The following is a 69,699-nucleotide window of genomic DNA, read 5'->3' on the forward strand; positions in this document are numbered from 1 at the left end:
TTTAATGGCTTAACTTATAATTTCTCAAATTATTATATATAAAATATATAAATTTAATATAAAATTTTATTATTTTTTTACTAAATCATGGAAACAATGGATCAGGACTACAGTACTCAAACAACATAATCACTGTACAGTATGTCATTGTTGTCCAAGAGCAAAGACAAGGTAGAGACTGGTGGAGATTGGAAGATGTGCAAGGAAATAGTGAGACAATAATAGTTAGCATTGCAGCAGTTTCAGTGTATAAAAGTCAAATTATTGCCAAGTTCTTTGCAGCATTAAAAAAAAAAAGTGAGAGAGAGAGATTGAAAACATACTGTATTTATAGAAAACTCTTTCAAAAAATGTGGTATACCATAAGAGAGAATATGAGAGTATTTGAGGAAAATTTAGCAAATAGATGTCTATGAAAAATCATATAAGGAGAATTAGTGGCAGTCTTTGAAAGTGAGGATATACATTTTGTTGCATGCTGTAGCAAACAAAGATTGAGGAGAAGCGTATACAGAAATGAATGAAAAATACAAGTCAAAGCGCAATCAAAGGACTCTTTAACTTCCCATATTGGTATTTTTATTGTTTATGTTACAGTGGAATTTAAGAGACCAGGTCTTGTTCTTGTGAGAAGCGCAAAACAACCATGTAATTTAATAATATTCAAAACTATTCTTTTACTTCTCTTCCTAAATAGCATAACTTTAAATGCCTTTGGTTAGATTTCACAACACTTTGGCATTCATTTTGCTTGAAATGAATAAATTATACATACAAAGAACCTTGATAATTCAAAACCTTTTGTGTGTGTGTGTGTGTATGTGAAAAGTCTATCGTTACGATGTGCTTTGAGACCTGAAGTGAAATACTTTGACACCACCCCATTTGGTTTTTCCCACTCTGGAGGATATCTTTTTAGACATTCTCCATTTCATGAATATGAATGATCACTTTATGAACGGCACTTGCTCATTCTGCCACAGACTTGGTTTTACAAAAATAACAAGTACTCTACAGAAATGTGAAACTTTGAGGTGTCCAGGAAGAAGCTCTACTTCCCAAGTTATCTCTGGGCATCATGTTGCATGTTTAAGTTCCAAGAGCCTGAACCAAAGTCAGTATTCTGTATTTTTTCAGCTGAAAAATCCAACCTGATAACATAGGACCAAACTGGACTGGGATCAGTGTTAGCTGAAACCATGTAATATGTAGGAATTTCATGTGAAATAAGCTGTCTGAGCATAGCTTGTGGATATATACACAAGGCTCAATTCATCTGGGGAGGACTTTATTCTTATCATCCATCAGCCAAAATGAAGTTCTCACTACAACTTCGCTGTAGATTGCACTTTACATAAACTTCCTGAGTTGAATACCATTATTTCTAAAATAACTTGAAAAAATAATTTGCATATTTCCCAGAATGTCACTTTGGGCTACTAATCAGTCTTCTAACAAGTATAAACTGGACAGCTATTTCTGCTACAGATGCGCACGTATTTGCATTGCGTGCAAAAAACTTTGTAGGGTTGGTAGAAAAATATATTTTTGAAAGTAGTACAAATTGCAGAATGGTAGCATAAACATAATTCTAGCATTTAACAATCTGGTTTCCTGCTTATTAGTGTAAGCATACTCTCGATTGTTACTTTTTAATGTTTTTTTACACAATTTTTATATATCTATGCATATCAAACTAAATTTCAGTTGAAAATTTTGTTTTAATGCAATTCTATTTGGAAAAGTCTGTCTCATCTTTAATATAGGCTTAGCATCTGTGTGGTTGTGTGTGTGCATGTGTGTGAATAGACTTCCTTTTTAAATATATTTTATCATTAATTAATCAGAAATGCTAGCCAGAGTTGTCTAAATGGATGCCTTTTACTTCTTATAACCAGACCACTCTTTTGGATGCTAACTGTAGTCTGTGGATGCCCAATTGTGGAAAAATATAGTATTTTCCACATCAACATCTGCCTTCATGACACTGTTTGCAAACATTCATTCTGGCAGTTTAGAGATTGCTTTTTGAGTCTCATATAGTTTACTTACAGATGGCTTTTCTAAATTCTTTCCATTTATTTGCTTTCACTACATAAAATAGATTTATACTTTTTATTTTTTAGTTTATCATAGAATAAAAAAATCATCAAGGATGAAAAAGACTCCAAGATCATCCAGTCTAATGTCTTCCTGCCAATAATATAACTCCACGTCCCTATTGCATCTAAATGCTTCTTGAACACGTCCAGAGATGGTGACTCAACCATCTCCCTGGGCAGCCCATTCCAGTGGCCAACTACTTTAAGTTAGAAATTTGAGGCAATGTTTTGAATGACACAGGTAGGAGGGGAACTTTGTAAAACTGAACGTGTATTCAGATGAATACGCAATAGCTTAAATGCTATTTAGTTAGATGAATTAGATGAACATCTCAACTGTGCAAACTTCCATCTTTTTAAAACTTACCTTTAGCTAACTTATGGACAAGATCTGAGGAACTGTGAAGATTAATTTTGCTGATTTTCAGGTCATTCTGGAAAATCTAAATAAAAGTTTCTAGTTTCTTTCCCACCATGGCCAGTTTTGACTCCAGCTACAGACTAAAATTTCAAATTCTAGTATTTAGAAAATTGAGGAAAAAATATTCATGCTTCATTTGATGTCATAGCAGTATTATCTGTAAAATCAAGGGAGCAAATTAGGTAAACTGAAGTTCTTTTGATTTGGAAAAGTCAAACTGGAAACGAAGTCCTTAGACTGACTATAAGGAATCAAAGATGTTATTGGCCCTCGGTGATAATTTGCACATGTACAGCAGGTGCACTGATGTCTGTTGATCCTGGATACAGAAATAAAAAGTAAAATGAGAAAGCCCAGAGCCAGCATAATCTCATTCATTCCAGAAGAGCTAAAACTTTGTTTTCCCATAAAGCAAATTAGATATTGTAGACTTAAAAGTGCCAAATTCTTTAGCCAAGGAAAGCAGAGAGTTATCCCTTATTGCTGGGGCCACCTACTTGGTTTCTCCTCTCAATAAGGAATATGAAAAAGAAAGTGCAGCCTGAATGTGACAATTCATGGATATCTAAATTTTATTCTGCTTTTAGAGTCTTCACAATGCAATTAAACTGCAATGAGGCAATCTGGCGTCACCCAAGAATCATCTGTAAGTATTATTGAATACATAGATGATTTGTTGCAAGGCAAGGTGCATATAGAAGTTTAAAAATTTGACTGTATTATTCCTTTTTATACATGCTTTTCTCATGGGAACACTACTGTTTGTGCACAGTGAGCTAATGTACTTAGAGATTATTTCATAATCTTATTTATATTTTTGAATCCAAATACTTGATGGAAGATTCATCCTAGAAAAAAATTCTGAATTGGGAGAACATTTATGTATTTTCTATTTTCTATTTTCTTTTTTTCTTTTCCCTTTTGTTTACTTATATTTAATTTCTATTGGTTTTGTTTTGTTTTGTTTCTTTTGATTTGCATTTGCTTTTCCTGTATAAAAGTAGTATATTTCTTTTTCATTTTAAAGCTATAATTTTTCAAAACTCCCTCAATCCTTGCAAAGTTTCGGAGGAGTGCAACTGAAAGTAGAGAACAAAAAAGGCATATCAGTCTTTGTGTAGAACAGGATAGATAAAATGAAATGAGAGGAAAAAACGGAAGTGACAGAACAGCAACCAAAATTTAGAGATTTACAGAAACATTCAACCAAAAATCCCATGGCAACAAAAGTCTTCCACAATGTCTGTATTTAGTGAAATCTTTGCTGCAAAATGTAAGTTAAAATAATTAACAATTGATTTTAATTAGCCATAAGAAGCCATGATAAAATTACCGTTATGATGTCTAAATTGTCATAACCAGGTGCTGGAGTTAACATGCCTCAGAGCTCATAAATGAACATTTACACTGTCAGGCGTTTCCTTGCCAGTCTACAGTTGGCTCACATTCAGATTTATATATATATAAATATATATATATATTTTCCCCCTAGAAAAGAATGCTTGAGCTTTGCTACACCTATTAGGAGAACAATTTCTTCTTTTCCAGTGGGTGACCAGAGCAGCTTGTTTAAAGCCTGCTCCTGAAGTCATGGACAGAGGTTAGAAGGTTGATTCTCTGTTGTAAGTGTGAACTGAAATATTTTTATCAGTTACAGTACATATGGTTTCTTGCATATCCTGGATAATTCAACACTGAGAGAGTCTTGGTATATTGCATATGTACATGGGAATCTGATTATCTTGATACCTGTCTGCAGCAGGGGATTGAACTAGATGGTCATTAAGGTCCCTTACAATCTAAGCCATTGTATGATTCTATGATTCATTCTATGATTACTATAATTACAGTCTCAGTATCATCCAGCTGTGGGAATACTGTAGCTTTTACAAGGTGGTTTCACACTAACGGCCAACAAAACAGTGCCAAACTGCTCTCTCACTTACCATCCTAAAAGGCAGTTAGGGACAAAATAAGAGATAAGTATAGTTAAAGGTAAAAGAAAGAGAAAAACAAAGCTAAACAAGAAGAAAAGGTCAGTTGAAAACAAAAAGAGAGAAAACAATTATTCTTTGCTTCCTATCATCAAGTGAAGTTTGGCCACATCTTGGGAAGCAGAACCTCAATATATGTAGGAATTGTTCAGGAGGATTGGTGTTCATGTTTCTTTTTCTCTTTTCCCTGCTTTTATTGCTGAGTGTGACATCATATGGTATGGGATACGCACTTTGGTCACTTTAGGTCTGTGCCCAGACTTGGGATTTGGGGCTGTTGGAGAGAGCCTTAGTGCTGTGCCAACACTTCTCAGCAACAGCCAACACATGGTGTGGTGTCAAGGCTACAAGTGCAGAGTACAGCACTCGTGGGCTGCTGTGGGGAAAGTGAATTGTCCAGAAAGAGCCAGAGCAATGGGATGCAGAGAGAGCACTGACATGGTGCATGTGTCCCAGGAGCAGGGAGCTAATTGCTGAATAAGCATCACAGGCAATTTAAGAATGAATGCAATTTGCAATGTAATTTTTAAAACCTTAGAATGTAGATAAAGCTAGAGCTAGAGTTTTACTTTGTTGTAAAGAGGTTGCCTCTTCTCTCCTTACCAAAAAATATTTATTTCCTCTGAATTTTCTTTAGTTGCTTCTTTTTTGTTATGCTTTTCACTAATCTTCTGTAAAAGAGTTTTCTCCCCTTTTGGTGGGATCTTTTTTTTTGTTTTGAATCCACAGTATGAATTTATTAAACAACTAGAGACTGCTGTTTCTTGGAAAGACATTTCAAATTAAATCTCTTTCATTTAAATTTAATGTCTCCACCACAAGCAGCTCCTTGTTATTCTTGTCTGTAATGCACATCTCCCGCCCTCCTTCCTCTTTAGCAGTTAGCTCGGCTTTAAACGAATTGCCTCTATTTCCCCACGAGCACCAGCTGCCGTTTCTTTTCCCGTCAGTGGGAATGAAGCAGTGGGTGCGAAGTGCAGAGCTGCTGTCAGTTGTTTATCCAAGGGCTGGGGCTATCTCACAGGGCAGCTTCCCCAAGGAGCCCTGCTTACAGTAGCGAGGAAGCCAGGGCTGACTCACGCCCGCTTATCGCAGCCGCCGACGGCTGAGTCTCCCCATCCACTCCGCCTCGTGGAGGTTTTGTTTGGAACTGGCAGCTCCTGCGAGTGCTGTGAAATAGCTGACTGTCCTCACTGGCTGATGCTTCCAGAGATTGTGGGCTGGCAGAGCTCCACTGTAATCACATTTTTATTTAATCGTTTTATCAAGCCCAAAAGCTGCAGACTGCAGTTGCAGGTAGGGCGGGAAGGTTTGGCAGTGATGCTGTCAGCTCCCTTGTTAGTGCTGTGGGGCTTTTCCTGATTTACCCCTCTGTCCCCAGGCCTGGGATGGAGGCAGGAGGTGTCTGGTGGAGTCACCATCACTGGAAGTGTTCAAGAAACATGTAGATGTGGCACTGAGGAGTATGGTTTAGAGGATATGGTGGTGATGGGTGTTTCTGGCTGGACTGCTTAATCTTAGTGGTCTTTTCCAACATGAATGATTCTATGATTGTATGATCATATGATTCTATGAAGGCAAGATTTGCAGATGTGAATCCAGGCTTTCCACTGCTGGTTTGACTGGAGTGAACTGGAACTTTAAAATGAAGCTACCCAGAGGCTGGAGTCTGCTGTGATTCCAGCTTTGGGCATGGCTTAAAATCTGTAGAAAAGAGGTGTGCACAGATCTCTTGGTGGGAGCTTGAGCCTGATCAAGCCTGATCACCACACAGGTGTACTGGGGTCCTGAAAGCATGGCTCAAAGCCAAACCAATCTTGCTCAACCCTAAAAGCCCTATTGCACTTGGGCTGACATGGTGCTGGGGCACTCAGAGAGGTGAACACTTACAAGCGTGGTGTGGTTCAGGTTTTGGAGAAAAAGGAGATGGGAAGAGGAGAAACCTCAAAAGGTACCAGGAGCTACATGGAGTGGAGGGGTGGGGAAGGAGAGGAAGCCAGGGAGGATCAACGCTGAGAAGTTATATAAGTAAAAAATAAGAGAAAATAGGGTTGAGGTGTGCTGCAGAACAGGTGTAAGAAATAGGATGCGTGCCAGGGAAAGGAGGCAAAGACCTCCTACATTCACAGTTGTATGATGCTCAGCAGAACACAGGGTGGGTAGCTTGGAGGGAAGGGATGAGAGTCCCTTCCTGTTTATGACATTTTCTTCCTGCTCCCTAAATTCCACAATTTACCTGTAACTGTTGTGTATTATCAAAGAAAATCTGCCCCCAAATGTACTTGATCCATAAATTCTGGGATTGCAGTTTTGAACAAGAAGCGTGATTTCCTTCCTCAGACCATTCCTGACAATTTATGGATAAAAAACCTTAAATACTGCATTTGAGCCCATTTCAAAGTGCTCCTGAATCAGAACAATTGTAGATGATACATGAACAGAGATACTGTTTGCATTTGGCACATGGGAGCCAACAGGTTGAAAGCAAATGTTTGTTGTATTCTCCGTGTGGTAAAGTAAGCAGTTATAACGAGACCCTAAATGAACATGGAGATGAAGGTTTCAAATTCATGGCTGCATAAATTGTGAAATTTAAAAAAAGATCATTAATTTCTTTTTAGTTATTTGTTTCATATAGTGTAGCACTGGGGGGCTACAAGGGGAAATTTTCTTAAGGAAGTGCTGGAGCACTTTTAAGAAACACTAAGCAATGTTTGAAGTCAGCAGCAATTAAAATTGGATACTGTTGCAGTGTATTTATATAGTAAATAAGGAAAGACCACACATAATTGCAATTATAAAAATAAAGGAATTTTGAAAGAGAAATTAAACTCCAGGCTTCTGAGTGTAACTCAACTTCTAAATCACAGAGATTAGGCAAAAATCAGCATTGATGTTCTGGCCTCCAACCAAATACCAAGATCCATTATTTTTTTCATGCCCCATTTGCTATAGTTTTGCAGTCTTTTATTCAGGGAATTGTTTTGCATGTGCAAATGATTTGCATTTGTTTTCTTTAATGAAATACAGTTTGACAATTTAAGAATCTTGGCATGAACAGAAAGAATTTTAATGTGGCAGAATATTTTTAATATTGTATAAAATTAGGAAACAACATAAGCAGCATTATTATTCATAACTGTATTTGAGTCTGCAATTTTTCCTGTAAGGTTTCATGCATATAAAATGGAATACCCAGGGTCTGGCCATGTGTTAACATCTCACATTACCTTTCCTGCCACAAATGCTACTTATTATAATAGTACAAACTGAAATATGTATTTTTATTGCTGCTCCAAATGAATAAGAAAGGAGAGACGCACAAATAGAGATTTGTTATTTAATATTACATATGTCTATTTTATAGTCTGATAAAAGTTTTAGTTGACACAGTGCTGGATAAACGTAGCCCTGTACAGTATGTTGATTCAAATATTAAACTTGTGAAATTTAATAAAATAACAATTTAAACAGGTAAGGATTAGTGAAATACAAAAACTATTAGAAACATTCACATAATTCAAAATAAAATTCTCAGCCATTATCAGATGTAGGAAAACCACATAAGAATCCATAAAAAAGTTTTCAGACTCCAATAAGTTAGATATAATAGGCCTTTTTTGTCAAACACAAAAATAAATATTATTGATTTTATGAATAAATACATTTTCTTAAATGATTTAGAAAGCTCTGTTTATTCATATACAGACAGTGTTTAGAATATGTAGTAGCCAGTATGTCTGCAGATATATTTATGTTGGACTGTTTAGATTGGCTTCACCTCTGTAATAATTTATAACAGTTTCAATGTAAACCTGCCATTGAGCAGGTCATAAAGGTCCTGCATTTTAACCATCATAATTTCAGATAAACCCACAAAACTATTTCTTGCAGGAAAGTTCTAGTTAATCCTTGAATATCTTTGGGATGGAATTTGTTTTTTTATTTAGGCAAATTTAAAGAGCAATAAAGGCTGTATTTTAACTGTGTTTGATATTCTAGTACTGGTGATAATTTTAAAAATATATTTTTTGTTTTGTTTTACAACAGTAACTCTTCATTGACACTTATTAGTACAAAATTTCTGCCATTTCATTGATTTCATGTCTCACTCAAAAGAGAAAGCTACTGTTCATTTTTAAATGTTTCATTGTACACTAGAAATGTTAATGTAAATACAGCAGTGTTTTTCCACATGAAATGGAGATAGACCAATACCATTTGTTTTTCACTTGATTGAAGTTCTTAAAAGTGTGGATTTTTAAAGTGTGAGAATTATGAATCTGATTTTCTACAAAATTCTAGAAATTTATTTGTGTTCATTTAAATATTCTGGACTATTATAGGCTGGACATTTTTTAAAAATGTCATTTTAAACAAGTAATGCAAAACATGAAAACATGAAAAAAAATTATAATTTTTTTTTTTTTTTAATTTTTACTTAAGGAATCTTCTATCTTCTCCTGAGCATCTTCCTTTCACACTCTAACAATGCCTACAATAATAAAGGGGTTTGCCTTCTTCTCCCTTAAATTTCCGGTGTCAATCACAAAGTCCAGTGGTTCTGGGCTGATCACAGATGAGACCTGATCACACATAGGACCTATGGAAGAGCTGTTGCTCTAAAACCATGCTACCATCTGCAAGAAATTCAAGGAATCTTGAGCTTATTCTCAGAAAATGCAGAGATCCTGATAGCTTACTGTTTTCACTCAGATTTGTCATGCACATCACATTCCCACTCCCACACCCCTTGTTGAAGGGAGCCCAGAGCTTATGGTAGTATGTACAGAGGATGCCTGCAAGATGGCTGCAAGAAATTGGGTAGAGTTATTTTATTAAAAAGAAGAAATTAAAAACTTGTAGCACTTTTCAGAATAAAATATTACTTTAAATAAATATATTTTTATATATATATATATGTTCATATATATATATATATAATAAATATATATTTTAAATATAAAATATTATTCTTTACCAGTTTTCAATGTCAAATTAAGCAATATACTAGCAATCCTTGTCTGACATTATCCCTCTACTCTCTGATGTTCATTCTACCAAAATGTCATTAGAGAGATATTTGATTGCCTGCAATGGGGATCATAGAGGATTATGTATCTAAGAGAAAATGTAATCTGATTTCTGTAAACTGAACTGAATTTTATTTGTACTCCAACAATATTCAGGTTTACATTGAGAATGTTGTTTGGATGCGTTGCTCTTTGAATTATTGAAAGTTCTTGCTATGAGACAGAACACTGAACTCTAGCTCCAGAACTGAAAACTCAGTTAAACATATAACCCTAGATCAAAAAATAAAAAAAGAGCTGTCACGGATCGCAAACTGTATAGACTATCTAGCACTGTTAACAGTGCTCATGTCCTGCCATAGTGTTGGTTTTATCTATTTTCCAATGTGCCTACAAAAGCATTTGCACTATTGATTTTCAAATTAAATTCTGGAACTTTTCAATACGTATAAATGTCCTGATGGTGAAACATAGTTACACTTTTTCTTCGTATTGTTTATCATTTAATCTCCTCTATGGCCTAAAAATCCCTTTGATAAGAGTTAACATGTAGGCATAGAAGAGAAATCTAGTGGTACAGATCAGCATTTTGTGTGGCTTTCTACCTTTGAAAAATTAGAAACGTCAAACTTCTCTTTGGTAGAGAATTTGTGGGAGTATTTGTGCGGCCTTTTGTAATGTATGCTTATTTTGTTGGTAGCTCAGTCATCACAGAAATCACATGCATTATTATAGAAAGCACGCATTCTTCAAAGGCTGGAAAATGGAACTTCCATTCAGATCTATGTATTTCTTTCATTTATATATATTCTGATAATGGAACTGGTGCAAATAATGCAGATTACATTTTCTGTAAGAATGCTGTATTACATCTGTATCTGTGGGATCATTTTGTGTTTGGTCTCAAAAGTACATAATGATATTAAGCATGACTTTCTGGTCATATTTTTATTTAATTATCTACCCTATACTGCATTTCTAAGATAGTCGTGAATATGAGACTGGTGTGCTGAAAAACTGCTGCATTTTGTGATGCAGACAACACCAGGTAGAAGAAATAGAGGAGATGGGCAGTGTGACTTAAGTTCTGGGCAGTATGGTGAAAAGCCATTTCTTTGTAGCTTTTGTTGGATAATATTCATTGGAAATTGTTGGATGGAAATTTCATACTTCTGGCTCAGGCAGAACATGGGCAAGGAGAGGGTTCATTCCTATCTGCACCCATACCGTAGAATCTTAGAATATGTGTAACTGCATCTTCAGCAGTTACTGGCTGACTTGATGACCTTTGTCTAGCTAATACAGGCAAAACTGGAGAACTAAATGCTGCTTTGTGGTGAAGCATATAGTAAGTTATGTTTTAAAAAGAGCTTCTTTCCCTCTGATTCTGATTCACTCTGCAAGTTAGCAAGCACAGGAGTTGTTTCTACGTTACTGAGTACTCAGATTCTCCTGAGTATTCTTCCCCCTGCTTCTGTATTAACTTCTGTACTTGTAGGCTTTCCAGGTGTACAAAATAACAGCTCTTCCATGCCTCGCTCCTTGTGCTGCTGCAGACTGCCAGCTTTTTGCTTGTAGTTCTGCTGGCCTGACATTTTCTAAATAAGAGCTGTTAGAATGAGGCAGTGGTGTTTCAGACTGGAATTTGATGGTGAGGATGGAGATGTATGGGTCATTAATGAGGATTTTCCCTTATTCACAAATATTTGGGTGATCTCAACCAGCTACCATAGTGGGGGATTTTCTGTTTTTTCCCCTGGTGCCACATTTTTATTAGCTTTAGTTATAGCAATATAGCAAAACAGAAAAGACCACACTGGCTTTTTCTCTGTAAATATTTAAGTACAGACTGTGTGAACACATGGCAGGTATAAACCAGACTCAAGCAATCTCCAGGTTGGTGATGGTCTGTCTAATCTAATCTAAGTATTATTACACGTGGTGCACGATTCTCTGAATTTCTGTGTAGCCATAGTGTTATGAGCCTTTCATTACGCTATTTTCCTAGTTATAGAGTAGAACAGACCCACACTTGGCATAACAGCAATGCCTGACAGGAATGCTCCCATACTCACTGTAAGTGGGACAATGACTGATATTTTGTTTGGTCATCTCACAGCGTTGGCAGTGATGCTGAATCACACTCACTCTGCACTCATATGCGCACAGAGGAAAGACAACTTTTCCTGCTGTGCTTCAGTGTCTTTCCCCACTACCTGGCCTCTTGCAGAGCTATTAAAGCAGATTTCTGATATGTTTTTTTTTTTCTCTCACTCTCTTGAGCTTTTAGCCAGTCTGCCTCTCCCTGACTGCTGGTTTTCTTTGCATGTAGCATTATGCTCCCTGCACCGAGATTGTATCACATTTTCGGCTGTGTAAATTGGCATGGCTGCACTGCACTCAGAGGCTCTTTGCCAGTTTACACTGACAGTCTATCCCCAAACAATTATACTCAGCAGTACCAGAAAACCACTTAAATCAACAGGAAAGGCAGGAGAAATTTTAGGCGCTGTCTTCTTTTTTTTTTTTTTTTTTTTTTTTTCGAGTTGGAGATGCTAGCAGAAAACAAAGATATGCAAACAAAGATATGGGGAAGAGCTCGAGGCAGAGTTGATCTCTTCTCTCAGCAATCAACAACAGAAATAATTAGTTCTGCCAGCAAAAAATAAACATCAATGAGCAAACACTTACTTAGTATTTAAAATAGAAAAAAAAAGTCTTCTGAGTTTTCTCTTTTTCTCACTTTGGTTTTGAATTACATAACTCCTCAGATGTGTCTGATTTCAGCATGCAAAGGCAACAGAAAGGTAGATGTAGACCTGGGTATTTCATCACAATGCCATAAAAAAATCGTAAAAATAAAGGATCAGAAATGACATTTACGAGCAGTTGGCACAGTATTCTCGAAGATGAATCAGAACAACCCATATAACAGGTATGTGTGCAAATCCTTTAAACATAAGTTGTGGGGTCTGGCCTTTCCTCTGGGTTTTCTGTTTGCAAAGCAAAAGTGTGGGGCACTGTGAACATGCTGTATGACAGCTCTGTTTTTCTGCCCACAAGTCAAGTTCTACTCATCTCATTCATGCAAATTGCCCAATTAACTTCTGCCTCTACATTAGCATGATTATTGTGAGCAAGCTTTGGCTTCAACATGAAATGGGTCTTTAACAAAACTAGACCTTTGTAGTCATGGAACAGGAAATGGTTCTGTGCAAATATTTACCAATGCTAGAAACTATGTTTTTCAGATTTACAACTACACTGATGTCTGCCTAGGGTAGAATGAATCATGTATTTTCCTAACAGAAAGATTTAATTTATAAATATTTGTTGTAAAAGTGGGACACACCGTGGAAGGCAGCAAGGAAATAATTTCATCTCTTCAATTAGAAGAAGTGCTGTAATTGACTTTTGACCTTGATAGGCCTACAAGGACTAACAGAAATTTCCCTACCCACTTTCAACTGTGTCTGTTGCATAATGTTTGAAGCTGTAATTCAGAGAAATGCTTCTCCTTGTTGAAGTGTCAGTAAATTTCTTATTGTTTAGTTAAACTCTTGGTAAAATGTTTTCAATTTCAGCTGCAAATATTTTTTATTTTCTTCAGTGTTCTGTGTAAATCTAAATTGTACCTGTTTGTCTCTTGTGTGTGCATGCGTACAAACACACTGCAGACCAAATCATTTTGCCAAGGACAGGTTCTCCTTAGTGATGTGGCTTCAGCTTATCTTATTCCTCCCTTTGCTGTTGCTGATGGATTTTTTCTCTAACAATTCCTGATTATTCCTCCTGAGTTTGGTAATTGTCTTAGGGCAATATGTAAAACAGTTCCCGCAGAAAGTATGTTTTCATTCTAATTTCATGTTTATTCATATTTTTTATTCTATGGTGAATAAAATAATACTGTTAAGACCAAAGTAGGAGTGACAAAATAATTATAGTCACTGTGCCCCAATAAACAGGAAACAGAACTGAACACTTGCCAAACTCTGTAGAGAAAATTGTAATTAGTCAATCTCACATTAGCCCAGGGAATACATTTCTCTACTGATTCATGCTGTCCAAATATCCCAAATCTAGCAAAACACATTCATGTTCATTTGCTGTGTTTCATAAGATGACAACTACTTCTGTCAGTGAGTTTTGGCAATGTGAGGAGCTCTGAACAACTCCTTTAATCTTTGTACATATATCCTGTCCTCAAAGTATTTGTGAGATAACAAAGGACACTGTCTTCTCTGTTATATTTCAGAGACTGTGAAGATGGTCAGAGGTTTATTTACTGCCATTTTGATACATTTCTTTCTAGAAATGAAATGCTTCTGTATACTCTGTTGCCCTTGCCTCCTGTGTGAAGATAAAGACATCACAGAAATCGTTTTTGTTACTCTGTAATCCCAGCATCTGACAGTAAGAATGGGAAATCCGGAGTTTTGCTGGTGCCTGTGATAAGCCAGCGCAAATGGGGAGCTGAGCCATTCCTGTTAGCTCTCCTAGCATCTCCAAGAACAGATGAAACTCTTCCTGAGGTGTGCAAAACCTGAGAGATATCTCAGATAGGAAAAGTGAGGAAGAAAATGGCTAACATTTAAATCTTGACTGGAAAGAAAAGGCACAGCATGTTTATTAACCAAGTTATGAAATGAGCTGAAGAAAGAAAAGCATTACATGCCACAACTGAAAAACCATTCCATGAAGCTGTGAATATAGCAGTGAGATCAGCTCAAAAGGTAAACTGATGGCAGAATGCTGAAGTTATCACTTCAGGTCAATTGTACAGGCAGGCAGCCACCCACAGTCATTGTGTTACTGTGAGGCCAGATGTATTAGTCCTGTGAAAGTGGTTGTAGAATTAGGGCTTATTTCCTTCATTTCAATGGACTGTGAAATATTCTTAACATTTCTTTTTCTTGTGGTACAGAGATCTTGTTGGATTTCTGTGATCAGGCAGATTTTAATGTCTGTACATTAGGTTAATTTTTCATTCCCTTAGCTCACCTTGCATTTGCATGTAATTGTTTAATTTTAGTCCAGGATGTATTTCAGAAGAACAAGAAAGTTCACTTTTCTTTTTTAAAATTGTGTTTCTTTGTTTGGCTTCATTATTTTGACTCAGCTATGGGTGCAGATCCATGCAATCAGCTCTGGCATTATGCATAGGGAATTTCAGAAGGAGGATTGTAGCTAAAATGAGTCAATGAAAGTACAGAGTACACAGAGTATTGCTCAGTTAGGTCTCTGAGGTGCATGCAGTAAACCAACCCTGAAAAAAGTACAGCTGTCACTAACTGTGAAAGACTTGAGAATTTTCCTAAGAAATATAATAAAAATTACATGGATGGAGTGTGTTAATGTAGGTACATCTTGCAGGGAATGTCCGCTCCAAGTTGTGGGCTTTCTATAGTCAAAGCTCTTCTGAGACCTACAGGAAGGTTCTGCCTGCATCAGCTAAACAACACTGCTGGTGCCTTGAGTATTGCTGACATGGCATATTGAGGAAGATATGAGTGGATGTGGATAGCTATGAGAAGACAATTGAAGAAGTGAAGACAGTGTATTGCATGGAATTCTGTCTATCACACAGCATTTCTATATTTACAGGGAATCATATATTGGGGTTGGACTCGACGATCTCTGGAGGTCCCCTCCAACCCTTCCAATTCAGAGATTCTGTGATTCAGTGATAAAAGAAAAGATATGTAATTCATGAGTGAAAGTGCTACCACTAACAACAACAACAAAAAAAAAACTGCAGCAACAACTATCAAGTCTGTGCTTTATATTCATGAAAATAAATTATAGCAAATCTCCCTTCCTGCTGTTTCTTGCCTGCAGGATGGAGGGCGATGAAGGAGTCCTTTGGAACACAGGTTCATTTGTGCAGGTCTGGTGCAAGGGAAAGAAACACAGCAAAGCAAGATCTCCAGGTACCTATGTTTTTAGAAACTTTCTATTCTAGTGGGCTAAAATCAAATGAGCAACTACGTCTACTTCAGATGAGAAAGCCATGGACATGCTGTAAGCAGTTTCTGATCATCTACCCAAAAATCTATTCTTTGATTGGTAAGTCTGGAATCAATACAAACTTCTGATTGCATTATGCCACATTAAGCAACAATTTAACCTGTACTCATTCTAACTATCTCAGAAATATGCTCTTAGTTTTTAATATTTACTTTTTCTGTTGTTGTTTTAATTTGTCCATAGCAATTGCAATGGAGGCTTCTAAACTCGTTCACTAGTAATCTAACATTATAAATAGCATGTCATTTTCATTTCATAACCAGTATCTTTTTACTTTTTTTTTTTTTTTTTTTTTTTTTTTGTCTCCTTAAAGAAGAAGAAACATTCCTGAACTAACTTTCTTGTCTGGCATAAATGCTAGGGAATAAATGTTCTGGTTTTCTAATTTTTCTCACTATTACTTTAAGGGGTAAAAATAAATGCATGTCCAAAACACTTTACTGCTTGTAAAGTCTTTCTGTGTTTTAATGTGCCTCAGTATGACAAAATAAGAGGATATCTTCAAGTTTAGTAAGTCTCCTTTTCCTGTGTACTTTAATTTATTTTTCACTCATTTCAAAGTGACTGCCCAGCACTCTATACATTGTAAAAAAAAAAAAAAAAAAAAAAGGCTCTAGAAATGCTAGTCATGTCTAAAGTGAGAATAATTGGCCCTGACAGAGAGGAAAGTAGTAATTGGAATGAGACTTGTTTAAATAACAGTTAAAATTTTCTTTCCTTACTTTTCCGATTATATGCGCTATAAAGCAGGATTTCTTTGCCTTGGGTGTTTCACAGAGTCGTTTCTGTATGCAGCATGCCCAGCAGTATAGCTCAACTAATAAGCACAGCTGTAATTTGGAATAGACTTTGAGTTTAGATCCCTAACATACAAATACACTATTCAATTGGTATTAAAACCGTAGCATCAAAATGTTCAGTAAGCTGAAGCAGGACAGGCTAATTGCATCCTCTAATTATTCTACGTTGTCATCATTTCTTCATTCTGAATGGTTAAATGGAAATTCAGATGCAACACTTGAGGAGGAAAAACATGCTTAAAAGCCTGAGGTATGAATACACTCCCTACTCTGTTAAACACTCTCCCCACTGTTAGTTCCCAAGGAAGAGAAAAGTTACTATGTTTTTTTACTCCTTCCTCTATGTGATTTGTGTCGTTCTTAAATATAGCTTCACTTGCAGCTATGCAGAACAGGTGTTTTAAAAAGGTTTGGAGTATGTCAAGGTTTAGTACTGTAATGAGACTGAGATTGTTTTCTTGAGTACATTTGTCTCCAGCAGTAGATGCAGCCCCCATCAAAGTAGGTGGGGAGGTTTTTGTGGTCACTTCTGCCCCCCCTTCAAAATATTTATGGCAAATATAAATCAAAACATGCCTTGAAAATCTGGGAGAACCAAGTGACATTTGCACTGAAACAAAATAAATGCTTAACGTGTCCTGATTTGCAAAATAATATGTGGGAAGTGTTGTATTAAATTGGTATTTTCTTTCTGCAGCTCTAAGATTCACACTAGAGCATACCAGAACTTCTAGTCCCAAGGACTAGTTGTCTTTTTGACAGTTTCAATTGTCTCCTGATCCTTTAGCTAAAAAACTTGGAAGTGACTTAGATTGTCTCTTTACTCTTAATTTATTTACTTATTAATTAAAAGAAAGCAAAGCTATAGATGAAATTTGACTCAAAAATTCAAGATTCAGAGTTGCTTGGCTTTTTGATGCTGCCCAAACTGGAGGACAGCAATTATAATAGCTCACAATTTTAAAAGTTTGGTTTCCGTCTATGTCACTTTTACTAAAAGAATCTGAACTCCTAAAAGACCTTTTTGCATGTGAAATAAAATCAACTGGGATGTTATTAGAAGAGATGACAAGATGAGCTCAATCTGTGTCTTCTTTTTTTTGATACTGGTGTTGTTTAATCAGCTATTAATAAATGTCACTTGATTTTCTTCTAATCATCCCCAAGACATTCAGTGTTTTTCTAATGCTTTTATCTAGGAGCTATCTATATTTGGACAATAGTACAATTTGTTTGAATAAATGTTACCATTAGTCAGAATGTGGGAGTTTCATGGAAATTTCTGACTTTTAAGTAGCAAAATGAAAATAGAAAAATTTTTCAACACACCTCCCTCAAAAACCAAGCAACCAGCAAAAGCAGTTTCCACATCATTTCAGTTTCTGTTCATGTGTATTGACAAAATGCTCTACAAGAGTTTTATTTTATCTGCTCACATATTCTCTCTTGTGAAACCTTCTTCTTGCATTGAACTACAACTCCCATAGTATATTAGGTTTTTCAGTCTCACTGAGTGGCACAGCCTCTATCCTGGGTTGTCAATAAGGCATGCAGTTGATAGGGAAAGCCAACCAACAGAAAAGTATGAGTGCAGGAAACTCTCAGATTATGATTACCATGAGCCAGGCATTCTCAAGTGAATCACGAACTCTTCTGTTACTTTTTCACAAGGAACAGCTTTATGGCTGGCAGGAGTCTGGGATTCCTCTAAAAAGTTTAAGTAAGTTTGCAAGATGAAGAGCCTTCATGCATGAGGACAAAATTGGAGATGCATCAGATGTGTTTGTATGATTCCAGTCTAGGTCAAATATGCCTAGCCCTTCTGTATGGCAGATCAAGAGTTCAAGTACAAAATGACATCGTGTTTTAAATGGGTACTTTCAGTGTAAGCAGCAGCTGCAAGTGCAAAAAGCAATGATATTGCCATCACACCCCTAACAGTCAAAACTGTTTGGAAATCTCATTTGTTTTTCATTAGTTACCGCAACAGTTTGAATAAAATCCTGTTCAATCTCAGCAAAGAGTACTTTGGAAATGTTAGTCTGTTATTCTTTAAACAAAGTTCAACGGCTATTAACAGAGTACTTGTTTATGATCTTCTATAAATATTATGTTTCTGTACTTCTTTGAAAATGTGGACTTTTTAATTTCATTTTTATTTTAGTAAAAACTGTAAAATTATGACTCACCAGCTGCAGAGTGCCAAGACAGGATATTTCCCAATATATGGGGCAAACAACATTTTTATGTATTTTTGTTACCAATCACATAAAATCCAGCTTATTTTTATAAATGGCTCCACAGGCCTGCACCATAAAAGTTGCATATAATTTTATCCGAGTTTTCAGGGATTTTGGTGCCCATTACCTAGGAAATGTAAACTCTCATGTTCCTGAGCAAAGTTGTCGTTTTAGTGATCAGTGAAACCCACTTGTTTTCAAATACAAGTGGCTACCTTTCTTCTATCCAGCCAAGGTCTTACAACCCAGACAGAAAGTTGAGCTAGACAAAAAAAAAAAAAAAAAAAAAAAAAAAAAAAAAAAAAAAAAAGAGCCTGCTGCTATGAGGTTTGATACAATAAATTAAAAGGAAGTTGCAAAGTTGCAAAATTAGTAAGGTGCAAGTAGTGATATTTTTTTTCTTATTCCTTGAGTGTATATTCTGGTGGCATAGTCATACAGATATCATCACTTACCTGTAAATAATCCAGAAAAAATTGTGTCTTAAATTAAGGTAATGAAGGGCTCAAGCTTCATTATATTTTGATGTTTGAAAATCTTACTGTAATAATACCTATAGTGGTTTACTTCCAGAGCACTGAATGTGTTTGATCTAAAGGAGTTATATCGAGCTATTTCCATAATTAACATGGTGATGTTAGTGTGTAGTTTAATTCCCAGATGTATATTTTATAAAAACTTAAACTTATCCTGATGACTACTGCAATTAAAACCAGTAGATTTATATTTAAATGAAAATAGAGTGACTTGTGGCACTGTTTTCACTTGTATCTAAACCTTTATGTGTTTTTTAATCAAAATTGTGGTAAAATTAGATGTAGTATTATGATTTAGGACGCACTAATGCATTGTGGCTTTACTTCTCACCTTTGGTTTTATCGCTACTTGGACTCTTGTCCAATAACATACGTGTAACAAGCGATATCCCACACAGATTAATTCAGTCTGTTCTTCCCATCTGATAGTTCTTGATTGAGAACTCTAAATTGGGGGGAAAGGGCTAACATTTGACATTTCTTGTGTGCTGATATTCTTCATAGCTATGTCATTTGGATGAGACGGGGCTTTCAGTAGAAATGCTGGTTTCCTAAGGAAGGAAGTCTAAGGGAAAGATTCATTCCATAAGGTCTTTGAGAGATGGGAAGATTGATTCTCAGAAGGAATATTTTGTAGCAAATCTCAATAATACATATTCTTGATTAGGCTGTGGCAATATATATATATATATATTTTAATTAAGGTAGAGCTAGATCCATACCTCTCATTTGAGGAAAATGTACATGCAATGTTTTGTCAAAAAAAAAAAAAAAAATTATCAGACAGTTTACTTTTGGAAATTAGGTTTATGCACTTTGCTCCAACTTTTTTTTCCAGGTAATGCCAAGCAACAATATGAAAACCTTGAATTTGACTTCTGCAGAAAGTAGATGAAAGACCTGGGAATTTTTTTCCTAAATTCTATGAGCCTGAGGAAAAACAGAAGAAGTTGTAAGAGTGGTAAACAAACTTTGAGGAGTGCAGATTAAGTAACTAAGAAGCAAAACATGAATCTGCAATTTATCTTGGAAGAAAGAAAGGAAGTTTACATTAAAATTTGATTAATTTTTTTTATTTTCTATATGGAAATCCTTTGATGGCTGTTCCTCTAGAAAGGTGATGTTTAAGGAAAATTAAATATTAAAATACAGTAGCATGTGTGCCATCAGCATGTGTTACAGAACAGAAATACATCTTTAAGAGGCAATTAGCAATGGGCAATGAGATGCAAAGAGTGATTTGAAAATTTACCTTGGGTATGAGCCAAAGGGAATAGAGCCAGTTGAAGGTAGGATGACTGCTAAAGGCTTGAAGTCAGAAAGAGCTAGAACCTGATCAAAGGGAAAAGCAAACTAGGAAAAGTGTTAGGAGTTTAGAAAAGCTTAATAAAACAAAGGAGAGTGAATTAGACTTAAAGTGTCTGACAGTAAGCCACAAAATGTGTGTGTATGAAAAGACCAAAACCATCATTGCTAGGAATCAAACAAAATAGGGATTATATCTGCATGAAATGGAAGACAACCATCAGTAAATGGAGCAAAAATGCTCAAGTGCCTGTTGACAACAACAGGAAAGATTGTATTGCTGACAGAACTCAGTGGTGCACTTCAGAACTAGAGTCATAGACATGAGCATTGAAAGATCCTAAAGAGTCATAAGTAGAGCTTTTGGTATGTTGTGATACCAGACCACTTCTGAAGGAGACATATATGGTATGTCAAATAGATATGATAGCAAAGGAGTGGGTACAGAAATAACCAGATGAGCTGAAAAGGATCTCATGAGATCAGAAATCACATTTCACTCAAAGCAGTCAGCCACGAAATCAGGCCTAACTACTCTGGGTGGTATCAGATGAGTCCTGAAAACTTCCAAGCTGAAGACTACATAGGCTCTCTAGACAGCCTGCTCCAGTGCTCAGTCATTTTCATGATGAAATCTTTTTCCTTGTATCCAACCTAACCCTGAACTGACTCAGTTTATGACCTCTGTCATTCCTTATCTGTGTACCTCCATGAAGAACATTACTTCATCTCTTTGATGCCATCTTTGCACTGGGGTCTGCTGTTAAAACCATCCAAAGCTGCTTCTGCTCCAGGCTGAACAAATCTAGCTCTGTAGCCTCTCCTCCCAGGGCAAGTACAGCTGCCCTCACCATTCTGGCTGTGTTCTCTTGAATGTGTCCTAAAGCTTCAACACTTTTCTTGTAGTGGGGAAGACATAACTGGAAGCAGCATTGCAGTGAAACCTAATGAGTGCTGACTGAGAAGGAAAAATGTCTTCTCTTGATCTACTGGCTATGCCTTTGTTGTTACAGTCATGTCTTCCTTTGTGGTTTTGCTGCTGTTTGTATTTAGCTATACTCTACCAGGACACCTAGATAATTTTTAGCAGAGTTTCTCCACAGCTAGTCACTCCAGTGCAGGGATTTGAGTCTCAAAGTGTCACTGGTTGAATTTGACACAGTTCCTGTTGGCCCATTTCTCCATGCTGGTTGAATCCATGCACTGGAGCAGGTTACCAGCTCCATCTGGTGCTGTACACAAATGTGCTGTGGACATGTTCATACTCCTTCCACACATCAATAAGGAAAATAAGTGAGGGAAGACAAAGGGCAAAGGTCACTATGCACACAGAGTTCCATTTGAAGAACATATTTTCATAAAAACAACACAATTGCTTGAGATCATGTGAAGAGTGAAATTAGATTTGATGTGAGATGCTTCTAAAAACTAAGTGGTGCAGGCTGTGCAGACCATGTCCTTTTTAGCAGTGTGTATTGCAATAAAAAAGTTAACTTTTGAGATAAAAATAATTTTGTGGCATTCTTCTTGATGTCAGTATATTCACTTAAATGTATTTATTAGATCTGTCAAAAACTTCATTTCAAATAGCAACATGGTGTTGATGTAGTTGCTGTATCTGGAGCTGCTCTTGTGTGACACTGAGTTTTCATTTTGCAAGCCAGGTATGATGGAGTAATGGGTTTTATGAGATACACAATGTATAATTCTCTTTTTCTTCTGCACAGATTAGAAAAAACAGGATGTGAAAGGAATGAAGTTCAGACAGAAAACCTAAATGAAATTAAAAAACCTCTTTGCAGTTCATGAGGTGATCATTCACAGGCTCTCAGTAATTTATGGTTATTCCACAGTACTGTATAAGATTAGTTCAAGTTACATTAGACTACAGTACTTGACTCTCACTGTGGATAATCTGACAGCCAGCTCTGGGACTAATCTTGGTCTGCTAGCAAATTAAATGATTTTTCTTTCCCCTGTTTTTTTTCCTGCTCAATTAAGTTAACGTTGTCTTTTCCATAATGCTCAGAATTTCTTCCTGGGTATATGATGGTACTGGAGTTTTTGGCAGGTTTTTCCTCAGTTGCTGAGAAAATCGTATACTATACTAGAATTAGTAGTATTTTTTCTCCTTTTTTTACTTGCCTTGGTCCCCAAATTAATATATTTATTTCAGGTTGGTGGGTGCTGAAATACTTTGTTCTCTGCATGTGTTTCATGAGGGTTTTGAGTGAATCTGATAGGTGACACGGTACTTAAGCCTTTTTTACAAAACTCAGTATCTCTGCTTAAACCTCTGCTCTCAACCTAATGTTTCATTTTAGTGCTTTGTTTTGTGAATCAGCTTGAAAACTTGATACAGTTTTATCCAGTAAAAAATGTCAAACAGTTCACATATGCTAGAGCTTCTCTTGTTTCTCTGCTTAGTATTTACTGACTACTTGCCGTATACATAGTTTATGAGGTTTTTATTCTATGTGGCATATCTTAAGCAGTAGTAGTGGTTTTCAGGTTGTTTGAGAAGCATATTCTGTTTGATTGAGAACATCTGTTTGTTCTCTAGCTGTGCAACTGCTTCCAGAAAATCTGATTTAAATCATCGTCTTTCTACAGACAGCAATTAAAAGTGGAAATTTAGAAAGAGGAAGGAGGAAATACAGTTTGCTTAGAGAAAATATTGTGTATTATAAAAGCATTCTTTTTCTAAGATGAGAAAGAACAAACTCTTTTGATCACCATAGCAATTGTCTTGTTGCTTCATGATTGGAGGCTAAATTCTGCCATAAATTGAGACAACCTTCATATTAATGTCTTGCAAGTTGAAAGAAATGTTGTGTTGGTGGTTCTATCTTTGAATTAACTAAATAATTTCCTGTGAAAAATGAACCTCTGTAAGCAGTGGCTGTTCACAGAATCACACAATAGCCTGGGTTGGAATTGACCTCAAGGACCATGAAGCTCCAATCCCCTGCCACAGGAAGGGCCACCAACATCCACATTTAATAATAGACCTCTTCTACTACCTGAAGACCCTCTGCCTCCAAAGATTCTGCCAGGTCAGTCAGCAAGCATTGCCTTTTTTTTTTGTGTTGAGAACAACTGCTATGTGTGAATGAATGCTTTAGGAGCAAGTCTCTATGCCTACATTTGAATTGTCACAATTTAAAAGGAGAATTTCTCTCTGAGTTCAATCTTCATCTGGGAATGAATTATTACTCTAAGAGGGTAGAATTTTCTGATAATAAAACTGTTAAGAGAAGATACTTCTACATGTCCTCCCACATTCAGAAGTGAGTTAGCTATCAACTGGATTTCTGCAGTTTCCTCTTCAGGGTTCAGGTGTTCATTCTTTTTCTTAATTGGAGAATTAATTGAAGAAATAGATAATCATTTCAGACTTACCTGCTGCATTGAAAAATAGTCTGAAAAATGTAAAATGATTTTCAGTAAACAAGGCTATTGGATATTAAAGGGACAGTGATAAAAAGGAAGTTATTAAGCTCTGTTCGTATTTGATACTGCTTCCTGGAATCTCTTACAGGTCTTTTTATAGGGTTTTAGATCATAGAATCACAGGGATTGGAAGGGACTTCAAGAGGTCATTGAGTCAAAACCTCTTCTAAAGCAGGTACCCTATGATAGGTCATGCAGATAGGCATCCAGATGGGTCTTGAATATTTACTTAGAAGGATACTCTACAACTCTCTGGGCAACCTGTTCCAGTTCTCTGTCACCCTTACTGTAAAGTTCTTATGCATGCTAGTACAGAACTTCCTATGTTCAAGTTTTAGACCATTACTCTTTGTCTTATCACTACACACCACTGAGAAGAGCCTGGCCTCATCCATTTGCCTTCCACCTCCCTTTGGTGTTTTTTTTTTTTTTTTAAATATATATCAGATCCCTTCTCAGTCTTCTTTTCCCCGTATGGTAGATGCTCCAGACCCATAGTCATCTTTGTGGCTCTCTGCTGGACTATTTCTAGGAGATCCCATTCTGTTTTGAACTGGGGAGCCCAGAACTGGACAGTTGTCTAAACATGACCTCACAAAGGTGGAGCAGAGAGGGAGGATCACCTCCCTCGACCTGCTGGCTACACTCTTTTTAATGCACCCCAGGATACCATTCTGGCCACAAGGGCACACTGCTGGCTCATGGCCAACCTGTTGTCCACCAGGACCCTCAGATCCTTCTCTGCACAAATCCTCTCCAGCAGGTCATCTACTAACCTGCACTGATAGATGCAATTCGTCCACTCCGGGTGCAAGACTTTATACTTGCTCTTGATAAATCTTATCAGACTCTTCCCCACCCAGTTCTCTGGCCTGTCCAGGTCTTGTTGAATGGTGGCACAGCCATCAGGCATGTCAGCCAAATCCTCCCAGCTTTGTATCATCAACAAACTTGCTGAGGATGGACTTTAATCTTCATTCAAGTCACTGATGAATATGTTGAACAAGACTTGACCCAGTATTGACCCCTGGGGAATACCAGTAGTTACAGCCCTCCAACCAGACTCTGCACCACTGATGCACATCTTAACTCTTCCAGTCAGCCAGTTCTCAATCTGCCTTATTGTCCACTCATCTATCCCACATTTTCTAAGTTTCATAACAAGAATGTTGTGGGAGGTGGTGTCAAATGCCTTGCTGAAGTTAACATCCACTGCTCTCCCCCGTCTACCCTTCCAGTGATGACATCATAGAAGTCTATCAGGTTGGTCTAGCATGATTTCCCCTTGGTGAATCCACGTTGACTACTCCTGATAATCTTCTTCTCTTCCAATTGCTTGGAGGTGATATCCAGAACAATCTTTCCAGGGACAGAGGTGAGGCTGACTGGTCTAGATGATATAGTTTGTATCTGCTATACAACTTCTGCCAATATTTTGGTTTTTACAAGAGCCAGTTCTTTCTGTTCGTTTCTGTTCGAACGAGCTCTGTTCGTTTACCAGGCAGCATGAGGAGGCTGATCTCACTATGTCTGACAGAAACTACTCAAGCCCACAGTTTTCATTTTCTGGTTTCAACTACTTATCTTATGTTTGAGAAAATATAATTATGGATTGTGATCATTTGTTTCCTGGAAAGCAAAACTCTGCTACTGTATCAAAGCTGACTCAGCAACTCACATCTGGTTTTAATATGCTCATGCAAACCAAAGTGGGAACATAACAGTCTATCCTAGAGCATGCAAAATCATAAAAATGGATAATGATCCTAAGAGTCCTAATCTTTTGGAGAACATTTACTTTGACTAATTTTCCCAGTATCCAGAGGGTAGTGTGGTTGAGAAGTATTTCAATTACATTAAAAACAAAACAAAACAAAAAAAACAAAAAACAAAAAACAAACAAACAAAAGAAAAACACAGAAAAAAACAAACAACCCCCTCAAAAGATAATAATTTTCCTGTTCTTTCAGGAATATTATTTCTTAGAAATGGGGAATTTCAATGATGTAAAATGCTGGAATGAAAAACTATTTTTATGGGAAAACTTCCAAGAAGGAACTGTCCCTTAAATAAGAATACATATGACTTCATGCATATTGTTATTGAACTCTTCAAATTGTCCAAAGTCCACACTTCAAGAATGATAGTAGTGTAAAAAATGTGTCAGTAAAAAAAGCATTATGTGGTTCTATGTTTATTTCTCTATCTAATATGCTCAGTTTAACTTGCTGGGTAACTCTGGGAGTTAAATTGACAGGGCTGAATCAGAGTCATGGAGTCAAAGGATAATGCAGGTGGGAAAGGATTGTGCAAAGCCTTTACTCACAATGTCTCTAGCCTAACCTCCTGCTCAAAGCCAGGTAAGTTCATGCTCAAACAAACTGCTCAGGGCAATATCAGATGAATGCTCCAAAGACAAGGACTGTACTAACTCATGCAGCAGTGGATTCCATTGCTTAGGACAGAATGAATGTTTCAAGACAAAATTGTGTTACTGTCACTGCATTGGGTATACATGACAAGGTTTTGGTAGCCTGGGGGCTGTGGGAGTGAGAAAATGTGAAAGAAACAACCTTCAGACCCCAAAGGTAAGTAAAGAAGGAGGTGCTCCAGGCACTAGAGTAGGTTTTACTGCAGCCAGTGGAGAAGACCATAGTGAAAAAGGCTATTTTTCTGCAGCCCATGGAGGACCATGATGGACCTGATATCCACTCCGCAACCCATAGAGAACCACATCAGAGGTGCAGTTTTATTTCCCCCACTGTCCTGTTGAGCATGGACAGTGAGTGAGTGGCATAGTGTGTGCATCTGGCAGACAGCCAAGGTCAACCCAACAAAGTCATAGAGCTTAGCTAGGCAGTAGCTGATACCAGCAGCCATTCAGTTAACACTCTAGTAGGTTAATCTCTTAAAAGAAATATAGCAAAATTTCTGCCTACTCAGACGGCCGTTTTCATTTTAGAAGATAACAGTCTTAGAATGAGGGAAAATGCAGGGCCAAAAATCATCATTAAAAGTTGTGGGTTTTTTTTCCTGTCTTTCAGAACAGTATCTGAGTATGAAAAGAGTGAATTATAACTCATTTCTAAAGAAACAATCTATCACAATAGATACTTAGGAACACTAAGAAAGGTATTAAATAGGAAGAGAGGCTGAAAGAAAACCAACAACATTTCTAAGAGCAGACTGGGACATGTACATGAAACTTGGGCAGACAGCTAGGTGGTCACCTTGCCATAACAAACTGCTCATATCCCTGTTTGGACAAATGGTAATGAGTGCTACTGTGTGTGTATAAAGTTAGAAGCTGTTTATTAAATCACTCATCCCAAACTGTTGTTTTAAACTGTTGTTTTAAACGTACCTATTTGGCTCACCATATAGGTAGTGTCAGCTTCACAAATGATCAGTAGTCATCACTGGCTAATCCATCTCACCAACATGCCAGCTGAGCAGTAAGCAGCATCCACGGCTGCAGCATTTTTATTCCTTCTCTGCCTGCCAATAACGGTTTATGGGATAGAGAAAATAAATAATGATCTTTGCATTTCATTCTAACCACAGAATGTTTTCTAGTGCTTTGTTCAATCCAATTTTAAAATTCTCATGAGATAGAGCTACAACTAAAAATCCAAGCCCAGCGGGTAGCTATTCCACAGCCTATTAGAACTTGCTATAATTTTTCTTTTAGATATTCAAGACTTTGTTTTGGAATTCTCTGTGGACTTCATTAGACTTAATTGTCCCCTTCTTTCACTTATCATTGTGGTTGGTAGAAGTTCAACTCCTTTTTAACATGAAAGAGACTTAGCTATATACTTAATACCCAATATTAAAATAAAAAATAAGAATGCAGTCCAAAACATGTCTAAGGAAGGACTATGAACAAGTATACTACTTTTTATGTCATCTGTCAGTGTAAATCTCTTGCTCCCCATCTATGCTGTCTGAAAGCTATATCAATCAAATTGTTAAGTCTTTAGACAGTAGACATCCCTCTAAAGATGGCATTTCAAGAAATATTACGTATTAAAAGGTTAAAAAATAAGAAAACAGTAGCAGTGGAGAGAGAAAAAAGTTCTCCCGTCAGGCCAATTGATTCTAAAAGCAGGGTCACTGAATGTAGCATTATTTCTCCTGGTCATGTTTCTTTCCTACCAGAGCTCCAAAGTAAGCTAACTGTGTAAGCAGGATTGAAATACACAACCCCCTTGTGACTGGAAGCAGTAAAGCATTCTCCACTTGCGGTTTTCTTCAAATGAGCCTGCATGGAATATGTGTTTGAAAACAGTGAAACTCTTTATTAATCAAGTACTTCACTTGCCATGCCAGCATAAAGTTTCATTTATGTCAGAACTCCCTAAAAAATGGTTTGGAGTAGTGTCTTGTACACAGAGCTTTAACAGAAGAAATATTTTTGGAATTGTAAATAGAATAATCGAGGCAAATATTTGCCCAGTTTGAGAAGCTGCTGTAAGATCTTCAATCATAGGTTACAGTTCTGACATTTTATTTTGGTTTCCTACTGTATGGAAATGGGCGGACTGTACAGCTCTGCATCCAAAATGCAGCATCAGACAAGCCATCCTAATGACTAGAGGATTATCATATCTCAGAAGAAATATATCACAACAAAGAAATCAAAATCTAGATATCCCAGTAAGGAGTAGCAGCAAAAAGGAAACCATGAGTTTCATGTCTGTTCAGTGTTAACTCAAGGCTTTTTATCCGGTGTGCAGAATCTCTTTGAAAATTTGGGTAACTATATAGCTAAAGGAGCTTTAAAAAGGTGCATGTTTTTTCATGAATTTGACTCCTAGCACCTTTAAGCTGGTCATCTCCACTCAGAACACCCCACTTCCCAGAACAAAGGCTCATGTAACTTATATGCATGTAAAGGCTTTTTTTTTTTTTTGTAAACCTGTAAGAAGCACATCCATAGGAAAAGCTAGAGGGAGCATAAGGAAGGTACCGTATCCATCCAGCACAGATACACTGAGCATACAGAACGTTCAGAACATTTCTTCTCCTAGCTGGAAGCAGCCTTAATGGCCTTGTACTTTTGGCTGAACACTGGGAATAGGAATGTTATCAGCCCTGCCGATAACCATGTCCTGCTGAGTCCTGCAGCATCACCTTCCTGTTCAGCAACAATAAGGGACCACGCAGTTCCCCAGGTCTGGAAACACAGGGGACTGTGCAGTCATTGGGGCAGTCACAATCAGGCTGCTCTTTGCCCTGAAAAGACAAAGGACACCAGTAGGTCATCTATGCATGAGTTAAGCCATGTTGCTTGGGATACTGAAGGGCTGGTACAAAAATTATAGGCACTGAGCAGCTGTGGGGAACTCAGCTCCGTGGAGATGGAAAGGGTACAAAATCCTGCTCAGTCTTCTGCGCACACAAAATTTCACACTGTTCTTGGCACATCCTCTGTGAATATCCCATAGAAGCACCATGGCCTATGTCTCCTATAAAATGCTGCTCAGCTGGCATGAGGACAGCAAACTGTAGCCCCTTGTTACATATATTTACTTCCACAAACAGTTTTCATTTTTCAGTGATTTAAAAAAGAGCTGCCAATGCTTTTTCATTCACTAGAAAAGACTCGCTGATCCTTTGACAGGTACAGCAGAAGTTATTTTTCATCATGGCATGAATAGTTTGTTTTGTTTTACAAAAAAGCACTTCACACCAAAGCACAGCCAGGACTTATCATTCTTTTGCTTGTACAGGTGCGCCTTCTGAATTGGGCACACAGCCCCAGCCAGGCTCCTAATGGAATGATGACACTAACGCTGCAACAATAGAAAGGCCTCCAGGGATGCTGGCTGCAGAGCAGAGGTGCAGGTAGGAATGTATTTCTTAAGAGTTTTACAGCTCCAAGCATTCTGTGAAGCTGACACCGCTTCCTACTACACAAATAAACAGTGGGTACAGTAAGGTGTATCTGATAGTGGGATTTAAAACCTCAGCATTTTGTGTGGAGAAGAGCTCACAAGAAGTCACTTTTCAATGCAGGCTCAAGTTGTAGGTCTTCAGCTTGTGTCCCATATCACTGATTTTTTTTTTTTTTTTTTTTTTTTTTTTAATCTGTCCATCTGTATACCTATTGATTTATTGAGGAAGGGATCTGGACTCCACATACAAACTGTGTGTATGTACATCTGTGTTTCAGCAAGGTCCTGTGAAAGATGGAGTCATGGCAAAACTGTTTATTGCAACGTGTGAATGAAAGAGCTGGAGTGCAAATGGCTCTGTCAGTGGCAGGAGTGATGAAGCCTGATTTCCTGCAGGGTTAATGCTCCAGGCTGAGACCCTGTGCAGATTTGCCGCTGTCTAGCAAATGCTGAGGATAACACTGTGTTGTGTGAGTGTAAGTAAGGTCTCTCTCTTCTGCTCAAAAACCTAGTTTAATAAAACCAGCAGGAACTGGCAAGTTAGGAGAAGGGAACCATCCTGCTAAATTTGTATGGCTAGAGTGTTTAGTACTGCTAGGAAGAGCCAAGTGGCACCAGTATCACCTGCCTTACTTGTTTAGTGAAATAAATCTGCTTTAACATCACACACAGATGAAAGTAATAATCAAGGTGAAAGTCCCTGTGAGAGCAATGTCCATTCAAGTTTCAAAAACACTGCACAGGAAAGCTTGGAGCTAGTTCAGGCTCTCCAGTGAAAATAAGGATTCATGCTTCTAGAATGAATCTTTATTCTAGCATCTAATATCTTTGCAGAACACCCTGTATGTTTGAATGCATGGGAAACCATTTATCTACCACACATTTCAGATGTAGATTGCTGACAGACAGGTCGAAGTTGCCTTTTACTGATATGAATTAGTTCATGTACTGCTTATTTTACATACCCTTGCTGTCTGGGGGATATTTTGTTCAGTGACTAGAGATTTCTAGTTTTAAAGTACTCTAGGACTTCCCATCTGAAACGTGGATTTTGTTTGCAGCTTCCACATTGCATTTCTACCAACAAATGAGGCTAGAGCACATTAATCATATCAAATAGCAATTTGATTTTCTATGCTTTTAATTCCATTTCCAGCAGTAAATGCCATCAGCTGTGACATTATGTGTCTCATGCCATTCAGCTATCTTCCTGCAGAAGAGAGGTACCAAGAGGTAAGTCAATGTCTTTGTTTCATGCTAGAAAACTCTGTGGGTAAGACATACTTGTTCAATATGTATTCATCTAGTTATTGCATTTTGCTCCATTTTCTTCATCCTTAAAGTCCTCACCTCCCTGGTGATTCTATGATTCTATGATGATTTTATTGGTGTTGGACAAATGCCATTCTAGTAGTGTACTGAAAGCATGATTGGAGAGGAGGTTGCTCACAATAGTTTGTGGAAGAATGATTTGAAAGATTAGAAAAAAAAAAAAACAATTAATCATCACTTCAGTGTATCATTGAAGTGCTGCCTTGAGGTGATTGTCAGATGTCTGCAACTAAGACATTCATGATACTAAACTGTTATGATTTGAAACATGCAGCAGATCTTACTGCTATCAGGGTATGGATGTTTTCAAGGTAGCACCAGTGTAATGGCATCATCTTGTTGAAGCCCAGAGGTTGTAAGCAACATAATGACTGCTTTTCTGCATCATCTTGAGCTTGGTTCAGTTTAAAAGCATCAAGTATGATTTTTCTCATGTGACTTCTACCTTGAGGACCCGAACAAGGTATCCAATATGTTGTGGAAACCCTTGTCTTCTCTACAAGTTCCACACATTAATATTTTAAATTCAATTACATAGGTCATTGGATTTCCTGTTTTAATTGCTACAAGGATGTTGACAGTGTTTGTGCTCTTTATAATCATCCAGAATTATGAAGCCAAAATCACCAAGGCAAATTCTCTATTGACACTATTTATTCCCACATCAGTCCTCAGTAGGGCATGAGGGTTCTCAGGTGGTCTGAAGTGTGTCAGCAGTTGTGTCACTCTGTGGAGCTTTGAAGAAATTCACTGCTTTTGGGGTTCATTGTTGCAATGGATATCCAGAAACATTTTGAGAAAAACTGCTCAAAAAGCAGTCTTTGGCATTTTGCCTGTGCTTTTTTACAGAGACAGATGTACAATGTTCGAGCTATGCTTATATTCCCAATGGTAATAAATTCCCAAGAAGAATATGTTGATACGATGGAAGCAATGCAAATTTCATGAAATATGAATATGAAAAAAATATATATTCATACAAGGAGAAAAATTAGTATAATGTTCATTAATACTTAATGTATAACTACTGAAACACATTAATAGCTGTTCTCTTGATTCTCTCTCTTGTGAATATATGCTAAGTTTAAGTATGTTTTAGAAGGGTCTGTAGTAGCAAAACTCCTTCAGCACAAATTCAAAGCTATTTTTAGTAGAGCAGTTGAAGAATTTCCTGTGGCTGAAAAGGACCTGAAGTTTTTACAATACAAGTTTGAGGGCCTACGTGTGAGTTATTCAAAAGTGTCTGAGTGATTTTGGATTACAGACTCATTGAAAGTCACTGGAAATTTTGTTCCTAAAATGCTTTGGCACTTTTCAAAATCCTGTCATAAATCTCTAGGTTTAAAATTAAGCTGTAACGTGTACTTTGCAAGAATGAGATTATGGTGCCCACAGTTGTATTCTCTTAAGTCTACCCAGTGAATGTGTTTAAAGATGCTTTTTTAAATTACTGGTCTTGGAAGCTCATGTAGAAACCTGAAAACCAGCAAGAGTTTGTTTTGGCTCAGTCACCATTAAAAAAGTACATATATAAGAACGTAATGGGTTTTTGTTTTTTTTTTGGTACACACACCAATCTATGGTGGACTCAACATAGCACCTTCGTGTCTCCCTTAGCACAACAGAATGAGCAGAAGGAAAAATCTGTGAAAATAAATACAAGTACATCTACATGAAAGAACAGATACAGTTAGCTGAAGTATCATTTTTAGGAATGATCTTTCAGATAGGACACATTTTTTTCATGCAGTCTCTGAACTACTTGGGAATTCAGAATTTCTTGCTCACTTAAAATTTAAACTTTCATGAATTATGTGGATTCTTTGCTTTTTGTTTGCTGTGTTGGGATATTTCAATTAAAATCTTTAAAAATACATCATGCATGTAAGAAGTTCATCTGCAAGTTTTCCTTTTAAAGAATCTCAACCTTGGAAGTTTCTTACTTTTGAACTTCCTGAACAGTCAGATACGTCACTTCATTCCATGGTGATGTATAGAAAATGTGACTTGTTTAAAACCTCCTTGAATGGGCAATTACTTTTCTGCACTACATGCACAATTACATATTACATATTACACATGTAAGCTATGTTTTTAGCAAATTCAGTACAACCTATGGTGCACTTTAAGACCTTTGATTGTAGAAAGTGGTAAAAAAATAACTATCGCTTACTATTTAAGTACAACAATTTTGAATAGAAAAGGGAAAGAAAAAGACAACAGAGACGTGAAATGGCAACCACTGAAATTAACTGAGTAGGGGGCTTTTATGTTTAGGAAAGATACAGCAATGCAGAGATGATAGAGGTCTGAAGAATTATAAATGAGTTGAAAAATTTAAGAGAATAATCATTTATGAAGCTGAAAACTTATAACAAGCAAGGTGTACATTTCATATAGGATATAATTAACTGTCAGACTCAATGCTGCATTACATTACAGTGGTCAAAAGTGTAAGACAGCTCATATTGTGATTACAGCTGCTCACTTATGGCCAGGCTGTGGAAGAGCCATCTTTTGTTGCATTAATGGTATTTCAGTAAATGTTAATTATGCAAAATGTTTTGTTCCAAGAAAAAGAAAGATTAGACTTCCAAGACAGTGCATAAGATAAGGCCTTATTTATATCATATGAAGTAAGGTCCTTTGGATTTCTTGCTCAGTTTCGGTTCCCAGATATTAGCCTGAACGAGTGCACGTATACATTCGCAGTGAACGTACAGTTAATACAAAGCCTGGATACAGTGGATTTACTGAATGTACTGAACAGCCCGCATTAGCTATATCAGACATTTTCCTGATGTTTTACGGTGCAGGATAATTTTGCTATACAGAGTTGGCTGACCTCAGCATCTGTAGCTACCATTTGCAAGGGATTTTGAATTTTTACATAGAAATTGGGCTGACCAGTCATTCAAAACCAGGACAAGGGCATGAATTTCTCTTTCACCTTAGACAGCTGAAAAACAGGGATCATATTTGGCTCTATCACAGAATCACAGAATCACAGAATGGCCAGTGTTGGAAGGGACCTCAAGGATCATGAATCTCCAACCCCCCTGCCACATGCAGGGCCACCAACCTCCCCCTTAAATGCTAGACCAGGCTGCCCGGGGCCCCATCCAATCTATGTTTTGACATTTCTCTATGTCCTGACATTTCTGAGGCAGTCAAGGCAGACCTCTCATCTTAATTCTTTCACCTAACATGGAAATAGCATTTTAAATTAACACATGGCTTCTTAGGCATGGTGCTTAGATGGCAATATTGATAGTACAGGCTCCTCAATTTTGATTTCTCATTAGGGAAATTACCAGTCTCTTCTTCTTCACCTCTCAGGCTTCTGGTGAAACTTATTTGATACTTATAAAACGCTGAACATGTAACTGATAAAACAAAATTCATTGTAGTTTATTAATATTGATCAAAAAGTAGCTTTGAGAAACACCTTTTGAACATCTGTAAGTTTCTGTTGTGACCTTGAGGAGCACTGAGAGGATCCAAATTCCTGTACATCCTTAGTAGTTGGGGCACAGCAGTCATATCTGTGATCTTAACTTGAAGAACTTTTTTTTTGCTACTGTGTAGGGACTGAAATTAGATGGAAATTCATCCTTTCTTTATTGGTGAAATGAAGAAAGTTGAAAGTTTTCAAGTGAACAAAGCTGGCATCACTTTCAACATCACCCAGATGAGTTTGTAACAGTGTTCCATCCAAGGATCAGGAAGTCTGTTGATCAAAATTACTTTTTTCTTCTTCTTTCCCCACCCCCCCCAGAGATCATAGGTGAACTTCTTTATTCTAGTAGTTTTTACAGGCTACGGAAGTATTGTGACTCTTTTCTTGAAGCCCTACGATCATATTATGCCTCATCTTCCTTAATGGATGTATATTTTAACTCATTAGAGTCAGCAGTTCAGTACATTTAAGACAAGTCTTCCTGAGACTACTCTACTTTTCACTTGTGTGGGAAACGTCTTAAAAAATGTGCTTCACAAATGCCTATTTTGAATGAAGTCTAGCCATCATAGATCATTATAATTCATTTTGGATCAAGCGTGACTTTCCCACATGGAAAATCATGACTACAACATGGCTGGATTCATCTGCCATGCAGACAGGTTTAACTTGAATGTGCTTGAATGTGAGCTCTCTTACTTGAAGTGAATTAATACTATTGTGTGGTTATGAAAGGAAGGTCATTTTGCTGGTTACTTGTGCAATTGCTGACGTTGTGAGCTACAGCTACTCCTACATGAGCTATGCTTTAATACATATGTAATTTACACTACAGTGGTTTTCATTGAGAAGATGGAAATAATATGAGATGTTAGCTTTTCTCCTTCGTTTGTGAACTTTGGGCAGTGCTTTTTTTTTTCTTCCACTAGACCCTATAATTGATTTATATATTCCTATTTCTTTATATCCAGACACAGAGCTTATGAATGAATATACAGAAGGTAGGTGCACTCTGCATGTTTCTCCTTCCAGGCAAAAGATTTCCTTCTGACCTCTCAGTCATACCCAAACAGAGTTTAAATTTTGCCTGTTGAGTACATCTGCAAGGAACTTAAGGTGCGTAATCTGCCTGGCATTAGGTCATCCTATGTTTTAAAGCACTTGGATTTTAACGTTTTGGCTCAGAAGAACGATTTTGATCCCTATGCATTTTATAACAAACTTCAAATATGGTTTAGGGAAAATTAAAATGTTACCCATATATGGAAGAAAATCATCGGTCTAAGAGCACTTTCTAGATGGCTGCTTTGCAGTGTCCTGGGAAAAGAGCTGGGAGTAGTTCACTTTATAGCTGAAGTGAAAAATGTGTTTTTTGGGTAATGTGAATAACCCACTGAAAATGTGATCAAATATTTCCTCCTACAATATTACATTTTAGTTTATTTCCCAATTCCTTACAGATATTTAGATCATAATGGCTGTCTTACAGGAAACTAGGTGGGTGGATCAAAATTAAATTGATTTTTTTTTTTCAGATAGGAAATCAGGTAACATAGTTTAATACCATTTATGGTGCATTTTTGTTTTATAGAATACAATAATTTTTAAGGAATAAAACATTTTTAAAATCTCTTCTTTTAAACTCAGAATATCTTCCTCACGCTTTGTTAAATTACTATCTTCTCACTTTCATTTTTGGTTTGTATATTCTTATTTAAATGAAATAATTTTATTTTACAAATAATTCTCATTTTTTAAGCTTAGTTTGTGACAGTACTTAGAAAACAGCCCCTTCTGCTTATGCATATGTGACTGTAATGGTGATGAACCTGTAAGTGTTTTGATTGACTGCCTGGGTCAGCCTACCATAGAAAGGTCTTTTTGAATTGGAGTGTTAACACAAATATTTTGAAGCAATGATCTGAATTATATGTAGGAAGGAACAATCCGGCTGAATGTTTGAACCCTTTTGAAGATGTTGGCTTCTGATAGTGCTTGTTGTGTCATGGTACCTGCATGAATTACAACTTTTTTATTTATTTTTTTAACAATACTACTGTTCTATGTGTTTATTAAGTTATACTTATCCAAAGTTATACTTTGTTGAATTTTTCTCTCCCCAAAATAAATAAATGCCTCTTGCAATCCAGAGTTCCAAACTCTGCAAAGATGATTTTAGTCACATAAAGTAATTATCATGATTAGATGTCTTTCTTCAAAAATTACACTCTATAGCTAAGCTTTATATCAGAAGCAGTCTTCACTGAAATTGAATTTAAAATGGTGCCTTTTCCTTAACAGAGATGTTAACACATCAAATCCATACAAATACTAATGGCACTGATAAGAAAAAAATCAGGAACAATACAATTTAATTGTGGGACAAATTGAAGTCGTTATCGGTAGAGCTGTTTAAATAACACACATTGGGAGTGCTGCTTTTTAATCTGTTTGTAGACTTTAGTGTTTGTACTGTGCCCATCAGAACAGTGTAAAAAGCGTCTCCAGGGTATGTAAGTGCCTAAAAGCATTTAAGATCCAAACTCAGGAAATGAAAGACCAACCCCCCCCACTGTGATGGAGCCACTTATTTCAGTATGATTTTCTCCAGAAACTACCTGCAACGTGAATAATAAGCCTATGGAAATCAAGGTATTGACACTTCTCAAATATGCTGCAGAAGAGATTTATTTTGCCTTTTTACAGGGGCTGGTGTGGTCTGAGTGTCCCCTGGCCCCGGCAGTCTGATGCAGGGGGCTTGCACAGGGTGAAAGGCACCATCCCAAAGGCAGTGTTGATCGATGGGGTGAATTCCAGGCCTAACATTTACACTTTTCACTCCATCTCGCCCAGAAGATTGGCTAATCCTTATATTCTTAAACCTGAAGTTTTTCTCATAGGGAACAGAAGTAATATTTTTGAGCTGAGAAGCCATGGGACGTTCATCTGGTTGTCTTATTTTATGCACATATTCAACCAATAGTAAATAAGAGCTATTCACCATGTAAAACAAATTTAAGAAAGCTCCTTCACTTTCTTTCACTACTCCCAATAATTAACTTCCATCATCTAACATTAGTTGCTACCGACTGATCAACGCTCACTGTCTGTTATGATGATATTTACTCAGTGTTGGTAAACATTACATTTTATAAATTTTATTCAGTTTCGTCTTGGAGGAATCTGGCACAAAATACTGCAACAAACAAAAACTGGGCTTTCATAAGCTATGGCTGTTGCATCCAAACTTCTCATTATACCTGGCAGAAACTTGGCATAACATAACCCAGGAAGGCTTTATTGTAGCATTAGGCAAGCTCTGAAATAGTTTGTGGCAGGATGGCTTGGGCCCGTTGTCTGGGTGCAATCAGAAAATGAATGGATACTTCACAGGGGTGGGCACAGCAGAAAATAATAAAGACACAGATCTTACTTTAAGGTAAAAATAGAAAAACAGGACATCTTTAATATATATTAAAAACAACAACAATTTAAGCACTTGCAAGCTACCCACTTCTGGATTTTTGTTATTTGCATCATGACTACAGTGATTTTTTAATACTGTGTGTGGAAGAGTTTAAAAAACGTCTCTTTTGAAAGTGCTTGAAAAATTTTCAGGTCTTGGTTTTTTTGTTTTATTTATTTTTGATTTGGTTTGGTTTTGGTGTTTTTTTTTTTTTTTTTTTTTTTTTTTTTTAAATCCTAAATGCTAGTACCTAATTTTCTTTAGTCATAGCCTTTAGTATAAAAAATATTCATACAGACACTGCAATATCCTTATTGCATTTCATGCTTCATGAAAAGGCACTCTTTTGTTAATGTCTTCATCTTGTTTCTGCGATGCCTGATGTTATTGCTGTTTTCTGGACACGTTAATGCTGACCGTACTTTTGTTAGAGCTTAGCCAATCCATCTCACTACTTTGGGCACTCAGGCAGGAGGTGCTTGCAGTACACAAGCAAAAGAAGAACATAGGCATGTGTTTATTTTAAAACGTAGACACATCATATCAGGAAGTCACGCACTCCAAAGTGCTTAATGACTGTATACACAGGAACATCATGATATGATTTATTGTTGTGCTATGATTCAGTGAGTTACTTAATGACTTAGAGACAGTGGATGCAGCACTTAATCTAAAAACCTGTAATTTAATTAATGAAAGTCTTGCTCAGTGTTGAACCCTAGCATTGTTACCTGGGAACACAAGAAGAGAAGTGTTTCACTGGTTCCAGAATTCGTACTCAGATGAGAATGATATGTGAACCTGTATTCCTCTGGTAAACCTTCCCCAAATAAACAAAGTAGATTGCAAATGGATTTTAGTCGTTATCTAGAGGAAAAAGAGAGATTCATGGACTACAGAAAGTAAACTTAGTTCTATTCTCACATGTACTAGGCTAAATATACACCTGTTTTATGAAAACAATAATTTACTTTTAATTCTGAATTTTTATCTGATACATAGCACAAACCAAATAACTGAAGATAAGAGCATGCAGGGTTTTTTTTTTTTTTCTCCTCTCTTCAGTAAAATGAAAATATTGATTGAGATGCCGTCGTCACGCCAGAACGACGCTGTTAGCAGAGCAATATTTCCCTCTAGTGGCCATCCGAGGGCAATAGCTAAAACGTTCCCGATGAGCAAGGGTCACTCTGTTTGAGTAAGACATGCAGTCAGCTCTTCACGCCGGCATGCAGCTAGTCTTGCTCTCTTGATTTCTTGCTTTCTGACCCCCACGGTGGGGAAGAGGCCATGAGCGCCTCTCTGAAGACCTTCTGGGGAACATGGGAAGGCCAGCAAGGAGCAGCTGATGCATCATGAATCCAGTTTCTAGTTTTAATTCAAGGCATTTATTTATTTATAATTCTGGACAGGCAATTGAGGATATACTACACCATTTTGGAACATTTATAAACTGCAATATCCATCATCTGATAGGAAGCACAGATGAGACAGAAGAAGATGAAAAGCAAGATAGATATTGTGAAAGCACAGGTCAGGCAGTGAAGCCATCTAAGCCTGATGGAGCTGTGGTGGCAGTAAACTCTATTTGCGATGATGCCATGTGGAACATATTAGAAGTGTTAAGTTCCTAATTAGAGATATTCAGTCTTCAGCATGCTGTGGTGCACAGATGTATGGCTGCTTGGAAAAAAAAAAAAAAAAAAAATTGAAGGGAGTTAATACGGGCATAGAGAGTTGATTGAAAACATTTACAAATACCAGACAGCCAGGTCAAGGAGGGGCTGTGCCAGAGTAGGAAGGTTCCTTATGCACTTTGTACTTCCCTCCAGTCCTCCATTTCATTTAGACAACTCCCATATCACAAGTCCTGTATAGTATTCAGAATGGTGAGTTTTATCCATTTTATTCATGTTTGACTTCAGGATCTTATGAAGAAAGGTGATCATTTATAAGACTTTTTATTCCTGAGGAGGTCAGAAATAGTTGGAGAGAGTAGAAGAATGTACCTGTTAGCAAAGACACAGGTAAATGTTTGCAACATGCCTATTTTGATGAGGAGGGTAAGAGCAGGGAATAGATTAAAGAAGAACAGAGGAGGAGGAATGAGATGAAAGGAATCTGTAGATGATGATGATAAAAGGAGCAAAACGTCTCAAACTTATCAAACTTGGACATGTTCAACTTTATGATGGATCTACAGTATTTGGCAAATGTACTATGACAGAATTTTAGTAAAGAGAGCATTTCAGTATCTTCATAACTGATATGCAGACATACCTCCAGCTAATAAAATAAATTCAGCAGAATTGAGTGAAGGCTGAGCGTATGCAACATGATGTGATAAAAGGAGAAATATCAAATAAATTTTATCAAGCATAGTTTGGAAAATATTTTCAGGCTTTTCTCTCTTAATGAAATAAGAGTTAGATGAGAATTAGCAAGTTAGACTGCACTCCACCTCTTTGTTGTAGACCTTGGCACTGCTCAAGAGACAATATCTCATTAAACTGAATCCTCTCTGGGAAGATATGTAAGTTGTATTGCTTTAAAAACTGAAAATTAACCATGATGAATTACTTCTTAAATATCTGCAGTTCTCACTGAGACAAGTCCAAACCTCAAAAGCTAGTTCCAGATCCTGTCGGGAGTTGGTTTAGCCAATTTCAGAGCTAAGCCAGGTGAGGCCTCTGCAAAGTTCTCCAGTGGATCCACGCTTTACTGGAGTTTCAGTGGATTTCGATCCAAAGTTTTAAGTCAGGACATAAACATAGAATGTATTTGCAGTCTGTCATGTGAGAGAGCAGATAACCATATGATTTTGTGACTTAGTGATGTATGCTGACACTTTTATATACTTTCTCTTAGCCACTGTAATTAAAAGCTACCTTCTGTTAAATGCTGCTATACACTTGTTTCATAGACCATTGGCTGATCTCAGGCTCCAAGACTGTTATTTTTGTCTATTCCTCATACTCAAATATAAGACCCTATAAATCTGTCTTCTTTAATGTAGCTAGAACTTGTGCTTAGAGCTGTGTGCACTTTTCCATATTTCTGAACAGCACTACGATGTGGCTGAGGTTATGAGATTAACTGCTCGTCATTTTGACAAGCACTGACGCAGACTTGGCCTGCTCTCCATCAGCACTGGAAAATCTGTATTGTTTGAGGGGCTTATCATGGTATCCTGCAATCATCAAAGCAAATATTTGGGTTGTAGACAGTGGTACTGATTCTATTTGTTGCTAGCCTATGCTGGATGTAGTGGGAATCTTAGTGCTTTTTGTTTGTTTTCTTTTCTTATTCTTTCTCTCTTTATTAATTTATTTTTTCCCCTCTCTTCTTTTTGTCTTTCCTTTTGGGATTTGAATCTGTAATCCTGGAGTCATTAAAAGTGTTCACAATGTGTCTTCAGTTGAAACCTGCTCAGGAAAGACCGATCATACTGAAACATCTCAAGAATATAGTACCAATTTTTCAAACTGTTGGAAGTATATTCATAATTGCCCACTTTAAGATGACTATCAGGTTTGCTTATCTCAGAAATGAGAATGTTGCTATCCCTGTAAAGGTAGTGCCTTTGAACTTATGTTTGTTCATTGTTTGCAGTGGTCAAAAATCCAGATACTAATGAACCCTTCATGGATTTCTCTCCCCTTTGATAACTGATATACTTTTTTTTTTTTTTTTTTTTTTTTTTAACAGATTTTCCATGTTGATTTCTGCCACAGACAGTAAGTTCTCTTGTAAGTTCTTCAAGGGCTCTGTTCCCTTTTAGATCTGCAAGACAAAAGACGATACCATGTATATCTAGTGCTGGAAAAACAAAGTGAAAGAATGTAGAAATGTGTGACCATCTGGCTGCCTGTCCACTTGAGCACAGGCTATAAGGGTCACTGAGACCCCTCGGAGTGCTATTGATACTGGACTCTGACAGGAAGCACTTTATCTGGTCCCCACAGTATAGAGACAAATGCACTCAGAGGTGCGTTACATCTTCAAATGCCAGACATGGTGACAAACCAAAGGAAACTTCTGGATGTTCTCGCATGCTCTTCTTCTTCCTACTCTGCTGAATGGTTCCTAGTTCTTTCTGATAATACATGGCTTGGGGAAATAGGTACCTTTCAGAGGCTTTCTCCTTGCCTCACCAGCATCCCTGTTGGTGTAAAAGGCAAGTTAAAGTACCACATGGGGGAATAATTTATTAAAAATGTTGAAGTCATGGTAAAGTTTGTAAAATGTGAGCAGAGCAAGGACAATCTGACTGGGGGAAAGAGAGATGGAAGGGGACAGTGCAGCCATGCAGGTGCAAATCTCACACTTGATGTGTGCCATTGGTACTTTTGCTTGCACTTAACAGAGCTGCAGGAGTATTTTAAAGATCTTTACCTCCTACTAAAAAAAATATCCATGTTACTTTATGATATTTCATTTAATGGCAAGTTCTCAAAGAGAAGGTATTTGAGATGCATAATTCTTATCATTTTAAGCATGACTATTTGGAAGACCTTTAGAGCAGGGGCAAATGAAACTCAAATCCTCTCAAACATGACAGGATTTTGAACTTTTAACAATCTCCTTAGATGAGCCCTGTTGCAACACGAGGCAAGAGAGGAAATCCACAGTAATACTTTGTCTTCTACTGAGTCTTATGAGATGGGTTTGTCAATGACATGTCAGACAGGCTGAAGGTTTCATGTAGGCTCTTGAATAAACATGTATCTCAGAAGCTAAATAAAGTATCAACACTCTAGAGAGGCGCCAAAGGCAAAGCACACCACAGATTTTACAATTAAAATAGATAGATTAAGCTACTAACTTAGCATACTGGCTTTACATTTTTGTAGGCATCCAACCATTATCATGGCTTGCATAGAACCTTAATCTGGATAGTGCAAAGCAAAGAAATGGAGTTCTGCAATGCTAACCTACACCCCAACTAGAGGTTTATCTCCAGATCAGATGGGAGGGATTGGAGGAGCCCAGTGACCTCCTTCCTGTGAAGTGGTCCAGAAGCTCCTTTGCAAAGGATAGGTGATTTGCATTGTGTGACGCTGAGCATATGATGATTTTTAGTCTGTGATACATATGATCAGGAAGCTTCAACAGCCTTGATCTAGAATATAAAGAAAAGCAAAGAAACAAAGACAACTGATTTTAAATGAATGCACTAATGCTGGTAAACTCGATATCCTTATTTTTCATAATGAAATAATTAACCAGTTGGTAAAGCAGAAGAAGCAGAGAGAATCTGGATAGATGAAAAAGACTGATAACCAAAAAGCATACTACACTGGAAAGCAGTTTAAAGTTACTGTTATACAAATAGAAAGGGAAAAATAATATAGACTGCATAGGGGAAGAGGCATCCTTGTTTCAAGGTGTACATAGTGGTGGAAATTGTGGAACCAAACTACGACGTAAAATTGCAGTTCTGCAGTTGTTTTTTAAATATAAATGGGGAAAAGGTACATCAGCAAGGACTGAAGGTAAATTCTTTTTCACTGTGTATTTTTTGTTAGAAATACACCAAGTCATCTCCTATTAAAATTAGTTTTAATGTGAAAGATCATGTTCACCAAGTATTTTAAGATCTTTGTGCCACTCTTATTTTTAAATCATTCCACCAATAGTGCCAAAAGAAACAAATGTTTTTCTTTTTCTTTTCCGTTTTCTTCCCCTCTTACCTAAGAGTTAATGCCATTCAACAAATGTAGTCAGTTTTCAATAGTAGTATATATAAATCCATGTGAATGCTCTAAAATGTTGATTTTCTTGTATAAGTTAATTTATTGGCTCATAGTTAAATTGTAATTCTAATAGTTAAATTGTAGGAATTGTGTTCTTATGAAAAAACATGTTGCAACTTTTCAAGCATTAAAAATTTTATCATGAACTGCACCTCTAAGGCCTTAGTGCACAATCCAGTAGTTTTGCAGGCAAAATATTCACATGCAATTTAAGGTTGCTCTTTTTAAAAAACTTTATTGTCCATATGTTATTACAGTAAATCGCATATGTTCAGTGTTACAGAATGGCTTGAGCTTCTCTCCCTGGTCTCTCGACAGTAACTACCAAAGTAGATACTTGAAAGTTAACTTGCAAAAGAACTTAGAAGCAAAATTGTACAAATGTACCAGAGTTCTTGTATTTGATTGAAAAATGGATAATAGAAAGAAAAGAATATTGTGTAAAAACAATGTTGCTTCTGTGGTAAGTAGTGTTCTTTTATGATTTCCAGCCAGCTTAGTGATTTGTTGAGACAAACTTCTCTGACACAGGTGATCCTAGATCCCAACCATCTCTTGTTAAAAAGGCATAAAAAGAGATTAGCATACAGCCAGCAGGGCTCGTGCAGTGGATTCTCCTGGCTCATCTTGAAGTGCTCCAGTGAGGTCTGGCTTGTTTTGCACTGTTCAGGATCATTTCTTTTGCCACTCATGGAAGTCTCAATGATTTAAAAATAATAATAGCACAAATAGAACACATGACCTCTAACCCTTTCCTCTTTGATTAAGTCTCATTTTATAACAAAACTATGACTAATGTCTCTTCCTTTGCCTTCAATAAACTATCATATAATCTGTCTATTATTCTTAATATCCTCTTGCCCCAATAAGACATTTGTGTTTTGTTTGGATTCCCCTGAATGGGGTGAATATTATATCTATAACCTACTGGAAAGCATTTCTTCTTAGACATATTGGCAGGCCTAATTTTGTTTTTACAGGTGTTTGTACTTGGAAAGGGGTTAGCCACAGTCTTGAAGGCTCTACCGCACTGGTACATCACAGGAGCACAGTGTGCTGTGGGTCCTTGAGCTGTTAACGGGAGGCAGGGAGGGAAAGTTAAATTAATCATTTATGCTTTATTTATACTTTCTCCTACTTGTGGAACTGGACAAGCGGATGCCAGTTTTCCTCAGCTAAAGGCTGTCTGTGTGACATGATGTTTGATATCTAGCAAAGCATAATTTATGCAATTTGCATTATAAATCAAAATGAACAGGAATTGCTGCAGTGCTTCAGTTCTCTTTGTCAGCTGGGCAACCTAACTATAACCCCAAAACTTGTCTTGAGAAATTTTGCTTTGAATTATTCTCAAATTCTGTTGCTCTTCTTATTTTTGTTAAGATTTCTCTTTTCATTCTGTTATGAAATCTCAGTCATGACTCAATTTAGTAGATTCTTTTTGGATTCAATTGAGGAACCTTCTTCTGGAGTGAGTGATACTTAACTACTTGATCCAAGCTAGCAAGCAAGAGGAGACAAATTTTTCTTGCTTATTACTTAATTTTATTTTAGGGTTTAAAAAATTTCAAACAAAATAATTTCAAGATTTGAATTATCCTAGCTTAAAGAAATTGGCTATATTAAACAACTTTTTATTTATTATTATTTTTTAAAGAAACATAGACTTTTCAAGAATATGCTGAAATTTAGTTGAAGGCAATATGCTCATATTTTGCTGAACTGGATGTGTTTGTCTGTATTGTCATCCCAGCATGATATTACCACCTGAAAACTCCATGCTGAGGTGAGCTTAGCTTACAAATAACCTCATCATGTCCAAGGGATTCATGAAAACTAATGGGTCAGCAAAGTATCAGTCAGCTTTCCTCAGTCAAATTGCGGAAAGAACTGCCCCAGAAATGCACACATGGAGCAGAAAGAAAGCACTGACAAGCTGAGGAAGCAGTGGCCTCAGCTTCAACATTATCTTCAGGAAAGAAATGTTTGCATATCTGCTTTTAAATATATATATTTTTTTTTTCTCACCAGAGACTCCAAAATAAGGAATTTATGTTATCTTTTACTGGTCACAGTGCAATCAGCCATAGGGATGTAGCAGACAGGATGAATCCTATGACTGAAGATGACAATTCAAGAAGTCCAATTTCTGATCTCAGATAAGATCAGTGCAAAGAGTGACTGTTCTGCAGAGAAGCAGCACTGAGAATGTAGTGATAACAAAGCCAGCAGCACTGAGCACAGGTCACAAAACAGCCGTAGATGTAGAGTTAATGTGGGCCCTGTCTTTGCCTGCCAGTAGCACTTTGAACAAGGTAGAAATGGGATGTATTTTTAAGTAAAATCATTACTGTGGCAGGAGTGTAGTTCATTATAATTACTTCATTATTTTGGAAAGTTCTGCCCTTTCTTTTGACATAGCTAGTAGCTATTTCAGATATCAACTTTGATAAAATATTAGATTTGGATATAAATGCTCTTATTTCTTGCAAAGATAGAAGTGTAGAAAATCTGTGAGTGATTGTATGCTGGGATTTAATAGCCCAGTGTATTTGCATTCACAGTGACTATGCTCTGATCTAAAACTGAATTGTATGTGCTCAGAAGCTGTTAAGTGCTGAAGTAGCCATGCATGTACCAGTATGACTTTATGTGCACAGTAAGAGGTGCTGATGCATTGCACCTAAAAGGACGTTGATAGACAAATGAGTTTGTTTCAAGGAGGCTCATGTTGAAGGCTTCTGGAGTTTAGACTTTAGGGGCCAGGCATTACTAAGGAATTCTAGTAGGATAAACATGCAGGCTTTGTTTTATGGATGTATAGGGTAAATTTAATAGTTAAAAAGTAGTTTAACACAGAGAGTGATATGCAGCTCATGGGAATGTGCACTTCGGGTGTAGGATATGTAGTGAGTCTATCTGCAAAAGCAGAACATCTGAACAGGCTGTACTACTTTGAAAGGCAGCTCTTCCAGGCTTCTTCACTATGTCTGTCTTATTAAACTAAGAAACTGTCAATGGCAGATACTTACGAGAGATAAGATGGCATAAAAGTATTGCCACCTGCCTGCCTGGAGGTCAGTGGAAAATATATAAACATGGATTTGTGCTGCAAAATTATTCCTCAGAATGTCACTGCTTTGTTATTCTGAGACAACTCATGTTTAAGGAAAAGTGGAGACTACATGTCACCAAATATAGTTCTACATGATCTTATTATGAAAAAGAAGTGAATAATAAATTTCAGTTTGGCATTAAGAGCAGTTTCTTATAGATAGTGATATAAACTCATGGAATAATATTTCTAGGTAAAAAAACAGGATATACCAGAATTCTAAACTTTTGAATGAGTGTAAATAAAACCATTGGAGAAAATATTCTAGGCTGTCTTTTCACTTTGTTTTGGTCAGCAACAATTTTCTTTACTTCATTTTGTTAAAGATAGAAGTCTGGACACAGATTAACAACCAATAAACCAAATTTTAGGGTTCACAGATGGGAAGCAACACTCTATATTTATAATCATATTTCTTATACTCTGTTCATTTTTCTGCTGTTGTCATGTTTAGAAATGTTGTGTGTCCTGAAATGGCTATATTCATACTCTTAACCAAAAGCATATTTTTTTTTCTGAGAAACTCAGTTCTTAATGTTCTCTTTTAATTTCCTTTCAACACATGGAAGTAAATGGTCTCTTAAAATGTTCAAATTTACAGCAAATATTTCTACATAACTCCATGCTCGCAGATTTTTTTTCTCCTGATATTCAGCTGCTAAGGGCTAAGGCTGCTCAGTGTTTTCTTAAGGTGATACAGGAAACAAGAAATCTCTGTCCATCTTAAAACTGTTTCATCCTCATACTTGGACTTTTTTAGCTAATCTGTAGTGCAGTGGCAGAATTTCACACCATTATGCATATCTTCACTACCACCACCTTACTCATTCTGCAAAGTCACAGATAAGAGGGCTGAAAAATCAGGGACTACAAAACTCATAGCTATTTTAAAAGCAAACAAACCAGGAACCCAGGGCTCCACTAACATCTGCAACACACATGCAAACTTATTTTTATTCATCTCTGTTGACCTTACTTCCAGTATGCTCATCTGCAACATCATTCCCATTCTTCTTCTGCAGGAGGTCTGTCAGACAGGTATCACCCGGACTTTGCCATCTAACTTTCATGTGTGCAATGTCTTTTCCAATTTTGTGCTCTGCCACAAGCCACCAGCCATGTGCTCTTGAACAACCTTTGCTTTTGGTTTTTAGATTGTGTATTTTATCCACATAACAAAGTGATGAGACATCCCAGGTATGAATGCTGTTTTGTTTCTAAGACCAAGCTCTTCAACAAGCAAGATGCTGTGACTCTGCTCTGCTGTGTGCCAGTCCCTTCTATTGAATGTGGAGATCTGCCATGGAGAAGCAGTCTGCGATCACGTATTGATATACCACAGACCACAGGGGAACTGTAAGCTGGTGCTTACTGACTGTCAAGTGCTTAAATTTTCAAACAGAAATATTACTCTTTCAATGTAGGTTTCTGCTTAGAGGATATATGCAAGTGGTGGTTTTTTATTTTTGTTTTGTTTTGAATTTCTCCTTTATTTTTTATTTAAATAGAAGAAAACAGAGATGCAACTATAATTACCTTAAGCTACAACACGGATTTCTCTCGTTTATACTACAGAGCATATTATTACATCAGTTTGAAACAGATGGACATTATTCTTAGAGTGGAAATGTTCTGTAGAGAATATCTATAGTTTGAGAATGTGAGAGTTATGATTATTTTTCTCTCTCTCTTTTCTTTTCCTGACGTGTCTTCTAGTGAAGTCAGAATTAAGCTAAATTTTGTCTAGCAAAGAGAAGATGTTTAACCTCATATGCTTCTCTTTGACAAATATCAAGAAGAAGAGGTGATGAGACCTCTTGAAAAACATTGGCAAGTATCTGATTTAATGGAAAGCATCAGGCAAGCTAAAAGTCGAGGTAGTTATCATCTCTTGTATAATAATCACTGACATGAAGTATTCTCTTGAAATCTACTTGCTTGAGAATAATGCCCAAGATTGAAATGATGGATGCACAATGAAACTATTATATCCAGATGACGAGAAATAAGAGCATACTGTTTAAAAGGGGTAGGTGAAGCACCACAATAAAAAGCTTTAAAAAAACAGTTGTGATTTCCTCTTAACTTTAGAACTCTTTGAAAATCACAAAAGAGTGAAAACAATTACAATCTAGAAGTATGAAGCAAGTTTTTTATGCTTCCTTTTATGCCAGGAGCTGCTGAAAAGCAATAGAGCAGCTCCTGTATAAGAGATGAAGGTAAGTCTGTCTATCCCACAGAACAGTCAGTATTTTCATCACTGTCTGATTATTATGAATATTTATTTTAGCACTAGTGATACGCTTGATTCTGCATACAGGCACAAGGATAAAAGAATAAAACTTACATAGCTTACATTTAAAATGTAGACTTTTAGGACTGTAGGAACCAGAGATATATAGAGAGAATTTAATTATTTGAAATTCTAATTAAATCTCTGAGGCTCTTTCTTGGAGAAAGTATGTTTTTCAGGCAGGTCTGAACATGGGATAAGGCTGTTAAAACCTCAGTTCTTGTTGTTACTTCATGTAGTTCACTTCCTGCTATTTCCAGTAGTCTCACATGAAATATAAAATAGAATACATGTATAGTGTAATTGCTCTGCAGTATAATACATTGTTCATAATAGTGTCCCAGACTACTTCTTTTAAAAACAACACTCAGCTTAGGGGGTCTAACAAAGCAGAAATTAATTTAGTGTCCTCTCAAAATTTAAACAATATCCACCACTCTCAGCCCAGTATGTCAGAACAATGCCAGATCTGCATACTCTGAAATGTGGAGTGCTATTGTCCCAGTGAAACTAATAGTCACAGTGTGATTTTTCAGTACTTGTAAAGGCTCATGTGCTGGCCAAAACAAACGCACTAACTGAGAACAAGAATCAGCTTTTCAATGTGTAAGAATTGTAATCCATTATATTTAAGACCAATACAAGGAAAAGACGATTGACCAGAAACTGTGCAGTTAAGGAATCTATCAACATTTCCATTAGGAAGTCTTATTACTGATCTTCAAAAGAATATTGAACACTTCAGTGAAAGAGTAGCTAGTGCATGTGGTCAACAGCTATTTTTACAGCTCCAGTATACATTACCAACCAGTTCTTCCTTTCAAGTAACTACAGCGTGTTGTAGCCTTGTCCTTTATTAAACAAATGCATCTTCTCTCTGCAAGAACAGGGAAAAAAGCCATGAAACGAATGTGGTATGTTTGTTCAATCTCCAATGAAACCATTCCCAACTATGGCATGGGACAACAGCTAATGGTTTTAAAGTGAAAGAAGATAGATCTACATTGGATATAAATAAGAAATTTTTCACAATCAGGGTGGTCAGGCATGGGAATGGGTTGTTCAGAGAAGTTGTGGGAACTCTATATAAATTGTGTTCATGGCCAGGTTGAATGGGGCCCTGGGCAACCTGGGGAGGTATGCAGGGTGTTTGGAACTAGGTTACCTTGAGCTCCCTTCCAACACAAATCATTTTATGACGACATGATTCCATGATTTTATATCAATTAAAAATAATTTGCTACTATTTGAATTCCTGAATGTCAAATCTCATACTGATGGGTTTTTTTTGTTACTTTTTTTCCTCCTTTTCTTAAGTAACAATAGCAATAGCAGCTGAATTTCTCTGAGGTGTCCTGTTACAAGTGCTTACGTGGAGGAAGTCTGGATCCTGCTATAGAAGTCCCTGGGGAACAGAATGACTCAAATTTTCAGGCCTCCTCACCTGCCCCTACTCACACATTACAACTTGAGTCATTTTTTTGGAAAAAAAAAGTTGATGTCTATCACTGCAGACTTATGTCTTACAGCGGGATTTGAAAGCAAAGAAGAACTTCTACAAGAGAATTTGTATCACCTTGGGTAGGATCAACTCCTTCATTTGCAGCCAGGTTCAAAAATCTTTCAGCTAAAGACCAATTCCTATTGGCATCAGAGGAATTGAAAATTAATTATGTCCACAGTGAGAAACTGTAGAACTAGTGGGAAGAAAACCAGTAAAGTTGTTTTCTGAGTGGCCTTTGGGAAAACAGTGGGAAGTTGTTGGTGAGTGGAACTTTTCAAGAATAAAAAGGACACTCAAAATCCCTAATTAACTTTAAAGTGAGTATCCCTGTTAGTGCCACACTTTCCTTTATTAAAAAAATAAAATAAAATAAAGATCCAAACACTTTGTCAGGTACTTCGGGTACTTGCCACTGATTTTATTAGAACTGAGAAAATTTACAGCACAGACGGATGTGGTTCTTCAGGGAGTTTTTACATCAGGAACACTTTTAATTTGTTGATGGGAATTATTATTTACTTCCTGGAAATAAGAAGTGTATATAAAGTCTGATAGTTTGATTTCTGCCTGTAATGAGTACAGTGGCCCTGTACAGATTGGCCCAGGGCCAGTTTTTCATACTTTTGGGCTAAGGCTAAACCTCAGCTTGAAAAATTGCCTTGCAAGCACTAGAGTAAGAAGTGATGGGAAATATGTTCTCCTCTCTCCTTGCTTCACCTCCTAGATAGGGCAATGAGGATGTAGCAAAAATATCCAAAAGACACTGTATGTAAGAACTTAAAGGTCATGAGAAATCTGTATCTTTCTGCCTCCTTCTTGGCCATGGTAAGCAGTAATTTCCCATGTTATCTTCCTTTTTGGACAGGATATTTTCATTATACACTAATCTTATATTGCACCATGGGTCATTCTTGCAGCATGGAAAGAAGATGTTAAGATGTCTCCTCTAACTTATCTTCATGAGAGCTGGTCCAGTTTGTGCCCAGCTATGAAATCATAGTTTCCCACACTGCAGGGATAACTCGAAGGAGGCAAAAGTATGTAAGTGCCTTTTGAAATTAAGGAGCCCTTGTTGTGCTGCTAATATGTTTTCAGACTGTTTTTGCTGCATGCAGGCATTGTCAATCAGCTTTGAATGTGAAGAATCAGGTTGAAATAGTAGAGTTTTACAATAGTTTTTCAGTGCTGCTCTCAGTGTCAGGTGTTACAGACACTACACCTTGGATCAACTGGGTAGCAGGAACAAGATGAGATTTTGGAAAATGCTGTTCTGCTTGGATGGGAAAAGCTGAGTTTCCCAATACTGTATTGAAATGCATTATTATAACAATTATACCATTTCAAATTATCAACCATTTTGGAAATCATAGCTCAAGTTCTCCAAAACATTCAAGTGGGAAATGAAATTCTAGCCAAAGTTAGCAGTAATCCTCAAGAAGTACCTGACTTTAGTCACAGTGAAAATGTACACCTGGAATCAGAAAATCCTCAAACAAGGCTACAGCTCCATGGGCATGTATGTGTGCACCTGGGGTCTAGATGAATGTGTTTGCTTTTAAATAGTTTTTGCCAATTACAGAAGCCCTGAAATGAAAGCACAGGACTCTAGGGGTATCAAATGCCCATGATACATTATCAAATTAATGACGCGCAATTAATGATGATGGGAGAAAGCTGCTTCAGGCATCCCTGGTGGGAATTCTGATAGAATGCCAGAATCTGACAGATATAAATTGACTTTAATAAAAGTCACAACAGGAGAGCTGAGACCTTAATTACCAACATGCCAATACTCAGTGAGTTTGAAATATTTTGGTCTGAATGCAACTATTACTGGCTTTACTATTCTTAAAAATTAAAAAAGAAAGAGAAAGCCATTAAAAACAAAGGTAGAAATTATGAAAAAAGAAATAGAGGTGAGAATTAGTTCTAACATTCATGTTCATGCATTTATGTACACTTTCTTTAATAAAGGCCTGAAGAAAAATGGTCTCTTGTGACCAGATTTAAAAGAATTTATGTCTGTTTCTTCTGCTTTAACCTCACTAGCTCAGTTTTGTATCTCTCATAAAATTGCCAGATCAGATATGCCAAACAAACAGCATCTCACACTTCTATAATTTATTCCAATACTTTTGAGCTTAGCTTTGAACATGCCAGGTTAACTTGTATTAAATATTTTCATAGAATCATGGAATGGTTTGGGTTGGAATGGACCATTAAAAAGCATCTGGTTCCAACTCCCCTGCCAAGGGCACGGGCACATTCTACTAGATCAGGTTGCCCAAAGGCCATCCAATCTGGCCTTGAACACTTCCAGGGATATTTTCATTTACTTTTCTCTTATTATCTGTTTGTTCTCAGTTTGTGGCCTTGGTATAGCAAAGGTAGACTTCTAGAGGTATTTGAGAAGCAACTGCCATAAATTAATTCCTAAAAATATGTTATTCTTAACTAACAAAGCCAAGAATCTTTTATACAGAGTTCTACAAGCAAGGGTTAAAACATTTTTAAGAGAGCTGTTCAGTACTCCATCAATATGTATGCGAAATGCATCATATATCACCCGGGAAAATGATTCGATCCAAGTTTTCAAGAGTTTCTGTCTTTATTTTTCTTAGATGCAGATATTGTTAAAATTTCAGAGCTGTAGAATCAGAATCTCAGAGTGACTCTAATTCTGATTTTACAGGGTGGCATATTGCTTTGAAATCTTTCTATGTCTGGTTGTTTCCCAAATCCCCAGCCCTGGAAGTATAAGAAATTTTATCTCAGTATGATGTTTAGTGCTGTGGGACCTTGTTTCTAAGAAAGATATTTTTCTCAGCTAATAAAAACATAGAAAAATAATAATGATTCTTTTAGAATTAATTGGCCTCAAAAGTGCTTACAGAACCGTAGAATGCCCAGTGAGATATGGGAAAATACGAAACTACAAAAGATAGTGGTGAGTTCACTCAGTGCTCTGACCTGCTTCTGAATCAACAGTCCCAAGAAAAGATGTAAAAGACAATCCTGAGTATAGAAACTATGGTTTAACAACAAACTTCAGACATTATTTTCCACTTTGTCATTTGCAATCTATACATGTAATTAAGCATTTATGCATAATCAGTTAAAAGGTCTGTGTACATAATTCACATTAGCTATTCACTGTATGTATATGAACACAGAAAGATACTGCTAAAGTGACAAGTATCAAAATCAGAATTCATTACAAACAATGCTCATTGTTTAGCAATTAACAGTGTGAACTCCTTTTGCATTCTACTAGACAGAACAGAGATACTAAGGTATCTCTGAACACCTTTATAAAAGTTCCCATTCAAAAAGGTCTTATACTGCCTGTTATGTATTTTGGAAGATGTAGACCCTTAAATGTTTGCCATTTACCAAATCTTGTTAGAGACTGTGTTAGTGCCAGGAGTACAAATCTGTGATTGAATTTTTCTTTTCCTAGCTAGAATTTTGTATTACTGTATCCAAACTTACTTCCGGTAGTCGTTTTCTCCCACTTATTTAAAGGCTCAAACTCGTCTAAGACAAGTTGCATTAGAGAGATTTTTTTTTTTTTTTCCTAGACAGCTCCAGGATTTTCTTGATGAAGAGAAAAGTAAATCTGTATGTCATCAACCCAGAATAGCAATTTAATGAATGGCTTTCCCCAGAGGCAAGGTGCGCACGCTAAAAAATATACAAAGCACCAACCAACCTAGTTCAGATCCCTTTGGGACTTCACAAAGTGTAAAGTGTAAAAGCAAAACAAGGACCCCGCTTGTATCAAAAGGGATCTTGAAATACAGTTTTTAAGAAGGCTTATAAGAGAGAAATTCATCTTTTCCTTTGTTTATACACGTCTTTTCCTCCCAGCACTTTTATTCTGAGAGCAGGTTATACTTGTTATTGACAATGAGATAGATACTCTTTTAGGCTTTTCTTCAGAGGAGCACTGAAAATCAGCCACTGAGATGTTTATTTGAGAGCTGAGGCTGGGGCAGAGAAAATAAACACTGTCAATATGTTTGGTGTTAAGGTGAATGGCATCAGGTCCTCCCAGTTTGACTTGTAAAGTCTCAGCCACAGCGTTCCTGCGTGCTTGTGTTTTAGTAGGCCGCAGACTGGCCTCTAAAAGGAAGGGAAAAGTACATGATGTTTGTACAGCTGAAAACAAGATGAAAAACCGCAGGCCCCCTCTCACACTCCATTAGACCCTAAAGTCCATGGAGTACTGCACTCAACACATAAACACTCAGTTTGTGGAAAACTTTCTCAATGTGTGAAAGCAGGGAACAAAGCCTGGAGTCAGAACAATGAACATCTATGTAAGGAGCGAGCCGTCAGTGAAAACGCAACGGTGATACTCATGTAAACAAATGGCTGACATTGGAGCACATTAATCACAGTAATAACTCCCAATAAGAACTCCTGGGAATGAATCTTGATATTCAGAGAGGACCGTGATGTGCAGTCCGCAGATGATGAAGGCATTATTTTCTTCTTGCTTTTCATGAACTGAAATAAAAAGTAATGTCTCTGACATACACTTGACCTTGGAACAGGCAACAGCAGGGCCTGAATCTACCTGCACTTTGCTGGTAACTCTTCTGCTGCAAGGTTTTGTCAGAGCGTAGTGAGATTAAATAAATAAGTAAAAGATTAAATAAATAAGAATACATGCTTGATGTACAGTGGTATGCTTTGGGCTCTGCTTCAAGCCATCTTCACTCCACTACCATCTACAATAACAAGACAACACTGAACTGTCTCATTACTTTGCAATAGCAAACATAGAATATAGAGAGAATAGTTAAAATCTGGTGTAAAAACCTTCCTGCTCTGTAAAGAACATTCACAGCTTTTGCTCACTGAACTCTCTGGGGATATCTAGCTACAAGTTTCCAGAACCTCAACAGGTTGTGAGTCAGACGTGTGATCAAAATCACAGCATTCTAATTTACATTGCACAAAGCACTGACCTTAAGACAAACAGGAAGGTGACAGATGCAGTGTTTTTCAGGCTTGCAAATGGATGAATGTTCTCAGCAAAATACTTTTTCCTCCCAAATTTAAGAAAAGATTAAAAAATTTATTGCTATTCAAGCATTAGTATTGTTTCAATACTGACCAGAACTCCTGAGTGCTGCATGTCTGCAAACAACTAAGATCTTATTCTTCCAGCTAGCAAATTTATTTAGCTAAGGAGGATCAGCTGTTTAACTTGAATGGTCAGACTGTGTCAGCAGACAACTTAGTTACGTACAGCCTCTTGTTCAATCACTGCATTTTACCACTACTCTCTCACCCTTTAATCTGGGTATATGAGCTGGAGCTGCAATGAAGACAGGGTGAAAGGGGCATGACAAACAGAAGAAAATATGCCTAAGCCCTACCAGCTGCTGTGAAGAAAGAGGGGCTGAAGGTTAACAGGAGTAGACAGGGCAGGAAGCAGCCACAGTTGGAAGGAATCTGAGAAAGAGATCCAAGGAGGAGATCCCTTTGAGTTTCAAAATGCCTCTCTATTACCCCGTGGGGCTCCATTAATAACAGCATAGCCTCTGATCAATTTGTGAATGAATTAAAGTTGATACAGAGATTGATAATCCCTTTGCATAATTTGTTGATATCTTGAACCAGTTTTTTAAGGGTTTGCAGGATAATTAAACAGGATAATTTAATGAATTGTTTAAGGTTTGGTATTGAAGCCTTCAAAGTGACTCAGGCTCCCAGTGATTATCTCCAAATGCTGGACCTCTAAATATATTCCCTGACCTTCAGAAGTACTGAAACAAACTTCTTCCCATGACTTTAGTAAGCTTTGCAGGGTGCTACCACAACCTCTAAAAATCAAGCTGATTTTCACTGGTGTGTATGTGGGTAGGAGGATTTAAAGAGCCTGGCTGTAGAAAATCAGATGTACTAGATGTGCTTCTCTGACTCCTTGCAATGATACCCTTGCAGCATTTTTAACTCCCACCAAAAAGGGTGAGTTAACTCTGGTTTAAGTGTGATTCCTCAGGTTGGCTTGCCTACATCTCTTTCTTCAGTTTCATGTGTTATTAAAATGCACATTTTTTAGATTTTACAACTTTCCATTGCTATGTGCTCAGCTCAGTCTCTCATTAATAATAAACAAACAAAAAATTTTTCATAGAATCCTTAGAGTTGCAAGGGACCTCTGAAGTCCACCGAGTCTAACTCCTCTGCAATGAACAGGGACACCACAGCTAGATCAGGTCACCCAGGGCCTTATCCAGCCTCGCCTCCAGGGTCAGGGCATCAACCACATCACTGGGCAACCTGTTCCAGTACCTCACCACCCTCAATATAAAAGACAAAGACTTTTTTTCTTATTATCTAATCATCCCAGTCAGGAATATGGACAAGATTGAATCAAGATTTGTTTTCTACATCCTGTACAGGTTTTGAGGCTACATGTCCTAAACAGCTTAACACATTAGGGCACATGGCACAAAATATAAACAAGCATATATTATACAAGCACCATATTGAGGGCTGCAGCACAGCCCTCACATTATTTCAGATGCACTGAAATGAGATCTGCTTCCTAATTTAGCTGAAAATATCAGGTAAACATATGTAGGACCCAGAGAAATCTGAGTGAGCACTGGAGGGATATTGCATCCAGCAAGGTTAGAAGGGACTACTCATGTCACTCAGCTAAAAACTGTTCCCTGGATGCTGAGCTACTATGTCAGCTGAAACAGAGATGCTGCAGTGACCACTGCAAGTGGTGCCAGGACCAGTAATGGCCCTTACATCAATCAAGGTCCAGTGTCTTCCCAAACTGAGTCTGCTCTGCTGTAGAGCTCTGCTTTGTAATCTTAAATATCTGCTTTTATTTCTGACTTTACGGCAAGTCAAATGATATCAGTTGTTTGGCTAACATTGCTGCAGTTGTAATTAATACAGTTTCTAGCCATCAGATTTTCAGAATTTTGAAGTGTGAACATTTAGTGCTTCAAGATGAAAACAACAAATCCGGAGCATATTTATTTTGGCATTTAAATTTTGAAATTCAACAACCCATCTCTCTATTTTGAGGCGACTGCAGAAACAATACGTTATAGACACAATAAAAAAAAGAATATTCCAAAGTTTTTAAACAGCCTTTTGTGTTTCCTGTTGCTTTTAGTACTTCTGATTCATTAAGTAAAAGACAAATTCTCAGCAAACTCTGAGAGTTCTCCTTAATTTCCTGAGCTAATGAAAGTCTTGAAATAGAAAGAAATGTAGTGCAAATATTATCTGAGATAACATACAGGAATTCACATCTCAACTTATATTTTCACATTTCTCAATTTAAGATATATATTTTTGTTTAAGTTCTTTACAGAAAAAAATTTAAAGAAGTGAGTGGCATTTGCTGAATAATGTTTAAACATTTTTGTAACGAACCTCCCTTGCAGTCCCCCCTGACAGCATTAAGTCTCTAGCACAGAAATCTTCACATTCTCCAGATGGTAGCATAAATTTTCAGGTCAAGTGATATTAAAAATAGATAATAGCCCAGACCTCATGAGTCTCTACAGAAAGACTAAACAGTCACAATAGGGAATATCATTGTTTTGGTTTTCTTTATGAGGTTTTATGTACTCAGCTGTTTCTTCGCTGTGCTCTCAGTGCAGAGAGACCCTGATCATTCTGAATTCCAGTTCCACCTCACTTCCTACCCTTTATACTTTCTAAGCCCCATACCACACAAGTCAAGGGAAATATATCCACACAGCTGCACCATCAGCTCCTAATGTGCTCTCCACCGACGCTACTCCTGCTCTGCACTTCAGAGCATTTCCAACTAGCAAATGAGTTCTTGAATAACCTGCACTTATGGCTTCTTTAGAGGAATACAGACCACTCTGGGGCATTCTGCTGTTCTGATTAATGGATGAGACTTCTGTAAAAATCTACCAACACTAAACCATTTCAAGCACAGGAAGTTTTGATAGAGTGTCATTATTAATAAGATGTATCTTTGTGCAAGTGTATTTTGTAGGCAGACAGTAGCTGCCAGATAAAGGCTTGAACTTGTCTTAGATGGTCCCTCAGCAAGTCTATGAGGAACTATTAAAAAATGGAAGAAGCTTCAGAGCTGACTCAAATGCCCATCAACTATTTCTTCTTTTATGTCTGGTTCTACTTGGGCCAGGTCTTAAATAGATGTCTCTCACATGGCCACGGTCATTTGCAGTTCAGAAAAACAGCTTTTCAACCATGAAGGCTGCTTTTCACACCCAAGTGGAAATGGCAAACAGCCAAACAATGTGCACGATTTGTATTTACACAGTACTAATATTTTGGAAGAGAAAGAAGCTTTGTAGATTATCAGTTTCCTCTGTCCTGTAATGCCTTCAATTCACAATTGGTGCTTTTTAATTTTCTTCAAAAGTCAGAAGGTAATGAAGATAACAACCATTCTTCCATACTGCCCTCTTTCAGTGGGATAGATATGCCACTCATAGCTTAGTCTTGATGCCTGCTTTATTGTTACTGCCACTGCAGGAGATAAGTACTGCTGGCCAAGACACCAAAACGTGCTCAGGAACTGCAGTGAGGAGCTATTTTTAAGAAATAGATAAAGGCTATGCTTGTATTAGCAACTACTGTAGCCCAGTAGGAACAAATAAGAGGTCAAAGCAGTTGGCGCATAGGATCTGATATTCATTCTGTCCTCGTTACATGGGTTTTATTTCAGCTTCAGTAGAGATTATGATTCCAGATGCAAGCATTTGGAAGTTTAATTTTGGTTTCAAGGTTTAATTTCATCTGAAAATAATTCAGTTTGTGCATTCTGACATTGTTCCAAAAATGACCCACGTGGTAAGAAGGAGCCATCAGAGGACTTCTTCCAAAACTATTCTCCTGATCAAAATTATTATGTTAATGTAGACAAGGCTGTCAAGCAAAGAATGAAAGCAGATTTCCCTCCTGAAATACTGCCTGTTCAACTTCAATATTGTACACATAACCTTAGGAATATTTAATTTCCAACTTGCAAAGGTGGGCAAGGGAGAGTTCCTGAGCCTTTGGAAGCACAGATGGAGGTTCTGAACCGTTCCCATGAGCTGTGTGGTAACGTCAAAACACTCTCAATAAATTGTGCTGCACTTCCTGCCACAGTAATAGATGTATCTCTGTGGAAATGCAGTTGCAGTAATTGTCAATATATAGTCTATAATGTTATCATTTTACACAATGCCACTTCCATTGCATTGCCTTGTGTTCCCTTGAATTTAAAGCTATTTGATTTAGTATTTTCCCTTAAATGCTATTTGCTAGGCAGCTTTTCTTTACTCTTAGTTGTTCCATATAGGGATAAAGGTCCCAGGTGTAAGGGCCTGCTCCTAAGCTCATGTTTGTGTTTGCATCCCTTGTACCTATGCTTGAGATCCTGTTAGACAACACCCAAAGCAGCATGAGGTGCTCCAGGTGTGGCCACATCAACCCTTTGTAACTGGACACAGTGATCTGTTGAGATCTACGCTCTGTTCTTCTTTATTTACACTTCCCTGTGCTTTGTTTGCCTTCCTAACTACTACCAGACATCAGGTTGCTGTTTTTAAGTATCTGTCAACAGTTATCACCAAATCCTTTCCCTGATCAGTGTTCTGCAGGTTATGACTGCAGAATATACTTTTTACTGCTTTTGTCAACGTTCCTCTTGTTTTCTCTGTTTATTTAATAGCACGGTTAATCTCTGTCCATGCCTCCCTTTCATTTCAGGTTTGAAACATCTTCCCAGAATAGAAGCAGCCCTTCCCATCTGATGTTTTTGTTATGTGCCCATTCATAGGATCATCTTTTAGGAAAAACAGGGTGAGTTTAGCATTAAAATTCAGTCACAGTGATTATTACACAAATAACCTCTACCTTCTTAATACCATTTTGAGTTTATTTTGCATTTTATTCACACCCCCATAGTGAAATATTTCTATGCCTGCTGGTACTATTTTTGTTAGGCAATAAAACACATGAAATCACCTTTTGCATACTTAGTGCTTTAAGTTATACCTTACTCTTAAGTAATAGGATTAGCAAAGGAAAATAGCTCCAGGTAAGATGTATAAAGGGGAGGAGAAAAGGTATTTGAAAAAAAGGTTTTTATTTGTCTGGTGCTGGGAAAGCAGAACATCTGGTGAAAGCCTCTGTAGCACTGTGAGGTTCTGAGCCCTACTAAAGTTCTCATTACAGCTACTGCTAAATTGTTTAATAATTAAATTTTGCACAGATTGACAGCTCAGAATCATTTTGAATCCACCTCTAAATATCAGAATTGATCAGACAGTAAATTAACTACCTTGAAACTGTTATACTTTCTCTTTAATGTATCAGAAGTTCACTGCATGCCCAAGAAGCTGCTGGTTAAGCAGCTTTACTAATGAAGGAAAAAAAAAAAAGCAGATATGCAGTGCAAGATGGACTTTTGAATACGCGTAGGACCCAGTTTTGCCAACTGATTCCTTTATCAGTATTAAGTTCAGCATTTGGAGCAATTTGGCTGTTTTACTGACCATGCCTTATGTTTTTGTAATCTCCAGTTACTAGATTTTATTGCAATGAAACAGAAATTTGTTTTGCAAAGGGGTTTGACATTTAGTTGTGTATTGAACTGGCACAAAATCTGGAATATTTAACATTTTCCAGAAACCAGGCTTCTCAAATGTCTTCTTGTTTTGGATTGAAGGTTCTTCAATTGACAAGATGGAAACATTTAATTTTCTTATGGTTTGTGCGGGTTGGAATTTGATCATATGTTATATGACTATGAGGTAAACTAAGAAAAGTAAATGAAAAGTTATTGCAGAATAAAAATTGAAATATTAATTTGCAAAAATATCCTCAAGGCATGCTTTAAAATTGTCAGAAGTACTGTTTGCCTCAGAATGAAATTCCAGTAAAATAAATCCTTGCAAATGGTTTCTTTCAAAATTGAATATTCTTACAAAAAGGATTTGCATCAGAGCTTTACTAATGAGCTTTAAGTTTTAAATAATATTTATTCATCCTTGACTTCTGAGCCTTATGTAAGGAGGGCAAGTTGGCTTTTGAGGAAGCCCCTAAGCCCCTCTAAACCCAGTGCTCCGGAGCTCTTGCAGAATTATTTCATTTGATTGCGTCTGTATCCAAATGAAAAATGATGACAAGTTGCTTTTCTCTGTGCTTGACAACTTGGTAAAACAGATTGAATATGGTAATGAGAAAGACATGCAAGCCAGAAATAAACTGGTAGGGAAGGCAGAAGAAACACTCCTATGTGAAAGTTTGTTTGCTTCCTTCCCCCCCTCCCCCTTTTGTGTGAGCCTTTTCCTTTTTGTTTAGGTGTAGCTCATCTCCCATAATTGAGATCATCTGCTGCTTTCACAGCAATTCTACACTTCTTTTCTAGTCCACTAGGTATCAGAAGAAAAAAAGAAATCAGAATTGTGAAATTCAGACTGCTTAAATGAAAGTCTAAAAGCAGATTTAGAAGTTCTCTTACAGCTGAATACACAAAGATTGGTGAAGAGAAATACAAAAGTTATACACAGCTAAGGAGACACCTGCTTACCCTGACAGGTACAGCCACACAGAATATTCTATTGCACATTCATAGAAATAACAGATGACCCTCAAGAATGTTTTGAAAATTAGTAAAGGTGAAACCAGTTGTATAAAGATGTAATGAATTATTTCAAAAACAGAAATTGTAAGATGAAGAATACAAAGAGTCAGTCAGCTAAAAAAAAAAAAAAAGCCAACAAACCTAAAATCATTCAAAATAATATCCCCAAATCCCAGGGCCAAAAGCAGTGCAGAGGCCTGAGCAGGCTGTGACTCAGGCAGAGGCAGCTGTGACTGCACTTGGCACAAAGTGCTCTGGGGCTCCTCCAGAGTGAGCACTGGGTGTCAAAGTGATTTGAAAATACATATCTGAGGGACTGCGGTTTAACTTGGAACAGTTTCCACTTGGAGCTTCATTTAGTCCAGCCCTGGGTCCTCAATGACTTTTGAAAATGGAGGGTCAAAGAGAAAGATTTAAGAGACTCCAGAGTGCAAACATCAGTTGCAAAAGAGGACAGGAGAAGATTTAGCACACTCAGAACACCTGAAATATAGCTGTGCACTGGGGGGTGACCAATCATTTAAACAGTTACTGCCTATTAAATACATGTGCGCGTTTCTCAGTCTGGCTGAACGTTTTAAAAGCCTTGGCTGCCATACCAGGGCTGCTATGAAGCATGTACACCTCCCCTGTAAAGACAGCCAACCACAGGCCGTGTATTATTCCGTATGCACACGACCAAATACATCCAGTTTAAAAAAAAAATAAGCTGTGCTACAAATACCACCTTTAACATATACATAAAAAAAAGTTTTCATCTGCTTAATGTTTTGACGTGATAGTCTATATTTTGACTCCAGAGCATGATGACTGTATACCTTTTCAAACGAATTTCATTTTTTCTGTCAAGGTACATTATTTTAAGGGTGACAATAACTTGGCTTCAAATGAGGTGAAACCATCACAGTGATAAATGAGTTTCTTGAGGAGGGAGGTTATACCCTGGGAATACACTTTGAAAGACCACACACCTCAGCTTAACCAAGCTTGTTAGCTTTACAACACATTACAAATACTCGTTCTAGTGCATATGGCAGCAAAGAGACCCAAGCACTTGACTTTTGAAAATACAGCGTATGTTGCATGGGGATATTAATCTTGGTTTTCATATTGGCCTTTTCTGTGAGTTTGTGCTGTTTAGACAAAAGCTGCCTTCACTTCCTCCTTGTTCTGGAGATTTTTTTCTTTTCAGATTCAAAAAAGATGGGCCAGGCCACGAGGGACAGCTTCACATTATTGGTATGAAGTTCATCTTGCAATACAAGAAAAAAAAAACAAATAGTATCAAATCTTTATAAGCATTTCCATTATAGGCATCTCTTTAAGAGTTAATGAAATAAGCTGGTGACTCTCCCTGGGCACACAGTCATCTTGCTAAGTCATTTTTGTATTGTCACCCTGCTGTTGCAGGCAGCAGAAGAGTAACAGGAAAAACAGCCTGGCATTACCCCTGGATGTGCAGGAGTACAACTGCCATCCGCCACAGCACATGTGCACTTTGCTGGAAATTTTACTTCTAATCAGCTGTTTTGCACCTCTAGTAGTAATGGATCAATTAATGTTTGAGATCTGCATTGAGAATACATGATGCTTTACTCCATTATATGTGTCACACAGTGACTTTTTAAAATATGTTAATAGGACAGCCAGAACAGGTATATACTGAAAGACAGATTGGTATAGGCTGAAAGACAGATTTGACTGAGATGCCCAAATCCCTGACATCTTTGATAACCATCTTTCTCTTTCCCTTGTTCACTTACTCTCCATCTAGTTTTGTAGACTAGCAGAGCACTTTCCTGTCTAAGTAGACCTAAATATAATGCAAATGGAACACACATCTGTAAGGTATGGTTTTTCAGTGAAACTCATTCTCCTGAGTTGCTCAAACTTATTCAAATTATTAACTACATGAGAATCTGAGAACCTCATAGGTACTCAATTCTCTGTGGTAAATTAAGAGCTTTATTCATGCAGGTGAACATTGAGTCATAGGAGCTGCGCTGATCTGATCCCAGTGGGATTGCTGACTTGAGCTCATGGTGTTATCAGCACAGATGTGCCACACCAGCATGTGGTGGAGCCACTGTGACAGGCCAGCTCTCACACAACGGAGCTGTGAAAACCAGCCAACAGCACTGAGAGCCAGCTGGGACCGGGAGGAATTGGGGTCATCCTCTGGATGGCAGTGAACTAGTTGTATTTAGAAGCAGAGGTCATACTGCCAAGGAAAATTTGAAAATGAGGAGGAACAGAACTTCTCACCTCCCTAAGTGGAGGATGTCACCACTTCATAGAATTGTTTGAGTTGGAAGAGGCTTTTAAAGGTCACCTAGTCCAGCCCTCCGGCAGTGAACACCTACAGGTAGATCTGATTGCTCAGAGCCTAAACCAGCCAGACCTTGAATATCTCCCAGGACACTTCCAGGGGTGACTGCAAACCCTCTTCACCACGCAGCGCACCCAAAATCCCTTCTGTGCATTTTGACCACTGTTTGTGAAACTGATATCCTTACGAGAAGGAAGAGAGATTTGACACAAGGCGTGGGACTGAAAGAGACGATCCTCTCACTAGTGAGAGTGTGCCTCTCACTACCTGCCCCTCGAACTCCTGCACCCATCACTGCCCCTTGCACCAGGACACCTCCGGCTGTGCGTCCCGGCGCAGCGCTACTTGGCTGTTTCCCGGCCTGCCCTGCCCCCTTCTGGCGGATGGAACTCTCTTAATTACGTTCTGCCCTGCAGAAGCGCTTTCAAGTGGAAATCTCTGCAACTTCTGTCTCTGCTGCTCTCCAGCTCAGGCCTTGTCTGGGCACAGTGGCAGAGCTGAGCACTGCTTGCAGGAGATGGGAGACACTTTTGGGTAGGCAGAAGTGGGAAATCAGAATTAGACCAAACACCCACTTCTTCTACTCAAGCTATATATATATAATTTAAAAATATAAAAATCTATGCAAGCTTATTTGCTCATGAAAGATGGGGCCTACTAGCAGTAGCATGTGCCAGATACAACACAGGCAGGTGCTGTGCAAACTTCCCACCGCCACTCACTCAATGCCCCTCAGTCCACACTGTGATCTGGGGACTCTTCTGATGGACAGCGCGGTGTTTTTAATGAAGTGCATAAATGCAGGCTGCTGCTTGCCATGCCAGGACATGGGAGTGCAGAACACTGAGCCTTTCTGCCCTGTCGGCTGCACTAACCCCAATCAATTAGCACCTGCTTTTCAGGGCCCAGCCTCTCCTGCTGCCCAGACAAACCTACGCAAGTACTTCTGGGCCACTGACACCTGCTAATGGGAGCCCCATGTGCCACACACAGGCAGCGGGTGAAGCTGGGTGGAGAACAAACTGTAAATCGGGCCCTTATTTTAGCCAGTTCCATCCTACTCTCGCTGAATAACAATTTCTGCATTAGCATGAAGGCTGAGTAGATGGCCGCCAATATTTGGAGTGAAAGTGGCATTCATAACGATGGAGCTTCAACTCCAAAGGAAATGCCACTGTCTCTGCCAGGACATGCCAAGCTCAAAGAGAACGCTAAAATCTAGAGTTGGTCCACAATTATTCACTCTTGAAATGTGCTTTAAAACTTGGTGGTAGGTTTTTTTGTTTTGTTTTTTTAAAAGAGATGTCACTAATATTGATTGGAAAGTCTCCAGATGTCTTCAGGGTGAGAATTTTGTCAGTTAGCCCTCATCTTTGGTGCGATAGCAAACCCACAGCTGCAGCTACACAGGGAGCGCTGACTTCTGGATGGTACAGAGGAAGACTACTTCTGTAGGGCTGTCTGAGTCTGCCACAGTATGCTGAAAACTTGACTTCCTTGGCAGACCTTAACCAAGATGTAGTCTAAACCGGTTCAGCTCTTGCAGGATCAGACTCAGAGGTATCTATGCTTCACGCTGCAGCATACCTTCACCATGAAGAAATCCAGTTTGTGTGCTCCCAGATCAATTCATGCTGCGAAGTGCAGTAAAATAGGCACCACCACTAAATCCCCCTCAGAAGTACACTCCTGATCTGAACTAAAGCTTCCTTCAGAATATCTTTAAGAGTGTTAAGAAGATTAGATTCCTATATTTAGGGCATGTTTAATATCCCTTCTGTGCCTCAGTTTGGTCTGTGTTATGAACAACTTGAGCTTTCTAGTTTAGCATAAAAATGCTTAAATGCATTTAATGTGCCCTTTATCCAACCTTTGGTAGAAGTACTGTCACTTCTTCCTCCTTCATTAAGAGGACTTTGCTGTTCTGTCCAACCTTTTCTTCCTCTCTGATCCTGATCTTTTCTTGCCCTTCCATATCTATCTCATTTCTTTCTTTCTGTTCTCTTCATTATTTTATTTTATTTATTTATTTATTTATTTTTTTCCTTAACCTTCCTGACAGGATACTGGTAGTAACCTTTGGTTGAGGACTGGCACTTTAAGCCATATGAAGGAATCATACATGTCTGATGTGAAAAGCCTTGAATATTCATTCATACTACTCATCATAGCTTCTTTCTGAATGTGTACTTATTTTTTTTTTTAAACTGTCCTTAAGTAATTTGATTTCTGGACAGACATGTCATTTTATTTTAATTTTTGTATATGTTTAGACCACTGTAAATACAAAGTACTATGCTAGAAGTAACACAGCTGGACCTTTTAGGTCCTATTTGCAGGTCTAGATCAAGAGAACTTTTGGAAATACTGAACAATTATGCTTAGTTGCCTCTATTAGTATGTATTTTTTCCTCTTTCAGGAGAAAACTAAAAATAGTGAGTCTTTTAATTGTCTAAGTACTTCTGTGGTTATATGCATGGAAAAAAAAAAAAAAGCGTCCTAAAGTGCTAGCATTTACAGGTGATGTTTTCATAAGGAATTTTCTCAGCAGTTGTCAAACTCACTGAGTTCTTTTTCAGCAAAAAGCTCCTTTCAATTTGAACCTCTGACAGCAATTCTAGACCAATTTGAGTCAAAAGGTTCAATTTTTAAGATCATTATTAACATGCTTACTGGTCATTGTGATTTTACAATTTGGTCATTAGATGGTGCTCAAGAGATTAAATTCACTGTTGTCTTGTCTTTCCAGCTTTTATTTTAATAAACTGTAGACTACAGAGAGTTTGCATTTACATCTTCACAAAAATGCATCTGACATGGCTCTGTACTAACAACTGAGACATGTGGAAGATTTACTACTACTTTTGATGCAAGATCTTTATCAATTAACTGCCTTAATGAAAAACATGCCATGAATTACTGTATTGTTATACACAAACCAAAAACATAACCACTGTTTTAACGTATTATTTAATCTGAAAACATTCATTATTATAATGTTGGTGTGCTTTTAATTAAGAATACACAAATGCTTTTGTAATAAAGTAACTAAATAATTGTGAAACACACCTGAGGACTTACTTCTATTGGTCAGAAATAGAAGAGCTTTAATGATAAGAAAGCCTTCCCTATAAATTTATCATTTTGTTCCTTTTTACTAGAAGAAAGTCTAGAACAAAGTTGTTTTTAAAATCTAACCAGTTTGTACTTAAAACAAAAATGAATGCAGCATGAAAATGATCCCTTTGCCTGATGTTACTGAGTATATAAGTCTTATTGCTATAACTATGAGCAAATGATCATTTTTGTATCCTTCATTTTGGTGATGCTCACCTCTGTGTGGTAACTGTAACACACACACACGCACACGCACACGCACGCACGCACGCACAACAAAACAGAAGAGCAGCAAGACCTCATACCACAGCAAGTAAGGATGTAGCAGTAGGCGCAGAAATAAGATAAAGAAACTGCTTACCTTCAGAAGGCCTGTAAGATCCTCAGATAGACAGAGATCTCTAGAAAGATGCCCTTGCTTCCACTGCCAACCCTTAAATGAGGACTGGAAAGGGGTGGATCCTGCCTCCACCCCTTCCAGTCACTCAGATGCACTGCATGCACCTGAGCTCCCCTGGGTTGGCCATGCCTTCCCTCCAGGTGCTGTTCTGCTCTACCTTGATTGGGCCTCTGAAGATTATGTTAACACAGGTGAAGAGTATAGGAGTTGATACCGCATAACATTATGTAACTCCCATAATGTATTAAGTTGGATGATGACAAGCAGGAAAACGGGTCCTGCTTGTTTCCTCTTTTTCTCATCTTGATTAAGCCATTCTTGAACAAAAACAAACAAACAAAAATCCCCCCTGAAAAAACAAAACAAACAAAAATTTGTTCTCAGTATGATGTACCATTCTCACTGTTCTCAATAGTTTTTTTTAAGTAGCAAAGTCAAATTCACTCACCCGTTACATTCCCTTGTCTATACCTGTGATACCTGAGCTCTTGGCAGCGCATTTGAGCAACACAGTGCTGTTAAGCAGCTCTATATATGTTCACTTGCTATGCCGTTTTATCAGTTTTTTTAAAAAATGGTATGTTTGCAGATAAATCACAGAGTCAGCAGAGAGCAGACAATAATTAGCTGAGATTCCCACACAACAAACATGTTAGCAGTTGCCTATTACTGCTACTTCACAAGTTTTTTCAAAATTATTTTCACCTGTGTCACATTATAGACCTAAAATGATTTTGTTAGTAAAATACTAACAAGTTAGTTTTCTTTCCTTTTGCAGTGAAATGCTGTTGAGATGGATATTGTTTACAATCAAAATCCATTAAAAATCAAGAAATTATCTTTCATTGATCTAAAGAAAGACTGGAAGAAAATTAAGATTGAGGATGTTTGTCTCACTTGACCATCTTAATTTGCTCACAGAACAGATTAATTAATCTTGAATGGGTGCAAAGGGGTTGAACACAAATCTACCAGGTCAAACTTCAGAAACACTTTTGAGACAGAGTAGTAGGAATGTGTCATGGACTCTGTGGAGGATAAATCAAACACTTCAATCAGTAGATACTCTATGCTGAATCTCATCCTAAAACCAAGTATCAAGACTCTTAGTTATTGTCATCACTATATTGTCTGTTCCCTGTAGTGTTGTTTGCAAATTCAGTGTTGGACAGGCCAAATTGTACATAGCTTGCGTATTTATTATGCCACTTATCACCACTCTATCCAAGGAACTTTCAGGTAAAAATTAATGGGTAAAAAATGTGGCATGTTTCCTTAACTGGGAGCTAGAACCAAGGTTATGTTTGGGGGTGGAGGATAGAGGTCTGACAGACATCTGTTCATGTTCTTATTGTATCTATTAATTTCCATGTGGTCCAGCTCCTCTCAATTTTTCATCCAGAAGTGTATGTAGATGTTCTTACATTTGAAGAGTAATAGCTGCATAAATTAAGATATGTAATTGAGTGCAGAAGATGTATTCTTGGCAAGTGAA

General features: G+C 37.4%; 1 long non-coding RNA gene across 2 annotated transcripts; it reads left to right on the forward strand.

Moving 5' to 3' along the window:
- The first annotated feature begins 29,652 nt into the window (after positions 1-29,652).
- Positions 29,653-60,540, forward strand: LOC149918282 (uncharacterized). 2 transcript variants are annotated; one of them, XR_016466514.1, is made up of 4 exons: positions 29,653-29,761; positions 30,090-30,287; positions 30,968-31,044; positions 60,479-60,540. It is a non-coding gene; the product is annotated as an uncharacterized LOC149918282 (long non-coding RNA). The 2 variants fall into 2 exon arrangements; XR_016466515.1 differs by lacking the exon at positions 60,479-60,540 and adding an exon at positions 50,560-50,643.
- Positions 60,541-69,699: the final 9,159 nt, after the last annotated feature.

Source organism: Phasianus colchicus, chromosome 4 (genome assembly GCF_987193195.1).
Source record: "Phasianus colchicus chromosome 4, bPhaCol1.hap1.1, whole genome shotgun sequence".
NCBI classification, from domain to species: domain Eukaryota; kingdom Metazoa; phylum Chordata; class Aves; order Galliformes; family Phasianidae; genus Phasianus; species Phasianus colchicus.